The sequence below is a fragment of the Aplidium turbinatum genome, chromosome 7, assembly GCF_918807975.1.
Source record: "Aplidium turbinatum chromosome 7, kaAplTurb1.1, whole genome shotgun sequence".
Taxonomy (NCBI): Eukaryota; Metazoa; Chordata; class Ascidiacea; order Aplousobranchia; family Polyclinidae; genus Aplidium; species Aplidium turbinatum.
Window position 1 is genome coordinate 5,386,208 of NC_137478.1, and position 72,089 is coordinate 5,458,296.

Consider the following 72,089-nt stretch of genomic DNA (forward strand, 5'->3'; position numbering starts at 1 on the left):
ATTTGGCAAAGCCGACTTTTCGAATTTGAACAAAGGTAGCTTGTGCTTTCGTGTGAATCGGCAGTTTTCTTACAAAGTTGCTAATGGTAACAAAAAAACGAGGGGGCCAGACATATCTCTCTCCCTTATGTATCAGACCCGAAGGGTGCCGCCCCCTGTCCCTGCGTAATCGATGTCTATGCATTCACTTACCTTCATCTATATCATGTCATATAAATTCTTATATCTCAATGGCCATCCTCATTCATTCACTGCATTTTGACCTATATTACAGCGAAATGGCCCGTTTCGGTGAGTCCGATTCGGTGAGTCCGATCCCTTAACGGGGGATTTTTTCAATTTTTTTTTTTAATTATTGGGTGGGTATCGTAGCCTAATTATCATTGCCGTTTTAGGGTTAGGGGTTAGGAGTTAAGGTTAGGGGTTAGAAGTTAGGAACTCACCGAATCAGACTCACCGAATCGGACTCACCGAATCAGACTCACCGAATCGGACTCACCGAATAGTAGCAGACCCATATTACAGATATATTACCTATATTATATTGCATCTTGATCAATATTATCTTTTTAAATTTTTGAACATTCTAAAAATGTTATTGATGATATCGCAGAGGTTGTCCTCATTTATAATTACTACAACTTTTTCTGGTTACTTGTAATATGTCTTTGTTTTGTGTATTGCATGCACATAGTTCATTGCATAGTGTGGGCTACTTCTTCTACAAATAAGTTTGTAATTGAATACCAGATTTTAAGAATTACTTAAAAATTCACAGTTTGGCAAATTTGTTTCCATCCTAAAAGAGTGTAGCCTATATTGATTGACATTAAACAAATTGATTTTATTCCATCTATCCAACTTCTACAATATTCTTCAATACTTAGTTCGGTTTAACTATGTAAAACTTTATTATGTATAACCTTTTTTTCAAAAACTCTTTTTGTGTAAGCAGTTCTTACTCAACTCTTGATTTAGAAAATAAGCAAGGAAATGTCTGTTGCAAACCACTTTTGTATAATTTAGTAGTACACAAATTAGTAGGCCTACTGTATGAGTGTATGTGGCAAACCTTTTTGTTTGTAAGCATTATTTATCCCAATAATTGGATGCACTTTCAAACTGGGCTGTGGGGTTTAAGGTCAAAATATTTCTCCGAAAATACAAAAATTCTTTTGGTTTCACAGCTATGCTTTCAAATGTTTGTATTCGCCCTGAAAGCTTGCTCATTAATTACTGTTGATTCTGTTTTTAATTCATAGAAGTGTTAATATTGAATAAATGCCAAGTAGCCTACTATTTTTTTAGTAGTGTGGTATGACGAGTTTAATCGCCATGTTGTTAATCTGTCTTTTGCAGAAATGGAACTGTTGTTGTTGCAATTATTTTAATTGTATGTGATATAGAAGAATTTCATTTACATATTATATATCAATTTTTTTCAAACAGACCTATAGTCCCACATTACAATTTCATGAAGAATTGAGCGAAACAGATTGCGTCCTTATTTGAGTTAATTTATCGTGTATTTTGCAATTATTTTACAGTAGAATTCGCCTATAACAGCACCTCTAGGGGATTGCAAAAACTGACGTTATAGCCGAATTGACGTTATAGACGAACTACCGCAAACTATTCCAAAACTGTCTTTTGATTAAAGAAAGAGGTGTATATTCCAGTCAGGTTCTACAGGATCTTCACCATCGGCCTCCTCTTGTACGACATCTTCTGCGGCAGTTTGTACATGTAGGCTATGTCATGCAAAATGTCGCTCTCTGTTACTGTTTCACGAGTTATGACGTTTGCATCACTTTCGAGATTTTTCACACGGGAAAAAAGTTACTTCAGTTAATTAAAGTCCCTGCTGCGAACGACGTAGCAAAATAAAGGAAAGACATTTTGCAAGCAGCAGCGCTAACTGGATTAAAAGACTAACCGTTCGTGGGGAAGGTGATGGCTTAAAGTGACGTTATAGACGAACAAAAGACGTCTGGGGACCAATAAAGGGTGCTGTTACATGCGAATTGACGTTATAGGCGATGCTGTTGTAGCCGAACTACAATGTACGTAAAAGATAGTTCTGCCAGCACCGAGTGAAATGTGACGTAATAAGCGAATTGACGTTATAAACGAAGCCGTTATAGGCGAATTCTACTGTAAAATGTGTCTGTTTGTGCCTATTACTTCACACATGAATGCAATAACAATCTTAGAAAGAGCTTGCATGTAGATGATGTAGTAATGCATGCTCAATTATTAAGAATGAAAATTTCCATGTTGATTGTTGATTTGCGCTAATATAGGCTGGTACATTGTACAAAACAGGTTTTTGAGATAATACACATAAGACAATTTTTTTTTTAGGGTTATTGCATTGATGGGGTTAGTTATCAGCTGTCCGTACTGAAAACATTTATCAGTCTGTGCATCTTTGCTGAGCTGAGTGTTACACTATAAATGACGTCTTAATTACATGTGAATCAATCATAATTCATTATATAAGTGATCTACTGCAGTTTGGTTTTTCTGTATTTTGACCGAGAGCAGTCCTTGCTCATACGCACACCCCGAGAGTCGAACCAGCGCCGCTTGATCTTGCAGATTCTTTGTTCGTAAAGTCAGGCCCTTGAAACTGTAATGTTTCGCTGAATCGTTGACGTCTAACTATCTCGGACGAACTGTCATAAACAAACAGATAACTTTATTTGAATCTCAACATGTACTCTAACTTCAACATAAACTAGCAACGTAAACGCCCACATAGCTGCGGCACTGAAACGATTGACTTATATATAATTGGAACTCGAGTTTGAATGACGCAACGCTGTCAGGAAAGCGTATTTAACAGCGGCCAATCAAGAGGTCATGGAAAACGCGTAAGGCAAAATGCGAAACACAAGGTACAAACTTAAAAGGCAATTCTCAAAAAAAATTAAAAGTTCAAAGGCACGTTTCCAATATTACAGAAACGTCAACCAACTGAACAATTGGTTGTGACCGAAAACTCGCAAGCCCGCGTATAGTCGAAAAGTCTTTTATGTGTATTTCATGTTTAGGTGAAAAATGCTCTTTTTGTTTCAAACCAGTCTAGTATTGAACTGAAATTGTGTTAAATACTGATTGTGAGTGAAAACCGAACTAACTTTGCCGATTTAATGTTGGAGTGTAGGACATTTTTTCTGAAAACTTGAAAAACACTAGGCTGCTGTAGGCTACAATGATTTTCCTAACCATAGCCCTACCGGAAAATGAATTACAGTAGGCTATATACCGTAGCCTATGTACCAAACCAGTAGACTACCGGTTGCCTAAAAGGTTGAACAGAAGCCTAGAATTTGCAGGAAGAAAGAGCCATCCTCTTGGCGTCAGCACAAGGCAGGATTTTGGATGGAATGGACAACGTTTTATCTATCTTCCATTCCATTTGCAAATTTTGTGATTTTTGCATTTGGTTGGTTTTTGAATCTTTATCCTCGGACTGTTCATATCCACACGCTCTACGCAGGGCCGGTTACCGAGATTGACAGAGTGACGTTTTCCGATTGATGAAGTCAGGGCTGCAATTTTTGCCTTTTTCGGTGACGAGGTCACTCGACACGCGCCATCACTATTCGACAAACGCCGCGCCTTACGGAAAAAAAACTGAGAGAGGACTAAACATCGTCAGGTCCAGGAACAATCGGAGGGGGGGGCATCACGTGATGCAATCATAAGGGTGCTGACTTACGTAAACTTTCCTTCGCCAGGTACTTCAAAGCAAGGTCTAAAAGCGTTGCTTCACACGAGAAACTCCCAAGGCGTCAGTGCCGCCATTTTGAACACTGCAGGAGAATGCTTTGATCGAAGTTCCAACGCCTGGCATCAAACATTTCGCAACACACGTTTCGTGCTATTCGACACAACGGGTTTCTTGTATAGATGAAATAACCTAGGCTACGTTGAGTTGTCAACGTCTATGCCAGTTTGTATTGCCGCCGATCGCCGTTTGAGCTAATCAACAATGTTGCTCTGGTAAAATGACTGTTGGATACTTGCTATGAAAGTTTTTCAAATGTAGAAAACAGCCTAGTTTCCGACCAGACGTTCAGAAATACAGAGGAAAAAAGCCGCTATTTTTACGGAAAGGAACATTTTGAACACTGCGGGAAAATGCTTTGATCGAAGTTCTAACGCCTGGCATCAAATATTTCGCCACACACGTTTCGTGCTATTCGACATAACTGGTTTCTAATTTTCTTCGAAGTAGGCTACTTTTACTTGTCAACGTCTCGTCTATGCAAGTTTGTATTTATGTCTTGACTTATGCACTTGTTGTTCCAAGAATGGAGAATTTTTTTGCAATGTGAATAAAGAATAGTAGACAGATAAACACGGTTGCAACTTGACTTCCTTCCACTAAAAGTGTTTCTGTGATTAGTGATTCTAGGCCCAGGGCAAGTTTTTGTTGCACTAAAAACATGAGAAAGTTGCACTTAATTTTAACAAAAGTTGCAGTAAAAAGTTGCATTTATTTATTTACCTTTTTACCATTCATTTACTTCGAAAGACTAGACACAACCTGTTTCCGTTTATGCGGGCTTGGCCAAAAGCCAAGTCATACTTCCACTTCTAATTTAGTTCGGGCGCTGTCGTGCTTGGCTGAGGTTGTTGAACTTCTAGCTTGCAAGCAAACTGTTGCGTCATAGATAACATTGAGATGCAGCTAATCCATCACATAGCTTTTGTTGTGCAAATCAAAGAGAATAGAACCATACAGGGTTGCCAGATTGGCCTTTTTACGGCCAAATGTCAGAAATTTGGCCTTTTTGAAAAGTGTTTGGCTGGACAATTTTTGTTTGGCCGCTTGGCCTTTTTTTGGCCTTTTTTAGTTTCCCGATTGGCATTTGTTTGGCCTTTTTTTCTTTTGGTTTTCATAGTTCTTTTGGTTATCCCTAGCAACAGTGAAAAGTTTTGGTGTAGCGTTTTACATCATGCCCATTTCAAAGACCTTGCTAGCTATGCTTTAACATGTCTCTGCATCCCTGTCAGTAATGCAGTAGTAGAGAGGATTTTTTTATTACTTACTGCAGTGAAAATAAACACGAAACAAAATGCAGACTGAGCTTTTGGAAACGATTTTGCGAATACAAACGGACAGGCTGCTGAATGGAAAATGTTGCACAAACTTTGATGGCAGTGCCATAATGATAAGGCGTTTCACATCTGATATTATTTATGGTGAAACTAGCAGTAACGAAATGGCAGAGGCGCTAGCTTTCCTATAATAAGGAGTGTTCATTGTGGAAAGATGTTGGACATAAATGCAATTGATTTTCTTGATTTTGCAGTGTTGTGTGTTTAATGTAGCCTACAAGTAATTATATTGGGTATAAATATTGTATATATATACTATTTCATATTGCATTAAGTGATATGCCAATATTAACTCCTTCTCACTAGTCACCTAGGTCTCACTGGTGGACGTTAATGGCTTTTTAGTCTACAGGATGACGCTTAGCCTAATGTTGTATGCATATTTCAGTTGTATTGTAATTGTTTCCATACCTATCTGTTTGTATTTTATGGATTGCATTTTTTCAGGAATTTTACTAAGCGATTCTTCTTTAACAGATAACATGTAGAACAATAGAAACTGGGTAAATATTATCTAATTTGTTGTTGAAAGTAAGTGCAAAAACACCACTGATTTCAACAAAGAGAACAAAACCTCAGGTTTGGCCTTTTTTTCTATAATTTGGCCTTTTTTGGGGATGCATTTGGCCTTTTTTGTTTTATCAATCTGGCAACCCTGGAACCATACTGTACTAGAAACAGTTTTATAGCATGTTTTTTAAATCACTCCTTTACATTTTGCTCAATACTTGATAAAAGTTGCATAAAAAATAGAAAAAAGTTGCAATATAAAATTCCTACAAACAGCTTAAAACATCATACTACATAAATTCTGAGTATTTAGGAAGCTGCCGGAAGCTGTAAAAAAAAGTTGCAAAAACTTGCCCTAGTGATTACGTAATGGGCGATTTTGCACTTGCATTCACAAAAGCACACACACAACCCAGCTAGCAAACCCGTCGTTTTTACATTGATTCAACGTCTGCAGACTTTGAATCGAAAAAACGAGAAGCGAAAAATATACTAGAGTAGTCTATCACGACCGTCGACCGCACTGTTTGATTTGTTGTGATGTAATACCAAAAGTAGCGATACGCACGCTGTTACGTTAATTCACCTTAAATAACGCAAGGGGGAAAGTAAGTTAATTTTGGGTTACCTTTAAAGTAAGTTAACAGCACAAATCGATTTAAATTTCCTGGAGGGTTATATTGCGTAGGCTACCCAGACAGCAAAAATCATCATTTTACATTGATTTAACGTCTACAGACGTAAAGTCAATGCAAAAATAACGAATTTTGATGCCTGCGTATCAATGCCCAAGAAAAAATTTACGTTTTTTTTTACGTTAATTCGACATCTAGCGACGTTGAATTATCATAAAATAACGTTGAATGTTCAACCAGGTACCGGTAACAAATTAATAGCTCACTGCGAGATGATTGCCTCGATTTACGTTTACACTGACATAATTTCGGCACAATTGAGATACTGCGAGCAAACACGAGTCTGTTTGATAAAGAACTAGCTGTCAGAATCGGAATTATCAGATGCTGTATCGGAGGATGAGGTTGTCGCGTCGTCACTGGAATACTTAGACGCAAACTTAAAGACGCAAAACTGCCTGTACATGAACGTGCGATGCCATATGATTGGAAGCATTACTTTACTGCCAAAAAAACATTTATCGAATTTCGTACTACTTTTTTAACTTGACCCCGTAGCTTTTCTAATTCCAATTTGTTTCCGTCATAAAATTCTTTACAAATTTTGCAAAATACCACACTAACTTTTCCTTCTGTTTGATAATAATCTATAGCAGGTAAATTCTACTTTTTAACTGCATCTTCTTTCACCATAATTTATATTCGCAACGACATCGGTAAACAATAAGCATTCGATGAAAAAATAAATTTTGCGTAACAATAACAGGGTTGCCACACGGCATAAAATCATAAAAAATCATAAAATCCTTCCAAAAACACCGTGTAGCATAAAAAACTCATAAAAATCATACTTCATCATAAAAAGTCATAAATTTTTTAAAAATCATGGTATTCCAATAATTATATGACGCTAAATATTTTTTAAACTTTTGTTTGATTGTTGTTTCAACTGCCAATCTGTTATAAACACATTAAAACAAGCATCATTCTTTGCATGTTTGTTTATCTGCAACGACAACAAAAATGATTACTACAGCTAACTGCATGGTTTAACTAATTGGTTGTGGATATACTGTAATATGTCGGACTGTTTGTAGACTTGGTCTGATTTGTTGTTCGACAGTTGATAACTATTTAACTAACTTGATTCTGGAAGGATAGTAGTTTTATCACTATGTATTCAAGACTAACCATGTTTATCCAATCAGCACAGGAGCACCAGAAATTTAAACTTCCCTGAACCCCTTCTTGCCGTAACTCACACAACTGCACAATATCAATTTCCTAGTATTTCGGTTCCTGTGCTAATTGGATGCGGCAAAATGATTTATTTTTGTGCACTTTTGTCTCAGAAATTATTTAGAGTAAGGATAATGGGTAAACCTAAGTTTCAATTTTCCTGGGATGGTACTTACCATGGATTGATCATGTGAAGAATGATATAGGCCTACCAAGCGTTTTGTAAGCAATGTTAAAAACAAACGGTTAGGATTGATGGCAGTGGTGTTGCAAAAGTTAAATCTCACGCAAAAGTTAAATCTCACATTCCGCATCATTGCAACGCACTTTTGTTTTTGCTGGCAATAGCACAGTAGAGCTTTCTGCAGCAAAGCCAGAAATTCTTGTTTAGGAAGACGAAGTGGTTAATGCCGAGATTCTTCAGGCATTGCATTTTGTTCAGTATAATTACTCGTTTTTAAATGCTAATCCTGATGGTAAGAGGTTTCAACTAATATTTCCGGATTCAGTAATTGCACAAAACTATGGACAAGCTAAAACAAAAGTTAAATATAACATTCAGTTCGACATTGCTCCTTTTCTTAAAGCAGATAGATTTATGATGTGCGCCACACACCATTCTCTTTCAAATTTGATGAAACAACAGCCTCTCAAGTCAAAAAGAAATACGGCGATTATGTGCAGTAGGCTATTGGAGTTACAAACAAAACGAAATTGTTAATGCTTATTATTATGGTTCATTGTTTCTGGGCCATTGCAACAGTGACCTTCTTCTGGAACACTTGGGACAGTTTTCTTTAAACCCACAATTGATTTTGGGCATTGGAATGGATGGGCCAAATGTAATTTTAAGTTTTGAAAGAAAACTAAAGATATATTTGGAAGAAACGTTGCAAACTACCATGCTTAACGTTGGAATCTGCACACTCCAGTTCACACAGCTTTTCGAAAAGGAGTTGTTAGTTTGATATTGATACCTTTTTTTCACAAATCACAACCTGCATTCTTTTTGAAGTTGTCCAGTGCAACGCGTGAAGACTATAATCGAATGGCAGATGTAACCGATATTGCAGCACACTATGTCACTCATCACACTGAAACTAGATGGTTATCGATGAAATATGTTGCAGTGCGTATATTAGAACAATATACCAACCTAAAGCAGAATTTCTTAAACTTCCTTCCGAAGCAGAAAAATTTTCATTTATCAAGAAAACCGCAAGGTATGAGAGCAGTGTGCAAATGCTCTGAAAGATCCCCTAACTAAAGCATCAATTTTAGGCGGTTAGCATAAAATTTTCATAAAATTTGGGATAAAATCATAAAAAATAGGCATAAATTTTCACTCCATTTTGTCATAAATTCATAATAAATAGTAACTTTTTAAAGTGGCAACCCTGCAATAAGCCGGTATTTATAAGGTTGCAAACTTTTTACAGTTCACAAGAGCATTGTCAGCGCATAAAATAGCTTGCGTGATGCTCTGGGCTACCGCCGTGTGACACGCGATGAAGAAACCCATAAAATTTCGTTTGATTAAACATTAAAGCATACGGCAATTGCCGCCGTAATCCAAGGTTTGTTGATTTGGCGACGCCGCGACGGCAATGTTTTTGCCGTCGTAGATACAAGCTAATTTCGAGGGCTGTATACATGTCCGGTAGGTACATAACTTAGCGCTTGATACTCCTTTGCAATCACTCAACCAGCGTGCGATTAAAAGCTTAAGTAAGTGACTCTGATACCACACAACTTGTGCGGTAACTTGCGGCCAAACGCTTATAATCTGACTCTTGTGACGTCATATTACTATTCGACAAACAAACGCAGAATTTTTGGTCGTTCGACAAGAAAGAAAAAATCGCAGCCCTGGTTGAAGTGTTGTTGCCGAAATTATTCCATTCATTAAATGCTACTAAATAGAGAGCAGTCCTTAAAATGCGTTGCTCAAGCGCACATGTAAAGAAAGTGCACTATATAGAAAGTTTTGAAGTTTTCCGGTAGTTTGTTATTATAAAATTTGAACATAAATTTGCTTATTTCTAGTTTATAAGTGGAATTTACCGTAGGTATTCCATTATCGTCGTCGGCTGCGTAGCCGAGTGGTGAGAACGTCTGCGCGACGTTCGAAAGAACGTGGGTTCGACACCGCTCAAGAGCACGCGGTTGTGTCTCGGCAAAGACACTTAATGGCAAGCCAGAATAAGGGGAGCAGCTGACTCGAAGACTATATGTCACTTCTCTGCTTCCTGTCGTCTGTTGTATCGCATCTATGATCGCAGTGTAGGCTACTGTATGTTATCGCAATGGGCGCAAATAAAGTCCACCAGCTTAGGTCGCGGGGGCCAGGCTGGGGAGTCTAGGTACCTGTGGAAGGAAAGTGTGGATCGAAAATTTTGTGCGACTCGTCCGCAAAATTTAAAATGGCGGAACGGGCCAGGGAGACGGCTTACCCCATAAACATTGGTCGTGAAAAACACGTGAAATTCTGAGGAAACTCGTGTAATACACGTATATTTCTCGTGTTTTTACGAGCCAATGTTTATGAGGTAGCTTTCCGCAAACGCAAAAAGGTCAGCTCACGACGGGCCGGGCGGCCCGTCGTGTGGAGCGACTGGTAACGGCAGAAGTTTTAAAGCCGGGAAGCCCCCACCTCTCCATCACGTGACTGCAACACAGGTACGTTTGACTCCTATACCCGGTCTGCCCTTAGGCAGAGCGGATAAACTTTGGGGTCTCCCACGAGGAAGAGAAGCTTAGCTACAAGGAAAATTTAAATACTCGTGGGAGACGAAAATTATATAAAAATCTAGAGCAAAGGCTCAATTAATTGGTGTAAAAAAAATGGCGTGCTTGAGTGCAAAAATGACTATTGAGGCCCATGTGTGCGCCAAAGCTTCTGCTGAGGATGGACATGTGAATGATGATTGGCTGGAGTTTTTATTCAAGGTTCAGGCCTTACGCTGTTTTCTTTTTTTAATATAGATAGCGTGTAGGCCTATGAAAGCGTATATAATCGCTGTTTCTTAAAGTAGAAGATTTGATTCGATTTACTATTTGATTTAGTAATCTTGATTTACCTGTTGTAGGCTTTTTTTTAATTTCTGCTTGTTTTTAAAAAGTAACCTGGCATCACTGGAGGATTGACATCTATTGCGCTACCGTGTGTTCAAAGACCAGTTTATTATTCTCCAGGGTTACCAAAAAGCTCTTTTCCTCTGGTGGAACTGCGTTTTGCGAAATTTTGATGCTTTGAGTGAAAGTAACAAGAATTATGTTTCAAATGCAAGAAAAGCTGGAAACAATATGATATGACTTATCCGCTTCATTAACTCAGAAAGTTAAGCACCCCTCCCAAGGTCACGCTGCACTGGTTTGGCTCTCCTGGTAGCCTATGTGTTTGAGCAACGCATTTCAGGACTGCTCTCCAATCAGTGGCACCTAATGGATGGAATAATTTTTCGTCAGCTACAATCGGAAAACCTCACTCTGCCAATCTTGATAACCAATTGTATGTCAAAAGCTTCTATAGCCTAAGTATGCGAAACTACCAGGAATTAAGGCTTTATCAGTCTGAGGTACCGTAACGATTTAAAAGAAACCAACTGACTCAGGAGCCAAAGTAAAAGGTTAGTGTCGAAAATGCACAAACAAAGCTCTTGATAAAGTTTACCGTACCTCCTCTCTTGCTCCTGACAAAGTGGCCTGTAATAACTAACCCCATAGAAACTGTACAGTACACTTTTTAAGTTTAACAAATATTTTAATTATTCTATTCAAGTCTTGAAAATTGTAATACCTTAGTGTATTTAATAAATGAAACAAAAAATGACCAAAAAATAAAGAGCTCAAAAATGTAGAAACTGAACTCATGCTCAGCAAATATTTTGATACAGTAACACTAACAATGAACATGAAACAATTCAGTTTTGAAAAGTTTTGATAACCATGAGTTTAGTTTCTATATTTTTTTCTTTTCACTTTTAGAGCAGATTGACAGGATATTCCAATTATTTTACTTCTAAAATTGAGACATACCGTAGGCCTAACTAATGTTTAAATTCAAAACAGCAAAAAAACATTGTTGAAACGTTACCCTCAATTAAAGTATGCTCTTTTAGCCTTAATCATAGCAATGTTGATATTTTAGTTGTTATAAATGTTTATATTTTAGTTCAATGGAATAGGTTTAAAAATGTAAATTGAAATAATTAAATTATCTAAAAATTTTAGATGAAATTTTATGACATGTATAAAAATTAGCCAATGGAATTCAATTTTAACATCAATCAACTTTTTCCTGATGTTATTTCCTTGGTAAAGTTGGATATTTTTTCAAACAAACAGCATACTGGTGTTCAAAGACTGCATATTCAGAAAAACTTACAGGTTTGCTATTTTTATACTTTGTTGCAATTGCAGTATATACATATATATATATGGAAGTTTTTTATAACTGAATTGACTTCCCTGTTAGTTTTTTGTTGCATCCACGCTTTTCTTATTACTAGATTCAGTGAGGATAATATTCTTTTAAACATTCATAATGTCTATGTGGTTGTCGTTTATTGCAGTCATAGTTTATACTTTACTGTACGGTAGTTATTCTACACTTAACAGTATAAATATATTGTTATAAACATTATATTGTCGGCAGCAGTGGCCGAGTGGTTAGCGCGTTGATCTCGCAGTTCAGAGCCTGCATGTTCGACTCTAGCCACCCGCACTTGCTGTTGTTTCTCTGGGCAAGAAACTTTACGATAATTGCCTCTACCCAGTGATCGATTTCGAGTAATGGGTAGTAGCCTACCAAATTTAAGTCATAAGTAGAGTAGACAACCGGAAACAGACATTGCCGTCGGCTGCAGCATGGGTCAGGTGTACGTCGGAAGGCGTACACCGATGCATAGCGCTCAAGTCCGCTTTCCCGCAATGCAGGATAAAGATATGAAAAACAAACAAAAAATATATTATACAGTATAATATTGCAATTAGTTTTTTGAATCATATCAGGCACTTTTTGTTGTGCGTTTCAAGATAATTATAATAATCAATAAACAAACACCCATTACAAAGCAGGAATACTTGGAGCTGGTGTACAAGTCTCCGTCCTGGTCATAAATGTTATGACATAAATATATCGTTGGGGTTAAACCAAACTGGTGTACAACCAAATCAAATCCTCTTTTAGGTTTTTTGTTTTATTCCAGTTCAGTGTCTTAGTTTTTGGGCATAGCTCTTTCCAGCACTCCAGGTTTCAGCCTTGTATGTGATCAAATTTAAGGTAAAGCTATATGGACAATTGGACATACGGTACTCCCATACTTTGAAAGCAAAACTGGGCTATGTGCAACATGGACTATGCAATGAATGCTGTGTGGACATAGCCCTTTTCCAACTTGATAGTACAAATAGGTCTATGTTTCTTATGATCATAATTTATGGACATGACCTCAATATTATATATACATATGGAATCGTGCCAAAGATCTATGTCCATTTAGGTCATGATGGAAACTCAAAAAATACAAAATGTTTAGTCCTTTCTATAGAATTATAATGTATTTGAATTGCCAAACAACACTTGTATGAAAATAACTTGTGCAGTGCGCTTGAATTAATATAGTATGATAACAGGTGTATCATCATGCCTTCGTGTTATTGTTGATCCTTCCATTTCTTCTGGTCAGGTGGTTAATGGTCCGGTTGACAGTGAGTACACTGATATTCCTGCACTCATGGTTCGTTTCTTGCTCACAAGAAGTCACATTTGTGGTGGAGTGACAGAAAACCTGTTGCTACATTAAGATCTTACCTGATATAAAGCGACATTTAATATAACGTATCAAATAATTTTTTTTTTTGTTATATAATTGAGAAATGGCATTGAATTTTATTGACTTTTGCACCAGCTCCGAATACTCTATGCACTGTATTTTTATGCACCAAAACATACAGTAAGTTATTCTAGAGTTTTGTTGTATGCATTTTAATGTGAAAGCTGTGATTTAAAAAATTAGTGATGACTCTGACCTGACAAAAATACTTGAAGATAATTATGATGACAACAAGTTTTTGTTGTTCTATTTCTGTTGAAAAATGGGTATTGGCATTTATTGTTAAAAAAAAAATTCTGTTCAGACAGTGATAGATGAACTTGGACGGAAGTCTGCTAAAGCTCAACAGTTAAGCGGGTCTATAACAAATTTAGAAAAATCACTAATTCATGGACATCATATATATGTCCTCAAAGATAGCAACAGCAATAGGTAAGTTTTTTACTATATGAGAAAAATTTTGTATTATATATGATATACAACTTTGTTTAAAATTTATATACTTTATAATACTTGTACGGTAACCATAATTGCAGATGGTGGCACACCTTTTTGGCCTAAATGGCCATATGTTTTCTTTGACATGTTTGTCTTATATTTTATGAAAAAGTATTTTGGTTATATTGCAAGTTAAGTTTCCATGAGTTATTTTGTAGTTAACTCAAAAGAATGTAGTTTAGAAGTACCAAGTCAAATTTTAGTCAGCTTAGCGCCAGTGGTGACAGTGAGAAGAAAACTCAGCAAGCTAATTGTCTTTGTTATTTTTGCCAATACCAAAGTAACAATATACCAAAGTCAATTTTTTACTGGCACGTACGTTAATTATTTCCGAGCCCTTTTTCTTAAAGTGAATAAAAAAGTATCACTAACCTCTTAAGTAGTCTACATGTAGCTCCACGCAGAGTGAAGATTACATCACGTTTGACTCTTGTTTTATTTCTTTAAAGATAATGTTTAAAAATACATTGTTACATTTTTGTGAAGTTTAAAATAAATACCCTTCAATTGTTTCTGTGGGCAGCTTTGGTTGCCTTGTTCCAAAGTTATCAAAGGATACCTTGGTCCCAAGCAATAGTCTATACTGATCAAAATCATACAAACCAATATGTCACATTTAGTGTGAGATAATTTAATGTATAAAAGAGTGAAATCTGTTTTGTTATATATATAGCACTTCCATTTATCTGGGTGATCGGATAGGTGGAAGTGGTGGATGTGAAGCAGCGGTGACAACAAGGGCAAGATTGGGCTGGGCAAAGTTCAGGGAATGTGGGGAAATGTTGTATGGCAGAAAATTTTCACTAAGGATGAAAGGAAAAGTATATCGGAGCTGTGTGCGGCCTGCAATGCTATATGGTAGCGAGACATGGGTATTAAGAGAGAGTGAACTGGCAATCCTGAGAAGAACGGAAAGGTCAATGGTGAGAGCAATGTGTGGGGTGAAAACGAGAAGGGAAAAAAGGACTGAAGAATTGTTGGATATGCTAGAGATGAGAGAGACCATAGACCAAATGGCAAGGGCAAATGGAGTAAGATGGTATGGACATGTGATAAGGAGGAAGGAAGTTTTCTTAGAAAGGCACTAGATCTAAAGGTGGATGGGAAGAGGAAACGCGGTCGTCCAAGAAGAACGTGGAAACAACAAGTGAAGGATGAATTTAAAAAAGTCGACTGAAGGAGGAAGATGCAAGGGACAGGGTGAAATGGAGAAAAGGGATAAAAACAATTGCTGCGCGGAAACAATCGGCCACCCCCACTAGTGGGGAACAAACCGACGATGGATTATGATGATGATATGATGATAGTAAAATTGTTTTGTTAATGGCAAAAGGCAGCGGTTTTAAGATTCACGCTTTTGTTCAAATATATTGGTTCTGTTTGTGAATGTGGCTGATAAAGTTGCTTTGTGATCTGCTTGTCGTATGTGTTGCATGCCTTTATTATATAACAATGAGCTATCTTGAACTTGCCATAATTAGGTTCTTTGTTTCTAGGGGGTGTGGAAGTGTTATTGGATTTATAAAAGTTGGAAAAAAACGATTATTTCTTCTTGATTCCTATGGAAGCCATAACGAAATGCATCCTTTGTGTGTGCTTGATTTTTATGTTCATGAATCGCAGCAAAGAAAGGGGTGTGGTTTACGGTTATTTAAGCACATGCTCTCAGTAAGTTCAACAACTTTTTTCAAGCAGCTTTTATTGTTACATATTCACCTTTTAAGTTGCAAGGGTGAACCAGAAAGTAATAACTATATTTGATGTAATTTGCTCTGTTTGGCTTTTTTGGTTGGCATTGAGCACTTTTTATAGTATTAATAGTATTTATTCCTTTTTAATTTAACTGTATTATTCTACAAATCTAAAAGTATTATGTAAATCAATATTCAAATACTCTATCACACATCAAAAATAATCCTCAAAATGTTAGTCTTGTGATCGTGAATTCGTTTGCATTGACAATGATATCAATTTAACAATCAACATACTTGTTTTACCCTCAAAGGATTAAATTTTGCTTTTCACGGCAGCATCGTAAGCTAATGCTCTTAGATTAAAGATTTTTAATGTAGATTAGTTGGATTTCTGTATCATTTGTTTTTAGCATGAAAACGTGAGAGCGAGCCACTTAGCCATCGATAGACCTTCGCACAAATTCATTTCTTTTCTCAAGAAACACTTCAACTTGTGGGCAAATATTCCACAGGTAAAGTGACTATGTTGTCTTAATAACTTCATTTAATCGCTTGAGTACGTCTGCAGACATTGAAATGACATAAAAATCGATTTAGCTGGCAAGGAACTGTGCAAGGGTCACAAATACAATTTACGTAACAAAAGTAAATATAATAAAACAAGATAACTAGAAAACACCATAAATAGCGAATAGTCTAGACATGTCTTTATGCATTGCAAAGAGTATCATGACAGAACTGATAAAATTACTATTATCATTGAGACAATGATGTATTTATTTCATTTTGGTTGATAAAAAATTGTGTTGTTTTTCATTGCCGTTAATTTTACTAGTCATTTCTCGGTCCTTGCTACAGCTACAAACCGCTACAAACCAATGCAGCAACGTACATAAACAGCTGCCAGTTGACTGGCTTTGTGTGTTTTGTTCTGTCGTATCTTCATGTCATTGTGTAATCAGTACCAACAAGCTTTCATTTTATAGCCCTGGTTTATGTTAATACATTTCCTGACGATCTGTTTTGCATTTGCTGTGAGCACTGAGCAGTTACAATTAGAAACACTTATTTCTCTCTGAGCTTTTACGTTGTGGCGTCGAGTGGTTTGTAGCTAAGATGCGAGGGTGTTGTGTGCCCTGTTTGCAGGTTGTTAGTTTTGGTGGGAACGTAAGTTTTCAGTTTAAAAAATCTAGAAGGTCTGTACTTCACACAAAGTTTACAAATCAGTGTTCGATTTTGAAGTTTGAATCATTTTCAGGTAAATAATTTCGTAATATTTGATGGCTTCTTCAAAAACCGCCACGACACCATAAGATCAAATAACAGCAGAAGCAACACCAATTTGCAACTTCGGCCTCTTTCAAGAGCAGTCAGTGATGACATGATTAGAAAGAACAGGTATTGTTTTTTCAGAATTTTTTATAAAACTTCTGTTGGTTTAAACTTGATTGTCTTGGTCTTACAGTTTTTATGATAGGCTACATCTTGTCTAATATGGAAGTAAGTGCGAATAGCTTTTCGTAGCTAAATGGTAAAAACGACGTGCATACTACTGTAACTTTGTATCGTCGTCACTAACATATGTTAGGCATATAGATGGACATTTCGTACCTTTTTGGAGCTTGTAATTCGCCACCACAGGACACGTTTGATAGGGACAATACGCTCATGCGTATTATTATTAAATTGGAAAGAAATTATTTAGCCTATTTTTATTGTAAAAGTGGGGAAAAAATTAGTATGGTGTTTGGTGGAAACATGGAGACTTGTAACCAAGCCAGCAAATCCTTCGTGTTTTACGTTGATTAGAAAGTTCACATGCGTGCCAATACATGATGATGATGATGGCTATCCCTCTACATCGGAATGGCCCGTTTCGGTGAGTCCGATCCCTGGGATTTTTTCAATTTTTTTTTTAATTATTGGGTACCGTAGCCTAATTATCATTGCCGTTTTAGGGTTAGGGGTTAGGAGTTAGGGTTAGGAGTTAGGGTTAGAGGTTAGGAACTCACCGAATCGGACTCACCGAATAGTAGCAGACCCCCTCTACATGTATACCTCTATCCCAATAACAAATATGGCTATCCCTCTATCCCAATACATGATCGACCTCTTTCAGTCTGTCCAATAGATTTATTTCGCAAAAAATCAGCTTGGTTTTACATTGCTTTGGTGTTTTTTCTGTATGTTAATACTATCTTTGGTTGGTCAGACACTCCCAGAACGAGGCATCATCTTTGAGAGGCATTCGGCCAGTGTCAGGGTACGAGTTGGAACTCAATCAAGGACACAACATCTATTCAAATAGGAACAATCGACGGCGCCGTTGGAATCCAGGTGATATCCCAGACAGCAAATCAGACGTTGAATCAATGTAATCGTTGAATCATCTGCAGACGTTGAATCAATGTAAAAAACGGTTGATATGCTGTCTGGGAACAGCCATTGTTTAAGACACCAAAGCTTATAAATATAAAATCACTCATACCACTGAAAGGCAAAGGATTTACTTGAAGCAGTTAACTGATGCATGTAATGTTAATGAATTGCTAATGCCATCAACTTTAGTTACCGAACTTTCAAATTTGCGAAAGTGATTTTCAGTACTAGATGCTTGTTCGACCCCAGTTTAAGCTGGTTGTTGAAAAATACGACTCACCTCTACTGAGGGTGTAACAAACTGGGTGAGCGTAGCCACCGAAGAAAGGAACAAGCCACTGTCCTCTAGTTAGTGCCGACCACCGACCGCAAAAAGATTACCGTCTCTTTTTTTGAAACTGTGTATAGGACTGAGAGGGAGTAGAATTGAGAATTACTTTCATCAAATAATCGATTTTTTTGTATCATCGTTTGAATTATTTAAGTTAAGAGCTGACTTAATGATCTCCAATTTATGCTGTCATTGAATGATGTTTACCCAGGTAATTTTTATCGGGTAAAATCAACTAGAAAATTACTGCGTTATTTTATTCAGCTTGTTAATTTGTTTTCAAGATGGAACTTGGCATTCATCCAGTAACCATTCTGCCCCAACTCGTGCCAACTCCTACAGCAGGTAAGTTTTATAGCATCACTTAAAAAGATATAGTGTTATCATGTTCTTTAAAGTTTACCTACTTTGAGAAAACAGTACAAGCTATGCAATTTCTACAAGACGCCGTTTCATTTATTTAATTTTGCTGGACGTATTCATTTCATCTATTGTAGATCGTATCCACACTTACGCCCGGTGGTTGAAGATTTAGATTCAGTGGACGGGAAGGCAAGGAAGTGAGTCTTATCCACCTTCAGACATAGCTTTAAGTGTCTTGCTAAAGATGCAGCCGCATGCTCTTGAGCGATGTCGAACCATGAAACACTCGTATTAAAATTAAAGTGGTATTTTAAATTTCACGATTTACTTTAATTGCTTTCTTATTGCTAGTATATTCAGTGTGGCAGTCGGCTGTATTGCCCAGTATTGAGAGCCCTGGTATGATCCCGAAAGAGCACAGGTTCGACACCCCTCAAGAACATGTGTCTTTGACAAGACACTAAAAGGCATGCCTGAAGGCGGACACGAAGATTGGCTTCCTTGCCTTCCCGTCCACTTAATCTAAATATTCAACCACCGGGCGTAAGCTTGGATATACCAAAAAGTGTGGTGGCCAATGGTTCCCCCCATGCCAAAAGTGTGACGTTCAACATTCAATTCAATTTATTTTTCTTTGTCAGAATGCAAAAGAAATGATATTGTGAAAAAGAAATACAGTAACAAAACTAACAAAAGGAAAAGTTGGCAAAACCTTAATGGTTTAAGACGTGCATGAAAGGATCTAATATTGCGGTATATGCATCAATAAATATAGTTAAGCATCAATTAAATATATAATGCATCAATTAAATATAGTATAACATGACATTAAAAAGCTCGTGACTTAAGTTTTCATTCTTTGAGATTGGAAACTTGCCAAGAAATCCTTTAACTGTTTTTAAACTTTTGCTAAAAATTTGGGTTATGTTAGGTTTTCCCATGAAACACACCAATCCAATGGTTTGCCCCCCATTCACCCCTCGAGGTTGCAGAACCATCATCAGACTCTCAGCGACCATATAGGTAAGTGACAATTAAGCTAATGCGGTATAATGAAGCGAAGCATGAAGCGACGACCGGTTATATAATTGTTGTCTTATAAGAACTGCCGCAGTCAGGCACGCTGCGCATTTGAGCACTTCTGGCGTTTTTGCTTCGATGACTTATGTATAGGAACATTTCCATTTTAACTATTTAAAGCTGTGATGTGAGACCTGAAAAGCTATAATCAACATAAGTATATTTTATGACGACAGTGCTGTAGAATTGTTTTAGTTTTATTGACTTTAGCCGGATCAATTTGTGTTCATCATCAACAGTATCATAGCCGATGCGGCCTTTGATGAACTAGATGCTCAGTTCGTAAATTTTTCCAGTGTTCCCTTTGTCGCGCAGTGTCCCAAAGTGTTCTTGGTTGGCTGATTGATGTATTGAAATTGGATATAAATGTTGTTCGTTGTCTGCCACGAGCACGTTTCCCGAGAAGGCGGCCGCTTAGACAGAGATTTTCGAAATCTTCTTTTCTGATAATGTGACCGAGAAATTTGAGTTGCCTTTGAGTTATGTTGTTCAATAGTTCCTTGTCTTGATGTACCTGGTTTAAAACTTCTGCATTTGTGATGTGATCAGTATATGAAATCCTGAGCATTCTCCTGTAAAACCACAATTTGTGTTAGGCTTTCTCAAACCCAAACGAAAATGCTTTTGTATCATCTTGAAAGTTTTCTGTAGGGTTTAAGTATAGATTAGGGTTGTGATTGGACAAAAGGCAAAACCAAGCCCGCTAATTTCCCAAGATTACACCTTAGCCTTCTCCCCGTTGGAAGAGTCGTCGCAGCATGTATCATATCCGATGCGGCGATCAAGCAGATGCTGAGCATGTAACTCTTACCAGCATATGTCCTAAAGAGTTCTTGGTTGCCTAATTTCTTTGTCATGAATTTTGGGTAAAAATGTTGTACCTGCCACGGACACGCCTCCCAAGGAAACGGCCTGATAAGAAAACCTCTTTATATACTACTTTCTGATCATGTGTCTAAAAAATAAACTATCTTTAAGTTATGTGAAATCTACACAAATATTCGTGCCGAATACCACGGTAAGTAACCCATCCTTCCCCTAGATGTGCCAAAGTAGAAACGATGGCCACATCAGCAAGGTCTCATCTCTGTCCGCAATTAAAAAGTCAATCACACAAGTAAAAGTTTTACCGTTCCGCATCTCACACGAGTTGCAGCCAGGGTTGGCTGATTTAAATCAAATGATTTAAATCATTGCTTTAAATCATGATTTAAATCAAACAATAAAAATCAAAAAAATCAATTAAAAAAATCAAATAATTTTTTATTTGCTAAAATAAAAATAAATACATCAACAAATGTTTCACTGCTTCTCTGTAATACAAAAGTTATATTTAAATACTTAAGGCTATAGGCTATGCATGTTTTGAAAGGCAACTTCGTTTACTTGGCAGTTCACAAACAGTGTTGTTCACTAAACATAGTTTTTGAGCAAGTTTTTTCCACTTTTGGTCTGGTTTAATCAGAAGTTCGAAATCGATTGGGCACTGCAAAAGCTGGCGAGCTTGTACTTATGTACAAACTTCTCAATGCAAAATAAACTGCAATTTTGTGTCATCTGAACTTTTATTGTTTTGGTATGATACGTCGGTAACATAATTATATTACACAGTTAAACTTTCTTTGCAAAAAGTCTGGTTGTAGGCTATGCATCAGTTGAGCAAAAAAGCAAAGTAATGTGTGCTCAAACGTAAGAAAAGATTTTAGTGTAGTGAGATGACAGTCTGAGACATACCTCAATCTCGATATGCACATTATGATTTAGTATAAAGCAACATATCACACCTACTTAAATATATGTGCCATAACCTGACGCGACAATTTATCGAAAGACAATTTATCGGACGACAGTTCATTGAACGACAGTTTATCGAAAGACAGTTCATCGAACGACAATTCATCGAAACGACAGTTCATTGAAACGACTGTTTATCGAAACGACAGTTTATCGAACGACGAAGCACATATGCAATGGAATACTCAGGGGTTAGGGGATAATGGTTAGGAGCTAGGGGTAACTGGTAAGGGTTACGTTTTCGATTAACTGTCATTCGATAAATTGTCGTTCGATAAACTGTTGTTCGATTAACTGTCGTTTCGATAAACTGTAGTTCGATTAATTGTCGTTTAATAAACTGTCGTTCGATAAACTGTCGTAGTACCGTGCAATAGACACTAGACAGGCTAGCCTACAATATGATAATAAAAATGATTAAACACTTGCAAAGCAAAGCCTTTCAATCAATCAAGGGGTTAAAAATAATTCTGCTATCTTACTAAAATGATCTCTTCCCCCAAGTAGACTCGACGCTTTTTTATATAAAAAAAATCAAAAAAATCTGATTTAAATCAAAAAAATCCGATTTAAATCAAAAAAATCCGATTTTTTTGATTTTTTTAAAAAAATCATGATTTTTTCCAACCCTGGTTGCAGCGCTGCCTCTGCTTTGCCTGACGTCACATATTTGATTTTTTTTTTCACTTTTAGCTGAAGCTACTGCGACCGAAGCAACGATCACAACACCCGACACTTCACAAGAGCAAACTCAAAGTATGGAAACTAGTGATGGATATTTTATGTATTATTTGTTTTTCTTTAGTTTGTGAAATAATGTCGCTATTTAATAAAGACTTCTGTTGAGCTACATCAGATGATAATGCTTCACTGCCACGAAAGCCTGTATGTTTAGCAGCGGTATGGCTTTATGTTTTATTGCATAAATATAGCACAAGCGGACTTCTCTGCTCTATTAACTTGTTGAGTTTTTATTGCTTTTTTATTACAAGTGTTTTTTCTTGCATTTTCGAAACTACAAAATTTTAACCAACTTCAGAAGCTAATCCGTTTAAACAAGCTCTTCTTACTCAAAACGGATGTATTTTAAAAAGTAACCAGCTATGCGAGCATGTTTCATTAATTTCGAGTTACATGTTTGTGATGCTGTCTGGTGTCTACTGACTCAGTGAGGTAAACTATCACTTTGTTTTATCTGTCTTAACAGTTTTCAAAAGTGAAATGTCACTTTGCTTTTGCGAAACATCAGTTTAAAGTATTGCACTTATTCAACTGAAGTTGTGTTTTTGATTTTTAATTCAGATGAAGACGCCGTTCAGCTGAAACGACTCAGTCCTGCCCTAAAACCGGTAAAAACTAGAAACAACTCAGAAATTGGGCTATATATTATCTTAGACTCTTCTGCGAAGTTTTTAGATAAAAAATACTAAGTGTTTGAAGCATGGCTTAGGTTTGAAGTGTTTCCTGAAGTGAACAATACTAGTACTGTATTTGCGTTATGCTGTCGAGACTCATCCGACTCGTAACAGATTGTAAAGAAGTTGTTCACGTTTGTTTGTTTGTTTGTTTGTTATATCTTTATCCTGCATTGCGGGAAAGCGGACTTGAGCGCTATGCATCGGTGTACGCCTTCCGACGTACACCTGACCCACGCTGCAACCGACGGCAATGTCTGTTTCCGGTTGTCTACTCTACTTATGACTTAAATTTGGTACTACCCATTACTCGAAATCGATCACTGGGTAGAGGCAATTATCGTAAAGTTTCTTGGCCAGAGAAACAACAGCAAGTGCGGGTGGCTGGAGTCGAACATGCAGGCTCTCGACTGCGAGCCCAACGCGCTAACCACTCGGCCACTTTGTTTCATGGTGTCTGGTTTGTTGGTTATATAGGCTTCTTAGGCTGTTGTACTACCTGAGACTCGAATCTTACCATGGCGAATTGTGTGACCGACCGATATGTCTTGGCTCATATGCTTTTACTGTGCATAATTTGATATAAGCTTGGACACTGATTTGCGATTTCCTTGCTGTTTTAGACGGAATTTTCAGAGATTTTTACTCGCTACTTTTAGACCTAGACCATCATTCTTCTAAGCTGGAGCTGGATCAGAAGTATCTGCTTTGTTTACGACACAATAATCATAAATGTTAGGACTACTTGAAACGCGGGACTGTTGTATAACTTTATCATACATCTAAAAACGTTTGTTAATCTGGCCGATAAAAACTTGGCTAACAATGCATGATCGGCAACTCACTGATGCGTATAGCTTTCGAAATTCACCACTGGTAAACATTTATGCTCTTAGGTCGTGGAAATACAATGGGCTGACACGTTAATAAGGCGGGAGACTATAAGCTTTAGCTATAGGATGAGGCGTTAACGGATGAGTCTAGAAAAAATATCAAGTGAAAAGAAAACAACTGAATTGTTGCACTAGTTTTCATCAGTTGCGATTTTTTTTTGCGTATTAACGTTCAATATTTCAATTCAGTTCAGTTTGTTTTTATTTCTCACTATCACAACGAAAAACAGTATACGCCAAACATAGCAGGGACCTAGAAACAGTACTTAATTAAAATTTGAAGTTTGCTTGATTAAAACGCCAAATAGTCAAAGATTTTGCTATAACCTACCTAAAATTTACGATTATAATTATAATTTTTTTATTAACAGAATTCAATAGATGTGTCCAATTCCCACAACCAAGGAGAACCTTTGCACAATACTGGCCCTGAATCTACGGAAAACCCATCTTCACTATCCGAGACCGTCCATGCTGGAAAGTATATACCAAGGTACAACCATCCTTCTGACATGCTTGCTGAGTTGAAGGCCAAGGACAAGTTGCATTTAGATCCGTCCCCGCCTCCCAGCCAGCTACACCCGAGCACGGACAATCCAAGACGGAAACGCTTTCAACACAGAAGTTCATGGAATGTATTTGGGGTACCTTCCGTGCAATATTGGTCCTTACATTAACACGATTTTGTTTTTTCCAGACCTGCAACAGTTGCTTGCTCCAGTTCATGAGAGATACGCAGGTATCGCTCAAGCAAGATTGCTTTTCTAATATGGTATTTACTATTTATGCATTCTTGCTCTCTCGTTTATCTTCTAATTTGTGTCTATTATACACCAACTTTCCCAACAGCTGTGTTCTTCACTGTTGCTATTGCATGCCGTTGTGACTTCTCAAATTATTTTCTAAGTATGTAATAACAGAGCAGCTAGTGTCATAATTGGTTGCAAATGTTTTCCGTCTTCTTGAATCTGTATGACCTTAGGTCTATCCTTTTACCGTTTCGAATCAGCGGTGTTTACCGAACTATACACCGAAAAGGCTACTGGATAATAGCCAGTCAATCATCCAAGACCAATATCGTCAACAAGGTGTTTTTGGACCCGGGCCCTGCTTGATTTTAAAGTTCATGTAACATTTCTAAGGGGCCCTGGAGTTTGAATAAACCACCGCGTATTCTTTGGATGTGGTGCGTTTTTCTTAGGAATGTTGATTTGGGCCCGATAGTCTCATTGGAACTGGGCCCAAATTCTTCTTTCAACGTCGCTGTCCAAGACACGCAGACCTTCTGCTTTATTTGGTCGCTGGAGTTGTCGGTGGCATGGTCTGTGGAATCTTCCTCATCATCACTCTCGCATGAAGAGGAAGATACCACTCCCATTGGTAGCCTACATGGTTGGACGAAAAGTCCAACGCTTGTACGAAGACGATTGAGACGTGGTCCGGCCTGTTTGTTTTTTTTTATGTCTACGCAGGCAGCAAACCAGTTCTTATATGCATTAATTCAATACCTAAAGACGTTTGATTAATGTAAAAAGACCATTTTGTTGACTGCGTTTGACTAGCATAAAGCCAACATAACTCTCCCAAATAAAGGACTCAAAATTTTCTTGCACTCTTTTGAAGTGTTTTGGTTGTAAGGCGATATCGTATAACTTGTCATAGTCGTCTTGAAGTGACATAAATAGTTCGAATATGGCTGTTTTAACTCTCCCAAAGAAGCTACGGATTGTTTTAAAAGTGTTTGGTTCATGACTTGGCTACACAGTACACAGCCTAACTACAAAATTGGTGTTAAGCGCATTGTAATAAGCAAACGCTTCCTAAGCCGGTTTAGTCATAATACTGCAGCCCACTATGGGAATCGGAATCATTGCACTTCTCGTATTTCAGCTAAATACCACCAGAGTATAGAAGGCACTACCTTGCTTTATTGTACCTATTTTTACTCAATATTTTTAATCAGAAAGAAGTTTAAATCGATAATTTTTACGCACATACATTTTGCAGTATTATTTTAATTGCTTATTTTCCCAAATATATGTATGTAACGTTATGGAGGCTAAATGTTTGTTCTTTTTAAAAAATTAGGTTTTCTGTTACTCGCAATTTTGTCTGAAAGTGTCTACTTTTTTAGTTTTTGAATCCTTATTCTCGGACTGAAAAAGCCTTGATATTTTTAATCCTGGCAGTTTTGCATACTTTCAGACTCAGAGGCTTTGAAGCACTGACGCAGGCCCGGTTACCGAAATTGACAGAGTGAAGTTTCCGATCGTTGATGCCGGGGAATTATTCCATCCGTTAGATACCGCTGAATGGAGAGCAGTCCTTAACTTGTGTTGCTCAAGTTCAGACCTCAAGAATCGAACCAGCGCCGCTTGATCTTGAAGCTTTTTCGTTCATGAAGTCTTGCGCTAACCAACTGAGCTATCGGGGCGAGAACTGATCTAATTGCAGTATTTTTTAAAACAATATTTTTATTACCAATCGAAAGGGTGCTGGCCGCTGGGCTTACGTCGCTCCTGTATGAGAGATGAATTAATCCTGTTGTGACAAAACAATCAAAGACCATGCCTGAAACAGGCCTTGAAAATATGCGGTGTAGGCTTATGTTACTTTCTTACGTTTCTTTTTACCACCAGAATCGCCTTCTTTAGATCAGGAGCTTTGTTATAAAACCAGCACAGTTTTCAACGCAATTTCGCGAATTGAACTTGGAAGCGGTAGACCTATAGTCAAAGCGAAAAAATAAAAATGTAACCACAGGAAAATTTTCAATTTTATTTTGTCATTGGCAACGTCTGTTACAAATAATTTGGACTTTATTCATTCAGTTTAATGAGTGATAACAATCAACTACCGTAGCCTACTGTCCTACTTGCAGGCTACTGCTCAAGAGTCCTTACCAAAAATTCTTGTTCATATCCAAGCTTCTGCCTGTAAATGCAGACTAGTCTTGATTTCATTCGGTACCGTACAAGAGTTATTTGAAGTTACTGGTATGGCTGTAGGCTTGTAGTTGTAGCCCATGTTCAAACTGAGTTTAACCTCTCGTAGGCCTGCATAATTTTTGCTGTTAGCATAGAAAAGGTTTTGGCTACTGCAAACAAGTTTCATGTTCAAAAACTTGTTCAAACCAGCGAATACATCCCGATCAATAATTAACCAACAGTAACATCGTTCAACGGAAATGTGTAAACCTCAGTCTTGTTCAAAAGCAACAAAAATGCAGGCCACAGATTTCGTCATGAAGTTTCCTGTAGAGGCGTTCAGATTAGGAGAGAAGAAAATCTAGCTTTCGATGTACGGTAGGATCGTTATCATTCGTGGTCGATTGTGTCCGTACCCACCATGTTAGGCTATTGGGCTTTGTCCCAGTCAAAAAACCTTAAATCAATGTAGGCTACTAATTTAAGTTTGATTTGCAACCTAATATGATAACAGTCAACCTTAGACTAAGGCCTTAGTTACGTCAGAAGTGGTTGCGAGCGCTACAGTCTGGTTCACGATTTGCTATAGATTTGTGGGTTAGACTACTCGATAAAGTGGCTGTTGGGTTTTAGGCCTATTCGAAATAACAGTGCAATTCGATTCGCTCTCTGGCTACGCTACAAGCTTCTGCCGCTGGGTTGTTATAAGTTATAGACTATTTCGACAAGTCAAAATAGCTTTCACGCTGTCTCTGCCTTGGGTTTAACATTTAAACTTTAAATGTTAGCCTCTAGCCTAGCCTTTGTGAAGTTGAAAAATAATAATGTACCACAGGTGTTGTAGTCGCCGTTTAAATTACGTTGATATTATGTAACTCGTGACCAGCGTCACTGCATAATCATCTTCAGCGTTTTCTGGTACAGAGGTTGGAATAGATTACCACCGCACTGCTCATTGTAATCAATTAGCGTTCTGTACCACGTTTCTCTGTTGCATGCCTTGCATTTCTTTCTTGCTATAATTATATTGCGTTGCTTTTGTACACTCAGTTAAGTAGGCTAAGTACAAGAGGTCAATGGATTTTCACTTATTTGGTTGGCTATATTATTATTACTATTATTATTAGCCTACTACGTTTTGTATGTCGACAGTTTATTTGTCACTGCGACGTTACTTACTTCATTTTTATTATAAATGTCTAAAAATACAACAGACATTTAACTGGCGTCGCCGGCAGGATCCTTACAGAATTTTTACAGGATTTTAAAAACATGAAGACGAAGGAGCAAATTGCCAGACAAGAAAACGTCACCAGGTTCAGACGAAACTACTTAAGCAGCACCTACGAGAAATGCGAGCCCTAACTTCAAGACCACAACCAACAACAATACAGCAGCAGGTATCTTTACCTAAAATCGCAACGTTCGGTGCCACCACTGAACAGTGGGCAGACTATTGGAAGAGGTTTAACACCTTGTAGCGACACACAGTCCCACAAGAAATTACAGATTACATGGCTCAACAATTCGACCCAAAACGCTTCATCGTAAGAGCGATTCCGTTTCTGGAGCGAGATGAAGCGCAAGCCCTGTAAAACGGCTCAAGAACTAGCCGCTGCCACCTGTGACTTCTCGTCCATTTCTAACCCAATAGACGAAGCTTTACGTACCGTACTCGTTTTATTTGTTCAATAAGCAACAAGGCGGTACTTATAAAGCGCTATTCATAGTAGGCTAAGTGCTGATGAACTTACTTTCAAACGTGCAGTGGAGGTAGCCTATACCATCAGAAACCGAAGAGGCGGCCAAGGTGGCCAAAGAAACTGTTTACGGCACTTCACCGGCATCGGTTGCGAAAGTAAGGACCATCAGCAAACCTCAAAAAAACTAGACAGCTTACAGGTACTCAGGCCGTCTTGGAGTTCCTAAAGCAGTATCGACGCACGCCCACTCCGAGTGCCTACTCTCCAAACCAATTACTCAAAAATTGTCAGATTCGAACCAGGATCGACACGCTTCTCCCCACACCGTCTCAAGTGGTACCCAGACAAAACACTCGCAACACGGACGCCTCCAAAGGTACGAAACAACATTTTAAACCAGGAGACCCCTGCTACGCGCTATCTTTCACTCCACGACGGTTTCAGGGCCCTCGTTGGGTTCCAGCCGAGGTAATTAAGCGACAGGGCAGCCGAATCTTCCAGGTACGTCTACTGCCACATGGTCCGACGTGGAGGCGCCATATGGCCCAACTGAAACCTCGCTACGCATCATCGGAGGACCAGGAGCCGGAAGAAACTCCTACACCAACGGTCGACTCCTCCGCTGTTTCCTCCTTAGCTCGAACGGATTCGGACGAGACGCTTACTCTACCGGAATTCGGGCCACACAATCCACGAAGGTCGAGCCGTCGCCGCTGACCGGCTTGTTTCCGACTTTGAGTTTTATTGTTTAATTCGGTGTCCTGTTCATTGTTTATCTTTGTGTATAAAAATTATCGGGGAGGTGTTGTAGTCGCCATTAAAATTACGTTGATATTATGTAACTCTTGACCAGCGTCACTGCATAATCACTTTCAGCGTTTTCTGGTACAGAGGTTGAAATTGATTACCATCGCACTGCTCGTCGTAATCAATTAGCGTTTTGTACCACGTTTCTCTGTTGCATGTCTTGCATTTCTTTCTTGCTATTACAGTATATTGCGTTGTTTTTGTACACTCATAGTTAAGTAAGTACAAGAGGTCATTGGATTTTCACTTACTTAGTTGGTTAATATTATTATTGTTACTACGTTTTGTATGTCGACAGTCTGTTTGCCACTGCGACCTTACTTACTTCATTTTTATTATAAAAAAAAAATACAGCTACAGATGTTCCACAGGCAGGCCTAAGAGTGTATTAAGTCAAAACTACAATGAAAGTTATAGTGGCAAGCTACTCGAAATGTGGAACTAAGACAATGAATGTTGCGCTTACTCGTCTCGGATACAGCGTTTATGACTTTTTGGAAAATTTTTGGTATTTTGAAAAGGAGTGGACAAAAATTTTAACCGACGGAACGGGAGACAGAGCAACATACAGGAGGATGTACGAAAACGTTGATGCAATTACAGACATTCCTGTTTATTTCTTTTGGAAAGAAATTCATGACGTTTTTCCTGAAGCAAAAGTAAGAAATTTGAAAGGTTTTTGGCAAACTGTCATGCTCTAGGCCTAATAATAGGTCTAAAATACTTAAAATATGGACAATGATATGACCACTTCTTGGTTACGGATATCAAAGGTTTATGGATCCCAAATTTTTAAAATTCTGATCCGATCCTGTTTTTGCTTTTTGAGATCCGGATCAGGTAATTTATAGCCACGAGAGGACCAAAAGAGTTATCGTCCGACATCCCTGCTCTGTGTTCCTGTCAAAATCCTCGAATGGCTGATCTATGCTCGCGTCAACCCAATCACCGCCTAGCGATATTTGACTGCAAAAAACATAGCCTCTACTTTTTGTGTTTAATTCACATGGGATACTTTGGCTAGTAGGGAGGGCCGTCAATGCACTTTTTTTGTCAAATCACTTAGCAACTCCGCTCAGATAGGAGGCTTAGGTCACAAACAAATAATCTGAAAACATTTTTTAAATCGGGCCGCGGAAAAACGCCGCACAAAAAAGTCAATAGCCTATTACCCCAAAAAAGTAAAAAAACATTTTTTTTCCAAAAAAAGAAAAATAATTAAAAAATAGAAAATACCCAAAACGACGAAAACAATCACAGAAAGTAATCTTTTTTTGACTTATAACGTGAACGATGTGAGCGAGCAGCAGTTCGCGTCAGCAAGTTCATGTCTCTTGTCATGGCCGATGGCTTCATCGCTTACTTCGGTGACGAGTTTGATTTTGCGCATAACTGCTTGTGTGCCAGACGGAAAACTGTCAATCGATGTAGTAGCATCGGTCTCGACGAAAAGCTCTGTGAGATGTTGGATGCTGAAATCGTGTAGAATTGGTGGCTCAGTGAGTTTCCGCTCGTTCCACTGGAGCATAGCCGTACGAGCCAGGGGGGCAGGGGGAGCAGCCGCCCCCCTGTTGTTTCAAAACGTCGCGAATCCGGGCAAAATCTTAAAATTATTAGGGCAAAAATTGCTATATAAAAAGCTACAAAATTGCATGAATTAAGAAAAACTATAAATTAATATCTTTTACCTATCAAACTAAGTACAGCCTCTTATTTGCACAAGAAATGTGCCGCAAAATTTTCATTTGGCAGACCCGTACTGATGTATTGTATTGCATGGTGATCAAACTATAGTATGAAATGCATTTAACCAACTGCATCATGCCAATTTGGGCAGCCACCAAAATATGTCTCTAATACTTTTGTGAAACTGCCCAAATCAAAACACAAAATTTGCTATATAGCTAATTTTATTAATTTTCACAAATGCATCGTGTTGATTTGGGCAGCTAAAAACATGAAATTATTTGATGAAACTGATTAGTCTGTCTGTTTATGCAACTTCCCAAATTAGCGAGAGGCAGTTTACCCAAAATGAACAAATTCATTAATTTTTTCCATTTACATAACTGTATCGTTTAGATTAAAGGCAACAAAAAAGATGAAATTATCTGATCATAGTCTATTTATAAAACTGCCCAAATTGGCATGATGCAGTTGCCTCGCATCAAAATGTGCAAAGTCTTTAATTTTTTTCATAATATCCATAAATGCATCATCTTGATTTGGGCAACTACAAAATATGAATTTATATAAATCTGGTGAATAGCCTACCGGTACTTTTACAAAACAATTCGGGTGGGGAGGTCACAGTACTTTTTCAACCATAAATGGACATAGCTAAGCAACACCACCAGGCACCACAACATTTAACAAAAACATGTTATACCTGTTAAAAGTACTGTAATGTTAAAATGTTGCTTAGCTTTGTTTGGTTACTTTTATAAAAAGGTTCTGCTACTATTCGGCGAGTTCCCTATTCGGCCAGAGCCTTTTTCGGCGAGTTTCCTATTCGGCGATTTTTTGAAAATCCAACGACGCCTTCTGCAAATCCGATGATTGAATATTATTCAATATTCAGACATTGAATCAATGTAAATACGAACTGTTAGGCTAATTGGGTTCTTTGAATCCTACGTCACCGTCTGTATGCAAACTTAGAATATATTAAACTTAGTTATTTTTGTCATCAAATTACCTAGCCTAACTATATTTTTAGAAGTAGTGCTGCCAGACCTTTTTATTTTTGTACTAAAATTCGTATCATCAAAACTACTTTAATTGATTGAACAAAGTTTATTTGAACAGAAGTAGTATGTCTGTGTTTTATTACATTTAATTATAATTTCTCTATTGTTATGTACTTTTTTCTGAATCCGCATGGTCACCCTGAGCCGGTTTCCTGCATTGTTTATTTTTCTGAGTCTTTTATGACATCACAACTGAATATTTAAGTGGCCTTGTTTATTATTTGTGGTGTGTAAAACAATGTTTGTTACTCCTACTTACCATGCTCTTGAAAGATGAATTCATTTGTTCTATCTTGAATACTTTGGTAAGAAGTTCTAGCTAGCTGGTGATCAGTGGCGTAGCCAAGGGGGGGGTATTGCAAAGAGCGAGTTTTGCCATTACCAAGCATTCAAATATCTCAGCCAGGAATTAGCAACAAGAAAACATAGAGAATTGTAGCTTTATTTCTGAAAAATACCGAAGAAAACATGATCTTATCCTTTTGCTATGCCACCGGACAGCATCATTTTACAGGAATATTCATATATTCATAACCACATTTTTGTTGAAAATGCTCTCAGAATGCACCAAATTCAAAGTAATTTTTCAAAATTTTCTGGGGGAGGCCCCCCAGACCCTCCCACTGCTGGGTGTCGTCATAAGCGAAACACGCCCTCAACCCCCGCCCTTTCAAAATTACTGGCTACGCCACTGCTGGTGATCTTGTTATGTTGCTTTTTCACTGTTATCATCAGGGATAGTTATCATGCACCGCATACATTATATTTGGGCAATTTCTATAAAAGCGTGCACATTTGGGCAAATTTACTTTCTGCCCCCCCAAAATGCTTTGGTCTCGTACGGCTATGCACCGGAGCAACGAGTTTGTTGTCAAATCTGTGTACTCAATGTTTAGTTTAGGAATTTCGAAGCGACGTATCCCACCCGTGTACTCGTCCCTTGCTTTCTGGATCCAATGAACTGCGAGCTTACGCATTGGTTTAGACTCGTCATGCAGAAGGGCCAACACTACATTCTCCGAATGCGCAGCGGCGTTTGATTGTAGGCCACTGTCGACGACTTTTTTAATTGGCCTGTCAGATAGCGAGTCAGCTTAACCAATCGAAGGAAGGACCGAGCAGCGAAGTGACCGTCTTGTTTTGCTTGGTAGTAAACCAGATGGGAGCGTAAACTTTAACGATGTAGCCTACGTCGTCAATTCCATCAGCGCCTCTGTTGGTTCTGGTTCCGACGTATAAACTCGGCATATCCTTGAAGCGAGAGTAAGCCATCGTGCATGACCCTGTTTTCCTGGATCACGGAATCAAATGCTTTCTGGAGGCAGACTTTCCTCGATGACCAACACATCGAGCAGATAATTTTGATCGCAGCTAATTTCCATCACCTCATCGACTTCTGTCAGATTGGATTTTATCTCTCTAACTCGACGACTGCAAATTCTCCCATTTTGCACTTATCATTAGCGACGACACGGTCGATAAATCCTTTGAAGGTTTGCGGTTCTGATGATTTCCCTTCCAACTCACCGAAGAGATGCCGAAGCAGGAGTTCATTGAGGTGAAACTGGCAAATCGATCATTGCACTGTACTTCCGATTTGTTGCTCAATGGTTGTGATGGCTCCTGTGTGCATACCTGCATTGAGGGCAGTTCCGTCGCATCCAACAACCCGAATGCCTATCACGTCAGTTCCCTTGACTTCAAGAGCAGCCAACATCGTTTTGGCAATGTTGTTACCAGTTGAACGCCCATGAATGGAAACGTGGTCGATATATTCAGATCCTGGGTATTTCAGCATCACGTAGTTGGCTTCGATTTATTTTCGACGATAGCCAGTTATGCCATTCAATTTAAGGGCTTTATCCTTTCTGTCGTCAAAGTAAAGGCTTTCAACTATTGTGTCGAGCGAACTGGAAGCGAAGTGACTCGTCTCTAAACGGAGCCGTTTTCGTGCACGAACGAGCTTGTTTATGTACCAATCGACGTTTCTAATGAAACCAATGCGTGCTCCACGTTGGTCGATAGCGAAATCAACTTCGGGTGAGTACAACAATTTGTCGTCAACGACGTCGAAAAGCGCGTGGAGGCAAAGACTGGCCTACAATGAAGTTTTCCATTCAGCCTTCTTTCTCGCCGTGGGGATTTTTTTTTCTTCATCTTAACCGTGGCCCATCATCATCATAATCCATCGTCGGTTTGTTCCCCACTAGTGGGGGTGGCCGATTGTTTCCGCGCAGCAATTGTTTTTATCCCTTTTCTCCATTTCACTCTGTCCCTTGCATCTTCCTCCTTCAGTACGACTTTTTAAATCCATCCTTCACTTGTTGTTTCCACGTTCTTCTTGGACGACCGCGTTTCCTCTTCTCATCCACCTTTAGATCTAGTGCCTTTCTAAGAAAACTTCCTTCCTCCCTCCTTATCACATGTCCATACCATCTTACTCCATTTGCCCTTGCCAGTTGGTCTATGGTCTCTCTCATCTCTAGCATATCCAACAATTCTTCAGTCCTTTTTTCCCTTCTTGTTTTCACCCCACACCATTCCTTCAAAATCTTCTTGATCACTCCCTCATGCGTAATGATCGCCACTGTGGCGAAATCATAGATACTTGTTTAGTCGCTACTGCTTCCGCCAATTCGTGGAGCTCCATTTCCTTCTTTTAATCTCCGGTGTCCTTATTCTTCATGATTTTATTTTTTTCACCAGGGCGCTGTTGCGGAGAACGTCACCACTGGTGGGGGGTAATATCCATGAAATGGGGTGATTTACTGATTATTTGGACCGTGTTCTGCACAGGCCCGGATTTAAGGGGGGCAGAGGGTGCAGTTATCCCGGGACAACCCTTTGAAAGGCCTCTCGACGTGGAAAATGTGATTTTGTGTTATTATCATTATTTTCTCTCAGCCTTTGAAGTTTCTGCAAATGCCTCCTTTTTCAAGGTTAATTTTAGTCACAAGTTGGCGACTGAGCTTGGCGTAAAGACATTAGCAACCGTGTGGGTGATTTTCAAGTTAGCTTGTAAAGTTTTTCGCGCTCTTGGAGCAAAAAAATTTTTGCACGACCCCCCGGTCTAAGAGTGTTCCGAGCCCCTATCAGTTAAACTCGCCCCTGGTTGTGCACCGTCTTCCTGGCGTTCAATTGAAAAATTGTTTTCGATTTCGTCATTTACTCGACGAACCTCCTAAGAAACTCGAGTTGCTAAGCGATCTGTTTCCGACGGGCATCCCTAATGGCTAGTTGCTTACTACTTTATAAATAACACTATTTGCCCTTAGCTCAAGTAGCAAATTTGGTTCAATTAATGCTAACATTGAAATTGTATAATTAAAAAGTTTGTAAAGCATAAGTTATTTTACAGATAATAATTACAATCCGAGATGCCGATGCATGGTTTGAGAGTTTCAAAAGACAAATTTTTAAAGTATACAACAGCCTTCTATTGAAACTCGTTCTATCTTTATCCCCTGCTGGGAGAAAATTGCATTCTTTTACCAACTCCACTGGTAAGCAATTGTGAAAAAGTACGCCTTAGGCTAGGGCCTCCGCAGTTGACAGATGTTACTTGATTGATTGATTGAATTTTTATCTTCGGACTAGGAAAGCTTCTTGCAGAGATTAATCCTGGCAGTTTCGCATACTTGTAGAGGCTTTGAATCACTGACGAAGGCCCGGTCACCGAGATTGACAGAGTGAAGTTTCCGATTGTTGAAGTCTTGTTGCCGGGGAATTATTCCATCCATTAGATGCCGCTGAATGGAGAGCAATCCTTAACGTGCGTTTCTCAAGCGCACATTCCGAGAGTCGAACCAACGCCGCTTGATCTTGAAGTTTCTTCGTTCCAGAAGTCACGCGCTAACCAACTGAGCTATCGGGGCGGACTACTTGGCCAGACGTTTGTGCCAGAAGACCTGAACAAAACTGAGTCTCCTACCAGTCAGCAGTTGTGAACTGAGTAAATGGCAATTGAGCAAGTGACAACTGTTCGAGCAAGCGGCTGAAAGTTGGCAAATGATAAAACTGAGAAAGTAACAACTGAGCAAGCCGAAAATTGGCATTTCACAAGTAAGGAAATTCAGTTCAGCAAGCGGTAACCAAACCAAGTCAGATGCTAGGTGAAAATCTTATTTTTTAACTTGGACAGTAGCTGAAATGCACTTGCTGAGTTGTCGCATGTGGAGTGGTCTGACGACCAGAAAAAATGGTCCCACTAAACACAATAATGTTGTCGTAAGCGCTACCAACGATAGTGCAAATGTCACGATAATGAACGCCGAATAAGCAAGCACAACTCCACCAAAGAATAGACAAGCCAAGGCTACAGCAGTAGTAGCCTACGCCATACCTAACATATTCTATTTCGAGCCGGAACCCACTAAAACCTCCAGTAGTGTAGCATAAAGTGAGAATTTGCTTGTGCAGTTACACCAAACGTTTCTTTTTAAGTTTCGGTAGGCTGTAGTAGTGTAAGCTAATCTCATTTTTGATAGAAAAAGTTCAATAAGTTGTATTGGTAGAATAAGCTTTTACAAACATGAAATGGCGAAAAATGTTGTAAGCTACTTTCAGGGTAATTTATGGACAAAGCAAGCAAAAAATTAAAATATTTCGATCCCAGCTGCTCAAATTTTTACTTGTTTGCTTGTCACAGATAGACTGTGACAAGCACATCATCACATCATCAATGACTGTACCATCTTCAAACCACCTAACAGAGTGGAAGGTCTGCGCGTCATGGATGATGAAACTAAAGACTGGCTGCTCTCTAGCAGCCTTCCAGTGTAGTCCGGGAACATCGTGAATCTGGGGTGGTAAAAGGATAGACCCTCGGCCCCAGAAGCTCAGACGACGACGACGACGAGATAGACTAATATTTTTTTTGGCTGTAGGCTATTTGCTATATTAGGCTACAACAAAAATACCTGTTCACTAAACTCGACTTATCAAAAAACTAATAAATAGTTGCGATGGTGAAGAAACTTAGAGGGTAACGTATTAAAAAAAGATATGATAAGCAATAACACAATAAGTAGCCTAAAGTTTAAATAAGCTCAATGAGGGAAAGGTTTTACCCTGACTCCCTGCCAGGGCCTCCGAGAGAAATCATGACTGGTCGGGAAACAATACTAAAAGTGGGCCCCAAAAAAAGATTTTTCAGCATGTGTCTTAAGTCGAACTTGGCTACTTTCCTCATCGTGAAATTGAATTCCTTTAAAGTTTCGATTTTAAACAGCGTATATAAGTTATTTTTATGAAAAAAACTTCTTTCAATATGAAAATCAACAAAATCACTCGACTACACTTGCAGCAAAATTGCCATTGTTGCTCAATATTTTCTCTTGAAAGAATTGCAGTGAAGTTATATGATGTGCACATCTCATACATGGTGCCTTTGGCCACGGCCGTTGGGAGGAGAATTTAGGCCTCGTACCAAAACGATTCTCTGGCCCCAAATAAAAACACTTCCAAGAAAAATGCACCATATCCAAAGAATGCAGTAGATTGTGGCTGTGCAAACTCTCTAGTGTTTGGGCAGTGTGGGCGTGTTTTCTGATAAATTCTTGTCTGTTTGTTGTGTGGAATCCTGGAAGAGCCGCTTTTGGGTCGGTGATAACGTCTCCACCTTTGACTAGTCTACGTCACTGCGTCTGCGTTGGTTCCAGTCATGTTGAGAATCGACATTGTTATAGGTGGCACTTTTAGTATAACCTATAGTAGATGGAGGAAGAATTGTAAACACACAATGCGGGCAATGAAAATAGCTCAACAAAGCATTCAATCCATTCCGAACCTTTTGCAATGCAGTTACGGATCACAGCATCAAATAATAAAGATTTTGCAAGGTCTAATTTGATGAACAACATGCATATACTGTTCACTCGGTTTTGAGTCGTGATGGTGCGTAAATAATTCCTACAAATTTCTGTGTGCTAAAACCACGTTTTCAACTCGCAACCGTTGGAGGTACAGGTTTACGTAACAAACTTTCAGAGCAACAAAAATATTTGGAAAAGTGTTTCGAAAGTTGCAATCAATGATTTCCTTGAGTAGATATCATGGGGTGATGCGTTCCGGTTTGCAGCTCAATTTTGCTGGGTACCGTAGCTTTCTTTCAAAAGTAGCCTACCAACTCATCCAAAATGTCATTGTTGTACAACTTGTTTAAATTTGTTCCACATGCCTGCAACTACACATCAGACATACAAGGGTATTTCCATTGGACTTCAAACTTATCGATATCTTTGAGTTTGTTGATACATTTGTGAATAAACTACCAACAGCTAGCAAATCCTTTGCAACATAGCGTAGGCCTACAGTAGAATAAATTTCGTTTGTAAGATTGAGCTGGTGAAGCGGAGTTGTTGGAGTGTTCCGTCCCCAGAAAAATAAAATCTTTTTTTAATTCATATTTCCTATAACAACGCTTGCGAGTAGCCTACTTTCCAGCTTTCTGTAACTTTGATTACATCTTCCTTTAACTTCATTAAATTCATCAGCTTATTGTCCATTCGTCGTCGTCGTGTGAGCCTCCTCTGGGGCCGAAAAACATTGCACAGTTCTTAATCGCTGCATAAATAGGTTAGTAGAGTGAATCTCGCTTAGGACTGTGATCTACATAATGCAAAAAAGCACAGGTTTGAAGCTGCTCAGGTAGGCTGCTTGGAAATGGGATAACTTTCTTTAAAATTTCCTATCTGACTTGGCTGCAATTGAAAATGACATAAGCTTAGTCGATTAATTAGACTACTCAAAAATGATATAATATTTGGACAACACTGCATACCATGAACTCCATTTAAGCAATGACATCCATAAGCAAAAAATAGGCAAGAAGGGTTTACTTCCTTCAAACTTGCTTGGACACTTTTCCAAATATGTTGGATCCATTATCATATGCCTGACTAACGCAGTTTTTCATGTCAAGGTACAGTTGGTCAAGCAAACATAATAGGGGAAGTGCGGGACCGATGGGACACGGGGACCGAAGGGACAGTGCGATATCTTGCCCTCAAGTGAATAGTTTTTGGCAATATTGATTTTGGACACGAAATATGTATCTCAGGTTGCGCACGTGAAAAGAGTAGGATCTAGCTCAACTGTGTAAACAATGGCGGCAAAATATTAATTTTAAGACACTAAAATAACTTGTAGCTATAGGATTAAAAAAAATCTGTGGAAAATATCAGACATAACAATGATTGACAATAAAGTTGTTTTAAATCAGTGATATAAGAAGCAAGGTTTGTGATACTAATGGAGTTCCAGATGTCAACAGCATGGACAGCAGAAAAATATTTTCCAAAATTGTTGATTGCGGGACCGATGGGACAAGGGCATTTTAAATAGGCATTTTAATTTGTTTTTCCAAACAATGAGGATGTTGCCTCAATTTCTCAAAAAGATAAAGAAAAAATAATCCTTGCCACAACCAGTTGATATGACAACACGCCTAAGCGGCATTCCACGTTTCTCAGAGATTGTTTCGTCTGTATAGACAATCTATACATGGATATTGCAATTGCTTACGAACATTGACGAAGGAACTTGACTTTTCATGTTGATTTTTCACTTTTAATGTAAATAACCAATTTCAGTTCATAAAATCATTTTTTGTACTTCTTTGTGCAATTTTGGATATGTCCCATCGGTCCCATAACACTGTCCTATCGGTCCCATAGGTATGGGACCCATGGGACAACCAACAACATTGATAAAATGTTGAATAACTCAATAACTAATTATAACATTTCAATAATTTTTACATCATAACTACGCATTTCATTCAAAAATTTGTTTATTTTTAAGTTGATAAATTTTTATTTTAGTAGTAAAAATGGGCCCCCCTCAAAAGTGACAAAACGAAAAACTACTCGTTTTTCCTTTACAATGTCATGCTAGGGGGGAAAGTTGCCCGACTTTCCCCCCCTCTCGGAGCCACTGCTCCCTGCGTACGCCGCTACACCCTCGGCCCAGAGACTCACGCAACGACGAAAAAGAATGTTGAGCGATTGAAATGAACAGACTTTATGGCTGCACAGAGCTGTTTTTTACGTATTTTATCTGCGTTGTTAAACAATTTGGGTGACAAGTTGTGCATTTATAAACTTTCTTCAACTTTTTTCATTTTGTCATTACGATTCCACAAATCCAATAGACTACAATTCCATTTTTTCTGCCTACTAGTCTGATAAGCTTACCTTTGCTACGCTTTTGCTGCACCAATCAATCAGAAAGTTTCACAGACCGACAACTGTTGTTTGAATAACTGTGATCAACACAATTTTTGATGCAACAAAAATAAGAGGGGTTTTCGAGCATGGGGAATCCTAGAATGAAGTCCGTTTTCCCTTATCAAATCTTTTTTTTTCACTGCAGCCATCACAGCTTAACCCTTTGATGACCAGTAGCACACACATGTAGCCTATAGCCTACCACAGGTTAGACCTGTTCATAATTAAATAGCCTACTTACAATTTTTAGTCTCTCGCATTGATTCCCATGCTTTTAATTATGAGAAATTAGACAATGACAACCATTTTGCTCTCAGATGATGGGACACTTGTCTCAACAGCCCTAATGATAGTCTATTTTTGCCAAAATCACCCACTTTTGACCTGTTTAGCCATGATCTTGGCTGTGGAACTATATATTTCAACAGAAAACACTCTCATCAAATGCCCTTCTGATGGCTCGCCAGGGCAAATATCAGTTTCTGGGTGTTTAGCATTATTTTTGGAAAGTGTGAATAGAATTAAGAGGCAGCACTTATTGTCACTAGCGGTAAAAAGGCGTCTTGCATATTTCAGGCAACCTATAAGCTAGGCTACGCATTTTTTGAAATTTCTCAATGATCTAGTGTAGAGTCTATTAGAGCCACTATTTTGGCAACACGAGGTTGTGACTAGCTAGAACAGTTTATTTCAGAATTAGATTGTAGGCTATATCTCAGAAGAAACAAAAAAAATTGGAATGTTTTTCCTTATAGCCTAGGCCTATTCTATTCCCATACATATTTTTTAATAATCAAAGATCTCATTTATTAAAAAAAAACGACGTTCACATAGCTAGCCTATATCTGAAAAGATTATGTTACCGTACCTAATTAGACTGAATAATTGAATAATCGATGAAAGCATTAGGCTACATAGCCTATAGGCTACTCATTTATAACGAGAGGTGGGCATCTAGGCTACTATTTTGAAAATAACGAGCTATTGCTACAATATGCTAAAAGAGCTGCGCTGGCGCTACTAGTCGATAAAAAGTAGCCTATCGCGCTACCTGCGACTGAAAGTAGCGTACGGTACGCAGCTATTGCTTTTATGCTCTACTTTTGTCTCAAACTGAAGCTGGGAAGCTCTATTCAAGCATCTTGTGAAGTTAAAATGACCTTGAAAACGAATAATATCATCTTTAATTCAATACCACATTCGTTCACACTGCCATTTCAACGTCGTTGTGGAATGCAAGTTTTTGTTGAAATTTTATTTTATGCTCCAGTGTTTCCATCAATAAATCCTTAAAAGCGATTTTTTTCTACTTTAAATTTCCACTACTACGCAAGCTGTCAAATGATTCACTGTCATTAAAATTAAACGAGAAAAAATTGCTTGCAAGTTGAACAGTCAGTTATTTTATTCTCGGCCGAGCAACTTATGAGAAAAATACCAATCTCATGATTTATTACACGCAATGAATAAGTTTCGGGTTGTTTCTGGCAGTTTTTCATACTTGTGGCAACTTTGAATCATTGACGCAGGCCCGCGGTCATCAAATTTGACAAAGATAAGCTAAATGTCAATTAGCCTACCGTACCTTAAGGTGGATTAGTTTCCAAAAATCTAAACAACTGATATGGACAGACAGTCTGGGGTCCAACGGTTGGCAAACTGCGTCTCGCGAGCCGCATGTGGCTCGCTGACATCTTTCTTGTGGCTCTTCCAGCTGAATAGTTGAGAAAGTCTCGTTACCTCATAACTCAAAAGTTTACATCAGACACAGCTCAAAAGTTTTCAAAACAAAGTCAAAGTTTGATAGATCAAATGTCAAAAACATTCTGTCATTTTCTCAGTGCCAATATGAGAACAAATGTTCTCTTGAAGAGGCAAGGTCATATTGAAAAAAATACAAAATTAAAGTGCAAAAATTGCAGGAGGAAATGCAAGCCAGATTTGCAAGAGTTAAAACCATGCTTTGATAGCCTATCCTTGTAAACTCATTCAATGTTTGTTTTGTTTTATTATCTTTATCCTGCATTGCGGAAAAGCGGACTTGAGCGCTATGCATCGGTGTAGCCTACGCCTTCCGACGTACACCTGACCCACGCTGGAGCCGACGGCAATGTCTGTTTCCGGTTGTCTACTCTATTTATGACTTAAATTTGGTACTACCCATTACTCGAAATCGATCACTGGGTAGAGGCAATTATCGTAAAGTTTCTTGCCCAGAGAAACAACAGCAAGTGCGGGTGGCTGGATTCGAACATGCAGGCTCTCGACTGCGAGCCCAACGCGCTAACCACTCGGCCACTGCTGCCGGACATGTTAATGTAGTCAGTGCCATGGTTGTCCAGTTTGCCAATTGTTTGTTACAGGCACGTGTGCTTTAGAAATGGAACTGAATAAAATGCAAGACATGGCTCTAAAAATTTTGACGTATAATGCCACACTACAATTGAGTTTGGAAGAAACGATCCATAATGTAAAAGACATTTCTGCATTTAGAGAGATATATTGTTGTGAATCTTTATTTTCAGAAATGAAGTTTGTAAAGTCATGACATCCTACAAACAATTGAATGCTTGAAAGAATTAGTTCGTAGGCTACCACTTTAATAACACATATACAGTAGTTCAAACTTTCAGAGGTTAGCAAATAAAACAAAAACTTAATATTGTGTTTGTTGTTTCTGTTAAGTTATTTCATGTAGCCTATGCCTAAAGCTTGCATTCTTTACCTATTTTACTGACACTACACATTTTGCGGCTCGCTAGTAAATTGTTGCAATTTTCGGCAAGTGACTCTTTCATTGAACAAGTGTGCCCACTAGGGTTGCCAGATGTTCACTATTTTAGTGAACAAATCACTATTTTAAGAAAATGTTCACTGTAAACTATTTTGCTAATAGTGATAGTGAACATGTTCACTATTTTGACAATTAATTTTTGTCAACAATTCTGTCAATATATTTTAGCCAGTAGCCATGGATTAACCAGTCACTATACACTTCTGCTGCTTTGAGAGTAAAAGCACATGAGTCTGGTGCTTTGAGGAAAAACCCCTAATATGCTACCCCAGTGTAATTTTGCCAAAGCCAGGCTTGGCCAGCACGAAGTCCAACAGTGGAGTGTACACTGTACAGCCTAGGTAGCTGACAAACTGAAAGCCACTAGCCCGAGCAACTAACAGCCTAGAAGTTTGGCCATTTAACTGTTTATTTGTGGACTGTGAAGGCCAGCTACTCAATCATGTGTGATGTGGCTAATAAGTTAAGATCATCGCTGAAAAAGTGGACTAACTTCTTTCAGAAAGAAACTGCACCTAACTTGTTAAAATTTGTCCAGTATTCAATGTCTATCCCTGTATCTAATGCCAATCTTGAGAGAATTTTCAGTGTTATGGGTAACAAATGGACAGATGAGCGAAACTGTTTAGCTGTTTATTCTGTTAAAAGTGAATTGTGTGTATTCTTTAACATACATTTTTAGCTACTTAGAATTTAAAAAACAAATTTCTGCAAACAAACCTTTATTGGAGGCAGCAGTCGCATGAAAAGTAGCCTATGTTAAATAAACTAAGTTAGGCTACATAGGCAAGTAGGAGTGTTCTAATTAGCGCTTCTAATCGTGGGTCTCTTTTCTTGCCATTTTAGCATCAGTAGGTATAATATATGCTGTGTACACTGCAAGATACTAGCTAGCCAATTACCTGGATTCAACCTGTGTTAAGTTGAGCACTACACTTGTTAAAGAAGATCAAGAAAGTAAAATTTTATTAATTTTCATCTGTGGTATCACTTATGAACCAAATTGTTGTGTCAGACAACATCACATATAATATTGAAACAATTTTTGCATATTATTTATGCAATAATTCATTGCATATTTGGGCATGGTTGCACACATTTAGGCGTGTGGCATGCGTTAGAGGGTGCAATTGCGCGTATTTTGGCATGTGTTTGAGACAGTGGCGTAGCCAAGGGGGGGGTTTTGGGGGTTACAACCCCCTTTGGCACGCGTGTGACGTCACGATATTGAGAATGATGCTTTCAGTCTCTGTGTCTCTAAAACAAAGTTTGCCTAAGCTTAATTTTAAACGAAACTGTATTAAAAAAAGCGAGTTTTACCAATACCAAACATTCAAATATCTCAGCCAAGAATTAGCAACAAGAAAACATAGAGACATAGCTCTATTACCGAAAAATGCCCAAGAAAACATGATCTTATCCTTTTTCTATGCCACCGTTCGTACAACACCATTTTAGAGGAATATTTATACCCACATTTTTGTTGAAAATGCCCTCAGAATGCACTAAATTTAAAGTCATTTTTCAAAATTTTCTGGGGGAGGTCCCCCAGACCCCCCGCCGCTGGGTGTCGACTTTGGCGAAGACGCCGTCGGGCTTCGCCCGCCGGCCATCAACCTCCCTTTCACAATTCCTGGCTACGCCACTGCCTTGAGAACTTTGAGGATGCGGTCGCGAGCTTTCAAAATGTTCACTATTTTGAAGATAAAAATCTGGCAACCCTAGTGCCCACCCCTGCCTCTAGTCTAAACAGTCTTAAAATCTGGCTTTTAGTTAGCTACATCTTAGTTTATTGGGCTGATTTTTTAGCCCAATTTCATAATTTTGAAACACTAGGCTACACAGCCTAGGCCGCCAATTGTGTAGCCTAAGCTTCAAGTAAAACAATATCTGTAAATAAGAACTCGGTTATTTTTCAGCCAAATTTCATTTTGAAAGAAAACGTACCTCCCCGTGGGAAAAACCTGCTCTTCAAAAACAGAAATGTGTCGACAGATACCGCAAGCACAATGAATGGGTGTTGAAGGTATACTTAATAGGATCTCAAATTAGGCTTGCACTGACCAGTCTAGCCTATTTGTCGTAGCCTAAAGTGGACCTTGCTGAATTTAAAACCTGTATTCAGTCACGCAGCCTTTCCAAAAAAAAAGGAAGAAAGACTTCTCTGACATTTTTTGTCCTGCACTTCTCAAAAATCCTATTGGTAATCCTATAAACCATTTTTCAGCTTTTTTCATTTCAATGCCTCCCCCCCCCCCCCCCCCCCCCTTAGAATAGGCTAAAGGTCTTTGGGCTACAAATGAAGATCAGCAAAGGTAGTTATTAGGTCTATGTAGGCTATATGACTGCGATAAGCTATAGGCCTAACCAAAAAAATGTCTCATTTTCAGGAAGCACCAAAAAACAAACTGTTGGTTTACAATTTAAAGGATGGCTGGGAACCACTATGTAAATTTTTGGATCATGATGTTCCAGCGTGTCCTTTTCCACACGTTAACGTTCGAGGGGAGTTATTCGAAACTTTGTTCAAGCAGCACCCATTTGCAATACGAATGAAGAAAGAAATGATTTCCATTCTTGTTATTTCATTTGTGGTTACAATTCTTCCTATTTTGCTATATTTTATTGCCTAATGCTATTCCAGGATTACATTTGCGTTTCAGCCATGGCTTACGTAATACAGGCCTTGCCATCGTGCGAGCTGGAGTCCAAGCTGGAGGCGAAGCTTGCTTTTGAACTGTTTGCAGTGAAGAGTTCTCTCAGATTCGATAAGATGATAAAGAGAAAGAAAAAAATTGCTCCTCCGCGATCTCGTAGTATTTCTCGTATGTATCGTCACAATGATTGATTCAGAAAATATTTTACGAAAGTAGCCAACTAACTAGAAGGGGGCGTTTTTCTTATTTTGGTTATGAAATAGCAACGTAGTGTTGATTTTATTTTATTTTGAACAATTTTTTTTTATTTATTACTGTATATGTGTAACTTTTAGAAGCATAATTTGTACAAACGTGTATTAAAGTAGCCATTTGTTCGAGTTCTTAACAATCATGCCACATGTTGAATCGGTCTTTGTGAAGATAATGATTGGGAAAACAGGAATCGATGCTGCAAGCTAGAAGAAGATGTGAATTTTTGACAGCAGCAAAGTATAGTCTACTAATACAAGTTCTTAATGTTGGTAATGTTATAAGATAATGTTGTAGCTGGTGAATAGTCACTAACTGTTGTACATTAGATTTCTCACAATTATTAAGTTGCTAGATAGGTGTAGTTTTTTCATTATAGCTGTACCTTGAACAGTCAAAATATCAAAGAGGACTTCTCTACTATAGATACAGCCAGGTTCTCAGCAATCAAGATTTGATAAAAATTTTAATAAACAAATTAGAGTAGAAGTTACTCTACATGTTTGTTTTTGACAGAGAATTTTACCAAGAGCCTAAAAGTAGGCTATCTTTGCGCAGGGCTAGGTCAAAGCAAGAGATTAAAACTTTAGTTTTTTTATATGTTACTGATCAGGAATAGGTTAATAGGCTATAAGGATCCTAAAAGGTAAGCCTATGGTTGAATAAAATCATATACTGTAATTAACTACTCGCATGTTATATTTAGGTAACTTAATAACAATTAATTCATAATGGGGCGTCAATGTGTGATGAATTGCAATTATTACTTGCTTCTTGCCAAAGATATGACAAATGTGTAGTCTTGTAAACTTTTGCAGTTGGTTACTTGATATGAATGTCTATTGTTCATTGCAAGAATGTATCAGTTTTTTCATACAATGAACGGAATGACTTGTGAAACTTGACTAAATTTGTTAAATCAATTTAGTAATAGTTATTCAGTTATTAAGAAGGCTATGGTTATATTTACACAATAGTATAATAATAGCCTCAAGAGTGTTGCCAGATAAGAAATTCTGCCCAAATTTGAGAAAAGATTAAAGCTGTTGAAAACAAAAACTTATAGTTTGGAAATTTTTTTTAGTCCTGGGCAAAGATTAAAACCCTATTCTTATTCCTAACTTTAAACCTTACCTTAAACCTTCCTAACTTTAATCCTAACTCTGGCAACACCTGATTGTAACAATGGCATTAAGTGTGGAAAAATAGCCACTTCCTATTAAGAAATACAGAAAGCTAGCTAAATCATCAACAACAAAATGGCAAGGTTATTTGCTTTAATTCTGGTCGTTAATGAGACTGTGACTACTGCTGTATATGATAGTGATCAATGCTTTCAGAGTGCTCAATGTATTATGTGTTACCATCAGGCGCGGATTTATGGGGGGGGCCCGGGCCCCCCCCCCCCGAAATTTTGTGAAAAATTGTATGTTTTCGCATCAAATGGTTTGATATGCTTCTAAACAGCTGATATTAGTCCCTCGGCATCACAATTGATGAAAATGGTTGTTTTAATGTCTATTTTCTAGCATATCGTATATGTCGTAGTATCATTGTTCATATCTGTTTAGCTTTTTCTTTCTTTTTAATTGATTTTCAAATTTTCTGGCCCCCCCCCGAAAAAAACTCTTAGATTCGCGCCTGGTTACCATCATGACTTTTAGGAATTTAATAGGCAAATAACTTACTGTAAGTAGAACATACTGTACAATACACAACATTATTGCTACAATTTATGTGTCAAAGTTATGGAGCTGGAGAAGGGCTTTATTGGAAAATCAAAGGAGTCTGATGAATGTCATAAAATGTGGTATACCCAACGACAAGAATTGTTACCCATTGCACAGTTGAAACGAAATGAACTAGAACTTGCATAATGGAGAGCGGGAGTCAAAGTGGAAGATTGCATTTACGACTAAGTGCAAAGATATGCCTTTATCCTTATTTAGTATACATATTGCGCGATGTGAAAAGAGACAAACGAGATGCTGCAACCTCTTACAACTCCATTATGGAGTTATGCTTCCCAAAGCACGCCAATCAATTACAATACCCATGGCAAGAAGTTTGATAAAAACCCACAATGCAATTACACCCAGATTGAAATTATGCATCACTTGCCAAAGACAAGCAAAACAGAGCTTGATATTCTAGCCAAGGGCAACCCTTCTGACACGGATGAGTGTGATGATGCATGCTAATCATCAAGTACATCTGAAACTGACAGATCAGAATTTGCAATTACAAATAACGAAGGTGCACTTGATGCACTTAATAAAAGTCTTTTAAATCAAAATCTGTCACCAATCAAATTGAACATTTACTATAACATCATGATGCATATGCTGTGTGATCATGTATTTTTTATTAAAAAATCAATAATCAGCAGTGCCCTATTTATGGCATATGCATTTCGCTCTACTACTGTAGAGCATCATTAGTGCCTTAATTGTATGACACTTCGAGTCTATTGATTGAAAGCGTTATGAATATAGCAATGAAAAATTCATGTCAATTGCAGAAGCTTGCAACAAAATGTATTTATCATACTTTTCTACGTGAAGCAGGTAGCTTTTCTTGACAGTTTAACATGCATTAGTTGGGGAAAAAAATCTTTTTGCAGATTTGAGATATGGGGCATTGAAATGGAGTACCCCAAAACTTTTGTACAATAAAATAAAGTGTTTTCCGTTGCTTTTTTCACAAATGTAATAACATATTTGAATTCCTTGCCCCAAAAACTATAAGAATACATATTTTTATTATTTCTGCATCATACAAAATAAGAATTCTAAGCTATTTTTGTTTTTGTGATATGAAAATAGCGCCTCTGGTGGCAAAAATATAATCGTTGATATCTTGAAAACTGCTTGATGAATTTTGACAGTGCAAATGCCAATCTTCATCTTTTCCCAATAGCTCTAATATATTAAAAAATGAAGAAATTCTGAGAGGATGGGTAACAAAATTTCAAAATTTTGACTGTATTATAATAGAATGACTCATACATATTGTCTTTCATTGTGCTTTTGTGTTGTGCTTGTATTTACGTTACTGACGTTAAATCAACGTTAATAATAGCAGATTATGCTTGACAAGAAATATTGTTTTCTTGTGTGCATTTGTACCGTTTCATTTAACACCGTTTATTCTGCTATGTGCTTTATTTAAATGTGTCATTCATTGTAAATCGAACATAGAATGCATATAACTTATCAATTAAATTAAAAAAAAAAAGATTATTATTTACTGATATGGTATCAATCGAGCAGGATTTAACAAAATGGGCAAACAAGCCTTGAAAAGTGTGTTTAGCAAGTCATAGACATGAGTTTTTGTTCGCCTCCAGCTTGGAATCCAGCCTGCACGATGGCAAGGCCTGTATTACGTAAGCCATGGTTTCAGCCCATTAACATTTGGATCTGATTAAATGCAGGACTCGGTCATTCGTGCCTCATACGTAGGCTATTTGCGTCTTGCGATGTATGGGAATGGCGTCATTCGTGCTTGGGGCATAAGGACTTGCTTCGTTTAGTCTCAAACCTTTGGACCTTTTTACAGGACCCGAGGACTGTTGCAGACGAGGTTATTTTTATCTTGTAAGGCTGTTCGAAACAAAAATATTTCGAAATACTTCGTTTCGAAGCGAAGTTCCTTGTCTTAATTTCGTTTCGAAATAATTTCTGAGTGAAGAATTTCGTTCCGTTTTATTTCGAAATCTAAGCTATTTCATTTCGTTCTGCGTTTGAAACGAAACAGAAGAATTTAGGATTTTAAAAAGTTCCTAATGCTCATACTTCAAAGTGACTTCGCATCATGTTTTTCAAAGGTTTGATAATAATCGCAACTCACAAGGTGAGAAAATCTAAGCTTGCAAGGCGCACTTTTTCTCTCTTTATCATATTCGCCTCAGCCCGGGTTGCAACTTTCCAAAAGGTACCATTAAAAAAAGAAAAACGCAAATCATAGTTAAATTAAGACATTCGTTTTCCATCGGCTGACTTGGCGCGGAGGGTTAGGGCGGTGATAGGCTAATCATTTCATTGACGTGGGTTTGATTCCCACCACTGCCATTGCATTTTTTTCTTCTGCAATTGCCAAACAAACTTCAAAGGGGATTTTTTAATGGTACTTTTTGGAAACTTGCGCCCGGGTTCCATTCTCCACTAGTGTTGGCAAGTAAAGAATGTTATCCGGTTATCTTCAATTTAGCGAAATTTGGAAAAACTAAGGTGATAGGAAAAAACATTGTATTTCGCTCTTATAGTAGGCTATGTCGTTTTACGCATCCCAGTTGTGGAACAAGTTTAGATCTTTCAGTATAAAACGATTACGTGTTGCTTATAATGATTCTGTCAGAATATTACACAATTTGCCTCGTTATGTCAGTGCCCGTGAATATCAAGTAATGAATAATATAACAACGTTTGATGCTTAGATTGAGCAAAATCATGTTTTCGTTTATCAACCGTGGCATTCACTCCTCAAATCGCTTTATATCAGACCAGATGTCATCTGATTGTTTTTATCGTTTTAAATACTTTCAACTCTTCCAACGCTCATTATATATTAATTTGTAACAGTAGATATTTAGTGAGCTCTAAAACTGACGACATTCGAAGTGGCTCGCTGTGACCTTTCTACATTTGCAGTGTGTGTATTATTTCGTTGTTTTGGATATGGACAGCTTTGTCTGACGCAAATAAATAATAATAATAGGGAAGAAAAATTTAAATATTTGAATAAATCAATTAAAAGCTCAAAAATCCTTTTAGTGTGGTAGATACGCCAACAATACAGAAAGCAGAACGAGCGATTAAGGAGAAGTAGGCCTAAGTCGTTTTATGAAGATGCTTTTGAATTTGGAGTTACATTGCAGTCAAACTTATACCGATATGCCAATCGAAATAAGAACACAGAAAAATAGTCCCAAACCGCCACTTCTGCCGACCCACAATTAAATCTGATTTTTTTTGATAAAGAGGTTCACCAACGTGTCCAAAAAACACTTTTAGAACTGCAGCACAAAGAGGAAGAACATCTATCGGACGAATATAGCGAAGTTCAGGAAACAAAAACGAATGAAACAATCGCTGTGGGGTGAGGATTTTAGATAGAAAGAGAGAAAAAAATGGTTCTGAAAAAGTGCCAGCAGGCGATTTCAACAGTGAATTGCAACGCTTTTAAAAACGCGTGTGGATAGATAGGCTACCAACAAATGAATACCATTATAATTGTGGAAAGTAAATCAAACTAACTTTCCAATGGTGGCTAAATTGGCAGAGATTTTATTGATTATACCAGCCACTTCCACCACAAACGAGCGTTTGTGATCTGCTGCTGGTAACATTGTGGTACCAAATCGAACATCCTTGAACAGTGAACACATCAAGAGTGGCATGATTACTCACAGGGATATCTATAACTATGGGATTGGAAACCCTGTAAAACTGAAAACCACTTCATACACCAGCAGGGTCAAAGTACTTGTACGCTGCTGTGATGCAGGTTCACATATTATATTGATCTCAAAGGGCAGCAAATAGTAGGCTAATAAACGAACAAGGAAAAATGTAACAACCAATTCACCTGCTGCAAACTGTAAGGTCTTCTAAGTTTAATTTCAATCAGCGTTCCGCAGCTCTGTTTTACATTCTGTTAATGGTTTAATGTTGGGTGTCAGACCGGTCACCTCCTTTTTGTTCTGGTCTCAATTTTTTTTCTTACTGCAATAAACTGCTATGCAAGAGGATAGACGTTGTTCTCATGTCATTCCAACCACCATCGTGCTCGCGATGTCGCTGTATTAACTACAGCTCTGCATGGGCGAATTACTGTAACTGTGCCGCCACAAAGTAAATGTGAGTTTCTTTCCTCTTCAATACCATATAAAAATAGTTTGAAATGTGCTATTCATTTATGCGATATACTATGCATAAGAAAACTTCTGTTATTCTAGTAAAATAACAATGAAGTGTCATTAAAAGCATCATAAGTTTCAAGTTTGGTTGTTTTTTCACGTGCACATCACACACTGGTGTCATCAAATAATGCTTGACAATTAATATATAACTTACAGTCAATCAATACAACTTTACAGATGAAAACCCTCAGCTTTTTTACGAATACAGCACTGGGTACATGCTGTATATGGTACCGTAACGGCAGTTAAAATTCTCCAATAAACAATTTGCAGTGGTCATCGAAATTGCTAAGTTTTATATAAAACAAAATTTAAACTCAAAATCATAATAGAAATATTGTTACAAATCTTCTAATGGCTTTTGTCAGTTTATTACAAGTAGCATCATTATATGAACAGTGTCCTTCTTTCCATCCACTGTATTTCACACCGACATCTCTTAACGCCCATGCAGTACGGGATACTTTCTCAAGGTTTGAATTTACAGTAGCCTACGGTAACTGAAGACAACATAATTCACAGATTGTGTTGCAGTTCTTTCTACTGAATGGTAGCATCAGCAATAGGATTGGCATGAATAGTTACATTTTGTATCCGAACATCATCCAGAGGCCTGAAGTTTTTCTCATTAATAGGAAGCTTTTCTAGCTCATCCAATGTTTCATTTCCATCAATAATTTTTCCAAATATTGTGTATTTCATATCGAGATGGGCTTGTTTAGCATAAGTTATGAAAAACTGTGATGCATTTGTGTTTGGCCCACTATTAGCCATAGAAAGCACACCACGAGCATTGTGTTTCAAGGAATCAACAATTTCATTTTCAAAATGTCTACCCCATATACTGGCACCCTGTTTTCCAGTCCCAGATGGGTCACCTGTTTGTATCATAAATCCTTTAATGTTTCTATGGAAGAGATTGTTGTTGTAATATCCACTGGCACATAATGCTAAAAAATTCTCTGATGCTCTTGGAGCTTGTTCACAATATAGTTCAACTTTTAAATCTCCCAAATCGGTATGTAGTGTAACAGACATATCAATAAATTTAAACACTACTTCAAGACCTTAAAAAAAGAGTATTCATTAGATTAATATCGTATTGAAAACACCAAGCAACCATTATTTTTTATGCAGAAATAGCCTAAATAGCATATTTAGAAGTTCCTGCACATTGAGTTGTAAGAAAGTGATTGTTGTTATAGGTTGCATTGAAAACCATAAAATAGCAGTTGCTAATTTTCCCTAGTGTTGCCATAAAAAAAATTCTACCTTATTTTGAGAACAGTGATTTGGAAATTTTAAAGTCCTATAGGCAGAGAAAAATCATAATCTTAACCTTAATCCTAACTCTGGCAATACTTGCTGCAAAGCAATGATGTCTTGTTGCAACCAGCGTGGAAAATAGTCACTTTGTAATAGGAAACACGACAAGAATTGTGATAGCTTTTAAAGCAGCCTTGAAGCTAAATACAAGTCAAATAGCTAAGCATAAGCCAAGCACTGAAGCTAAGTAAACAGCCATGACATTCAAAACACAACATACACCTTTAAACAAACTAATTAAATAACTTTGTGATTAACACATACAATACATGATATAAAAAATGCAAAAGAATGAACAAACATGGCAAAGAAGAAGAGGCACATCAAATGATGCTTTAATTTGTAGCCGAGAAAATGTATGAGCCTGTAAGGCCACACGAATTCCAAAACCAATTATGACAATACATATGCAAAGTCCGCAGGAGCTACGCACTACGAGAGGAAAAATATGTCACATATATAATGACTTAATTAAAGACTTTGAGCAGATCTGTATGAAATGCCTACAGCAAACAACTGCTTATTGAACTGAAGATTGTATAATAGGATTTAATGAGCAGGCCTCGAAACCACTTTTTTTTTCGGCGGCCAAACGTGTCCGACTGAAGCAAGCTGTTCGGCGGCCAATCACAAGCACATGGCGGCCATCGGAATGTCGACACGCATCAACATACAGTCTTCAAAATTAGCACATTTTAACTTCGAACGGCAGAAACGTTGCCGAGGCCAAACGACAAAAGTTGAAATTGCCTCGGCAATTGCTGTGAACGTTTATTACGAAACAATTGTACCAAAACATGTAAAACGAGAAGCGAAAAATATACTAGAGTAGTATCACGACCGCACTGTTTGATTTGTTGTGATGTAATAATCCCAAAAGTAGCGATAAAGCGAGCAACAAGATACGCAGGTCGCACGCTGTTACAGTAATTCACGTTAAATAACTCACGGACGGAAAAGTAAGTTAATTTTGGGTTGATTCAACGTTCGAGTCAGCACAAATCGATTTAATTTTCCGCCGAGGGATACTGCGTAACAACAATGCCCAATAAGAAATTTACGTTTGTTTTACATTAATTCGACATCTAGCAACGTTGAATTATCATAAAATAACGATAATTGCTCAACCAGGTAGGTCGTCGGTAACAAATTAATAGCTCCCTGTGAGAAGATTGCCTCGATTTATGTATAGGCCTTGAGACACTAACATAATTTCGGTACAATTGCGATACTGCGAACAACACAAAGTCTGTTTGATAAAGAACTAGCTGTCAGAATCGGAATCATCAGATGCTGTATCGGAGCACGAGGTTGTCGCGTCATCACTGGAATTAGACATCAAGAAACTCATCGCTTGGCTGTAAATCTACACCGTCTTCGCCGTTCGCAATGAAGCGTCCACGTTTTGCGGCTTTCGGGCTTTGATACCAGTCCACACGCCTCTTATCTTTATCGTAGAGCTCCATCAGGGTGTTGACTAAGGAACAAATCTATGGCTGTGCCATAACGACTGGGAGGAATGTCTAACCCTAACCTTACAAGCGCTCGTGTGGCCTCGGCATTTTTATTGCCGACGCTAATTTCGAAGACTGAATATATCGCATCAATAAAGTGTACTGTGATGTCACTTGCATCCTGCTTATGTCAGACATCAGCTGCTTGGTCAATCAATAATGTTAACAATTCAAGCATAGACAGTGCGTACCGTATTGTGATTTATCGGGTGCTTTGACTGCTTTCTAATCCTTTGTGATTATAAGTGGCAAAGTGCTTTATTCACAAGGCCGCTTGCGTAAAATTTTCTCTGAACTTCATGGCGGACAAATGCGGCCGACGGAAGGGCGAGACCCGGCGGACAAAATGTCGGTTTTTGTAGGTTAATCGCGGCCATGGCCGCCTTCAGTTTCGAGGCCTCAATGAGCATAACTTTGTGGATTTTAGTATCAAATTTATTTACAATTTATAAAACACTAAGTGCATTTTATTGCTGAAGCGTGATTGTTACTTAAGTATAAGGTTTTTAATGACACTACAGTATTTGATAAAGTGAATGTCACCTGAGACTCCGAGACCTGTGATCGATGTGATCAACTCAACTCACTACAATATTTATTTCAAAGTTTAAATAAATTTAAGTGCTTGCTCATGTTCGTGACTTAAGTCGCAAGGGCATAGCTAACCAATGTATGTGTAAGTCATGTTATGAGTATGCCACATATTTTTATCATACAAGTGAACTTGTACCGGTATACGACATTTGTGCACAATCTTTAAAAGTTCAGTTAAAAAAAATTAAGTCATACTGAAATGCTCTACAGAATTCAACATTAGTGTTCAGAAACAATAAAACACAATATCTGTTTTTTTTTTTGAATTATTATTTTGTAAAGAATACCATTTCAACCTTCTAAAAATAGATGTAAATAATGCTACTTGCAGTAGACTACTGTACAGTAGTAATAATGTGCATTGTACAATGTAATGTACATCTAATCAGAGATGTAAATCAAATATAGTTATTACTATCTGAAGCCTTTACAAATTGTTTCACCTAACGGATCATCAGAAGGTCTTATTCAAATAGAATAAATAAAATAGATTCTATTTGAATAAGACCTTCTGATGATCCATTAGGTGAAACAATTTGTAAAGGCTTCAGATAGTAATAACTATATTTGATTTAATTTGCTCTGCTTTGCTTTTTTGCTTAGCATTGAGCACTTTTTTGTAGTATTGATAGTTTTCATTGTTGTAATCAGAGATGTACGTATACGCCGCAAATTCTACGCCGCATACTTGCGTCGTAGACTTTTTGTTCACGCTAACGGCCACATTTTTTTGGATAGTTTGCGCTTGAGGCTATGCCGTAAAGTTTTCGCAATTTTTTATCGCATAGCGTCAACGCATACTTTTTAATGTATTTTTTTTTTGCTACAACATGCCAATACCTTCCAGCGCTGCAGTTGAAAGAATGTTTTCAATGGGCAAAGATATATTGGAATCAAAACACAGAAAAATGTCAGATGAACACTTCCAGATACTTGTGTTTCTTTGTGGAAATTCAAAATAAAACTTGTTTGTTTCGAGTGGTTTATGCCGTGTGAATGTTTGGCACCTAGCAAACAAAATGAGTTTACGCCAATGGCGTAGCCAGAAAAAATTTTTGGGGGGGCCAAATATTTGATGAATTGAAGAGAACAACAAAGTGTTCCCTTCAACAACATGAACTGGATCTAAGCCTTCGCCATTTGATGTGCAGTGGCGTATCCTGGTGGGTTAAGCAAGGGAAGCAATGAAAGTGGTGGAGGGTTAGAGCGTGCCGAAGGCACGCGTATTTTAGGGGGTCCGGGGCGAGCCCCCCGGAAAATTTTTGAAAAATTACACTCAAAGAATGGATTATAGCGCTTTCTGGAAACACTTTTAGGGTAATATTTGTATGAAGTTTATTAGCAGATAAACAGCTATTAACTTATTAAAGGTAGTTCTAACACAAGAACGGGCAAAAACTGCGGCTAAAATAAGAGAACACCAACAACTCAGCTACCGTACACAAAAACTCAATAACTACACAAAAACCCAACACAGTAAGCCATTCTGAAATTGCTTTTACAAATTAGTTCAAAGAAACGTAAATCGCGTAAACTTTGCACGATTTACAAAATTTATTGGTGTCTTTCTGTGTGTCTAAAACAAGAAGTCCTGGGGGGTGTTAATAGCCAGATGTCTTGGAAAACGTTATAAATTTCTACAAATTTTATTAAATTTTTAACAAAGGGTTCAACTTCGGAATCCAAACTTGGAAAATTTGGGGGGGCCATGGCCCCTTTCGCCCCCCCCTGGCTACGCCTATGGTTTACGCTAGTGTATGCGCTGACGCTCACGCCGCCAACTTTTTTACAAGTTGCGTTGACGTATACGGCGTATGATTTTTCGAACGTTTGCGTTAACGCTGACGGCGTCAATATTTTTTGCATGCGCGTACATCACTGCATCTAATTAAGATTGCTAGGGGCCGTAATCAGGGTTGCCAGATACTCAAGCTATAGTAAGGCCAAATCCATTATAAAATAAGGCCAAAAAAAGGCCAAATTTTTTATTTACTTCTAAGGCTAAATAAACGCTAACAACTTATTGAGTCAACAACAGTCTTATTGAGTATATTTACCAGGGATGTATTGTCTACAACTACAGGATTGGAAACTCTTTTCAGTGCTATACATGACTACAGAAGAATTATTAAAATAAAACACTGTTTGTATCAACTAAAGAATGTATAAAATTCAATTTCGCAATAACAATATAAAATATAGCCTACACTTACATCAAAACTTATTTGATGTATAGAAGTTTAAAACCACGAATCTAAAAAATCAAAAATAAACAAATGCAAAGATTCCCTGTCGTTCTGTAGCATTTTGCGTATTGCAAACCGGATCAGAAGTAAACGTGGAGTGTTCAACAATCAGTGAAATGTGTTGTCGTAGGCTTTTATAATAAACTTATTCACAGACCAACCCAGTACGAAATCAATACGTTTAAGATGTCATAAGAACTAAAACTAATACTAGGTTTTGAAGTTATTTAGCAGAAAAACAAAATACAACAATTGCACAAATGGAATGCAAACACATCACATTAACAAACAAGGCAAGTGTATACTTTACAGTTTACGGCAGGTGCAACTTAATTGAACCGCCGTCCACCGCAAACACATTCTTTACTCTCTACCTATTTCTCTGCTCACTAATTAAAATTAAAACGAATATAGGTCAGGCTCTAAGTGATGATAAGTGATACTTTTATATTACAATTGAAATTGAATTTCCTTAAAATAATACTTTCTAAACCGGTAAAAATTTGCAGCCATAAAAAGGGCCAAACAAGGCCAGATTTTCTGGCCTTAGTTGCATCAATTTTTTTAGGCCAATTGCAATTTAAAAAGGCCAGTTTTCTGGAATTTGGCCTAAAAAAGGCCATCTGGCAACCCTGGCCGTAATTGCTTTGGTTCTAGTCATGCTATGTTCACTTTTGATTTTTGAAGTTTTGAATCATCTCTGAACAGTGTTGCCATAATGGTTTTCTTTAAATAATCAAGTGTAGATAAACCAAAAAAATACCACAATAAACCAAATTGAAACATAAATAAACTCAAAAGTAAACTAGAAAATAGACTAAAAAATAGATTACTATAGAATTAACAAGGAACAGAAGCAAAACCTGTTAGGAAAAAAAGTGTAGGTTTCGAAACCGTGAGATTAAAATTTCTTTCTTGTTAATTTTATCTTGTCGCGTTTGAGGCAGCCGCAGATCACGTTGTTACATCCAGGCGCAGCAGCCAATGGATTGTATGTTCATCGAGCATTGTGAGGTCTACATATCTGTTATAAGTAGATAAACAGGACAATGGTAGATAATGTGGTGTGCAGTTTGAGAATCTGAGCCACACGCACAAGATGGTGAATCGGCCAGGCCCCATTGGAACATGTTTTATGGATATGTGTAAGCAGGCCCGGATTTAGGGGGGGAAGAGGGGGCAGTTGCCCCGGGCCCCCCGACTTTTGAAGGGCCCTCCTATGTGGAAAAAAATGTGATTTTGTGTTATTTTTTCTATTTGGCCTTTAAAGTTTCTGCAAATTGCTGTGCAGTAGGCTACTGGACTGATGTTACTGTAGACGTAGAGATGGTTTTTCGCGCCGTAGGCTTGAAAAAAATTTTTGCACGGGGGCCTCCCGATCTAAAAGTGCCCCGGGCCCCCATCAGCTAAATCCGGCCCTGTGTATAAGTGTAGTGGTTTCTCTAAAAAAAAGGTTTGTTGCAAGCAGTGGTGTCAGACAATGCAAGGTAATTTTTTTCTTAATTAGCTTTGACAATTGGTTGATTGATTCTTTATCCTCAGACTAAGAAAACTTCTTGCAGAGCTTAATCCTTGCAATTTTGCACAGCTTTTTTTAGAGGCTTTGAATCACTTACGCAGGCACGATCACCGAGATTGACAGAGTAAAGTTTCCGATTGTTGAAGTGTTGTTGCAGGGAATTATTCCATCCATTATATGCCGCTGAATGGAGAGCAGTCCTTAACTTGTGTTGCTCAAGTGCAGATTCCAAGAATCGAACCAGCGTCTCTTGATCTTGAACCTTCTTTGTTCACGAAGTCACGCGCTAACCAACTGAGCTTGAATTGCATACGCTTTTTACAAGATCTGTTTCATTGCAGCATTTCTTCTTGAAGTACTTCATAATTTCAAGACGTTGGCAATAATTCTTTCCTATAATTCTTTTTCTAGTCAATTTCAACAACATCTGTCTCGAAAAACACGGTTCAGCTTCATTTGTTGAGCCACGTCCTGTAGCCAGGATATCTATAACTACGGTACGGGATTGGAAACTCTGTGGAACTGAAAACCATTTTATACACCAGTAGGGTCACTTTTCTTTGTGCGCTGCTGTGATAAATAATCACATACATTGACCTCAAAAGACAGCAAGTAGCCTAATAGGCTAAACGAACAACCAAACGTGTAACTATCAATTCACCTGCTATAAATTGTAAGGACTACGCTTGCCTGGTTTGTGTATTTGTTTGTATTCCATTAGTGCAGTCATGTTGTATTTTGTTTGCTGCTTGAAAAATTTCCAGAATGACTAGGCCTATTGGTTATAGTTCTGATGACATCGTAACGTAAACGGATTGGTTTCGTACTGGATTGGTCTGTGAACAAGTCGATGATACAACAGCATATTTCAATGATTGCTGAACACTCCTCATTTACTTCTGATCCGATTTGCAGTAGCCTACGCAAAATGCTAAAAAATAACAGTAGGCGGTTTTTGGACTCGTTGCATTAATTCATTTTTTGGATTCATCGTTTTTTTTCTATCAGCGTAAATGCACTTTTTATACATCAATTAAATTTTAATGTGAGTGTACATTTTTTATTATTATTGTAAAATCGAATTTTGTACTATGTCTTTTAGTCAGCATTTTATTATAATAATCTTTCTGTAGTCGTAATGTGATGACCCTACTGATGTATATAGAATGATGTATAGCACTGGATAGAGTTAGCATTCAATAGAATTTACAGATGCGAAAATATGGAACAAATTTCCTTTTTCAATTAGAATTATTGATACAAATAGTCAAAATTTGTCCACAAACTAAAACAACAATACGGATAGGCTACGCAATAGAAAAACCACGTAGAAAGCCCCGATAGCTCAATTGGTTAGCACATCACTTCTGGTACGAAGAAGCTTCAAGATCAAGCTGCCCTGGTTCGACTCTCGGGGTGTGCACTTGAGCAACGCACGTTGAGGACTGCTCTCTATTCAGCGGCAACTAATGGATGGAATAATTCCCCGGCAACAAGACTTCAACAATCGGAAACTTCACTCTGTCAATCTCGGTGACCGGGCCTGCGTCAGTGATTCAAAGCCTTCTACAAGTATGCGAAACTGCCAGGATTAAGCTCTGCGAGAAGCTTTCCCAGTCCGAAGATAAAGATTCAATCAATCAAACGCTGTTCTGCATTTTTGTTAAGATTTCAGTTGAAATCCGAAATAAGTTACAAAAGATTGTAGACTTACCTAACAATTATGTCGACTGCTTAATTGTGCCATAGGCTACTTTTATGTTTGTAAATATCAACAGCAAAGGCAACACTTCATAACCAACACGACACCGCCAGCCGCCACAAAACGAGACAAGAGCTTCATCAATAGCCTACCATCAGGACATCATCATCTTATCCAGCCTACCAGCTCATCCATTCCGCCACCCACCAGGACAAGAAACTATAACACAAACTTGATCTCGAACCTTAATCTTTTTAGCCTACTGTGTGATGTGCAGTCTGACCATAGAAAGAGCTCAACACCTTTCTCCCCTGGGCCACATCGAAACGGGTTTTTGTCTGAGAATGGAAATTTCTTTTATGTCTGTTTTTTTCTCCATCCTATTATTATTATGATGATTGCTCATCCACATCAATTTAGGAACTGGAAAATTCAATCCACAACACTTTTCATTGGGCTGTCATTTATTAGGCTACCAGCCTACATGTGTGCTTCTCTTTGTTTTTGTTTTATTGTGTTTGACATTATTGCTGAATGCTGATGTTTGATGGAATTGTCATTTCAAGGAAACAAGAATTGATTTTGTATTTGTAAGCATATCGCAACATTTTCATAGCAAAAAGTCTTTTATTCACCAGAATATATTTCCCAATACATCCTTTAAACAATAAACAAACACAAATAAAAAATATGAATAGGCTAGCCTACCATTTACCACATCTCAAGTTGGAATGACGTGACCGTAACTAGCCTATATAAATTCTTGTACTTTTGTGCTTCCTTATTTTTAAATGTTCGGAATGCTCCATTTCATTTTTCCGTGATTCGCATATGTTTTTGTAGGGACGGTACATTACGGGACGCGCAACTCCGTTGTTCCTTCAACATTAGAAGGGTCAATTGCCAATTTGATATTTTTTTTACGCTATACTGCTGGCTTGCTTTCAAGTAAAAACCTTAAATTACTTTAAAACCAACTTCACTCTTCTTATATAACCCATAAAAAGTAAAATATTTTGTCAATTACAAAAAAACGTAACCCTTCTAGTGTTGCGGATAAGCCAAAAGCGGATGAAGTTTCGCATCCCTATGATCTAAAATCCCTAATGTTTTTGGTCTGTTCAAGGTGTTACGACTGTGCCAAAATCCTTCTATTTAGCAAATCATTTCTCTGTCGCAGGCTACCGGTAGCCTACATGTTTTAACGTTCGCGTTTTGTCGCTTTTATCTTTTTTCAGACTCCTATTGTGTTATTCGGTTACACTCAATTATTTCTCATTTACATTCTATTCAATTTGTTTGTCAAATTATACGGTCACACTGCGCTAATTTTATGCAGCCTAACACTAACAGGTCACACTGAGAGTCACTCAGCCACTTCTTTTATGACAGAACAATAGGCCTATACCTCAGGGTGGTCACAGCGGTAAACCATAATCTCTTCGTGGGAAAATTGTAACATAAAGTTCCCGAATCCGTTTGTCTGCATATAGTGACCGAAAGGAAACACTCCTTGAAAAATACAAAAAAGAATTTAAATGCACGATACCGTAGCTGTACGGGTATGAAGTCCTAAAGTCCACAAAACTTGCTTGGATTCTTCCACTTGAATCTTCAAGCACAGATGGATTGTCTTTTAATCTTCTTTCTTGCCAATGAATGTCAAAGTTATTTTTCTTCTGTACCAAACTGAGAAGAATTGTCTTTACTTTTCTTTGCTTCTGTAAGAGTGTAGACTACCAACCAACAAATCTTCTTTTATTATTTCTTGTACTTCTAAGTAGTTCTTCTGCACTAGCTGACAACAAACACGTCGTTTATTTTTATGCCTTCAAGTGCTTCTTGGCCTACCAGCTAACAAAATCGTTTTTTTATTTTTCTTGTTTTAATTTCTTCTTGACCTACCAACTGACAAGAACTCGTCTTTTATTTTTTATGGTCACAGCGGTAAACCATAATCTCTTCGTGGGAAAATTGTAACATAAAGTTCCCGAATCCGTTTGTCTGCATATAGTGACCGAAAGGAAACACTCCTTGAAACGTCTATTCTTAAAGTGTATTCCTGTAAAATTAGCCCGCGGCTATCGAAATCGAAATGCAACGCCGTACACCTCTAAAACTGTCACTACGATACAGATTACTTGGATAAAAAACGGAACTTTTGTCCAGCTAGCAAGCACCAAATAAACCAGTTAAATGTGCGACCGACTTCCAACAAACAACTTCGAGAATGAATCAGAAAAATTTGTGATAACTCAAAGGCACGAGAGCAGTTCGTGACGCAATATTTCATGTCCAAACAGGTCTCAAACTGAAACAGGTTTAAACCGGTCTGACACGAGTCTTACGGACGATGGTGCAATTTTGGCTCATGTTTTAGGAATTTCCATGACGTAATATTCAGTAGACCCGAACGGTTTCTACATGACGTTTGACCAGGCGAACAACCGTCTGGAACATAGCGGCCCCTAGTTATGACAGTCTGACATGGCATAACTAAAAAAGAATTGACGACAATTGTGAGCCAATGAATAAAAACACATGATACACAAATTGTTTGTATCACTCACGTTTAAGTTAATACGCAAATACAAAGGGCATGCAAAGAATGAACAGCAATAAGAATAAACACGACGACACATGAAATTGGTACCATAGGTAGTAGGTACACGCAAAAAATGACGCTATATACCATGGTTGCGATAATAACCGACTGTTCTGGGCTCAGACAAGTGTCGGCCACCGCAGACAAAACCAGGCTCAAACCCTAACACTTAGGTGTTCTTTACGGGGGCGAGGCACGAAATATCCCTCAACACATAGTCTACTTTCACTTTCCCCGTACTCTCATCATAGTTGCAGACGGCAACTTTAGCTCTACGAACCACAGGCTTCCCTTTCCTAATTTGTGGAACTACCTCATGCACCCTCCCAAGTTGATACTTCCCACGTTTACCAATGTCCTGGAGAGAACCTACCACTACAAGTTGACCAGGCTCCAAATTCTCGGCCATTTTTAGCCATTTTTTCCGGCCCTGAAGACCTGGCAAGTAAAAATCGATCCATTTACTCCAAAACTGATGAGAAAGTGACAAATTGAACCGATAATCCCTTCTTAGTTGGTCACGATCATGTGGTTGCCCAACAGCACAGTATGGGTCTAAGTATGGGGTCAAAAGTGAGGCAGGGGTGATGACAGTAAAATCCCTAGGGTCGTCACTCAAAGGTACCAAAGGGCGTTCGTTCACGATCCGAACGGCACTGCCTGTGTACGTAAGCAGTTCAATAAATTTGGGCTTACGAATTGAAGAGTCCAAAATGTGAAAAAATGCAATTTTAAATTGTTTAACCATTGCCTCCCAGGCGCCACCTTGCGCCGGAGCATACGGAGGTATAAATTCCCAGTTTATCTCTCTCTGTCTCAGGGCGTTGTGAAATTCAGCTGATCCTATCAACTCGGGTAACTTTTTAGATGCTGCCTGAAAGGTACTTCCATTGTCGGAATAGATAGCATTAACCTGCCCACGTAAATCTGTAAACCTTGTAAAGGCAAGTAAAAAATCACTCAGCGACAATGACGTAACCAGCTCAACATGAATAGCGCGAGATGCCATACATGTGAACAAGAGTCCCCAAGCTTTTTTGTGACTTCTACCTTCAACGAAAGTTAAAGGTCCAAGATAGTCTAAGCCGCAATCAAAAAAGGGTTTCCTATGCGCAGTTGTGCGAGACAAAGGTAAATCAGACATGAGCTGCCTTATAGGTCGAGCTTTCTCAATCGCGCATACACCACAGTCATTAAGATACCTCTTCACGGAGGCATTACCATTAGCGATCCAAAACTTCTGTCGCGTAGACAACAAAGTGTGCTGTACTCCACAGTGCGCATTTCCATTATGATGCGACAGTACAACAAGCCTAGTGAAGGGGTGCTTCGAAGGCAAAACAATCGGATGCTTTGCTTCAAGAGAGATCTCGGGAGAATTACTTAAGCGCCCTTCAATGCGGATTACACCAGCGTCATCTACACAAGGTCTGTACTTTTTAAGTGAACGTAATTCTTTCAACCGTTCCTTCTCACGTTGCGAAGCGCCAACACTACCTCGCTTTATCACTTCCTCAAGGGCATCCGGCGATCGTTTGGTCATTAAATGTACCACATCGCCATACACGCTCTTCTGAACAAACTTCACAGCCAACTCTGAAGCACTGTTAAGATAAGATGCATCCAGTTTTGGCTTCACAAAGCTACGCTTTCTCGTTTTACAGCACAAAAATTCAACAAAAGCAACCAAATAAGCGATTCTCTTTTTCATAACATACAAAGAAGGTGCGGCCTCGATCAATCTGTGAAGACCACCCTGTCCAACGTCAAGCGACTCCTCTTCGTCACGAAGATATAGGCTATGGACAGGTACTGGAGTGGCATTTTCTACAGATGGAATTTCCTCACACTGGTAGAGAAGACTAGAACCATTTAACCACAACTCTCGAAATTCTTTCTTTGTAATAAGATTTGGCCTTGTGCCAACATCAGCTGGGTTCATATCGGTAGGGCAAAAACGCCAATCCTGGGCTCCAGACAACAATAAAATATGCTCAACTCGACGCGTAATAAACTTATTCAAACGTAAATCAGGGTTTTTAACCCACTGCAACACAGTACGAGAATCACACCAAAAATACTTAAGGCCGTCTGGCATCTTCAATGCCTCGTAGGCCTGCTTCACGAGTCTGGCTGTATTCAAAGCGGCAACAAGCTCTTTCCTAGCTATCGGCCAAGAAAACTGATTTTTTACAACAATGGTAGATTTACCCAGAAAGAAAGACACACTCGGAACTCCGTTAACCAGTCTACGTAAGTAAACAACAGAAGAGAAAGCTTGATTCGAAGCATCACTAAACCCATGCAATTGATATGAAACAATATCATCCGGACTGCACACACCAGAGTTTGCAAAATACCATCTCGGTAACGAAAAATCCTTAAGCAGGCCCAAAGAGCGAAGCCACGACTCCCACTCTTTAACAAAGCTATCAGGGACCTCGGTGTCCCAATCAAACTTGTCTATCGCCAATTGCTGAAGTATAAAGCGTGCTTTTAGAAAAAATGGCGCTCCAAAGCCTAGCGGATCAAAATTTTGTCCAAGCTGACTGAGCATACTTCGGCGCGTGTGTTTAGCTAAGGGCTTTAAGGAACATGCGATACGCATCTCGTCAGACTCGGTTTGCCACACACAACCCAATGTCTTCGCTGATGGCAAAGTCATATTTTCAGTCTGAAAGTCAATGTCACGAATCAAAGGTGAAAGCATCTCATTATCCAAATTTGACAAGACAATCATAGCCTCCTTGTTAGCACTCCACTTACCAAGTTTAAACCCACGGCTATCAAACAAAGCAATTGATTCATGAGTGATTTGCTGAGCTTCCTCTAAGCTATCAGCCGAAAATATAAAATCATCCATGTACATATTATTTGCAATATTGCAGAGAGTCAATTCACCAGCACTGCTGGGATTCTGCTCGATCATTTTCTTTATAGCCAAGCAAGCGATATACGGGCTACTCTTTATTCCCCAAGGGTGTACACAAAAACGAAATGGTACCATCCTACCATTTTCAAGGTCATCATCTTCAAACCACAATATACGAAACAAATCCCTTTGCGACTCAGGTAACTTTATTTGAAAGAAGCATTTAGTCACATCAGCCATGAGACCAAATCTACCAAGCCGAAATCTAGCCAAGACATCTACCAGAGGGTTTAACAAGTCAGGACCCGAAAACATTACATCATTAACACAAGTTCCTCGAAATTCAGACTTGCCATCGTAAACAATGCGCTTTTTTAATTGTGACGTAACAAAGTATGGTAAATACCATTCAAATCCCTTGACATTTCCTGCTTCACCAGTACGCTCAATATAGCCATTTGATTTAAGATCTTTCATGGTGTCAGTAAGGAAATCACGAAGTTCAGGTTGTTTTAAAGCTTTCTTTCTTAAAGCAGCAGCTCTATCTGACGCCAACACAAAATTGTTAGGTAGATCAATATCTTCCTTCAACGGAACAGGTATCTCAAATCGACCATCTTTCAACTCAATATTCGGTTCAACAAGTTCTCTAGCCAACTTATCATTGCGAGACAATTCACAGGTTTCATTTTGCAACGTCAAATCCTGAATGACTTTATTCAGGTCTGCTATTTCCATATCACGAGACTCAATTTTACGCTGAAAGCCAGAGATGACATCCGACTCTGAAGACGTCTGCACTCTGCACACTTTAGCAACGCTTTCATCTAAGGGTGACTTACCACCACAAGCCAACCAACCGAGAGGAGTGAGCAAAGCATGTGGTTCACTACGATTTTCACCAACACGCTCTTTTTTTGCACACATCAAATAAGCGTTGTCGTTGCCAATCAGTACATCTACAGTACTACAATCATTCAAATGAAACATATTCACGTCATGAAAATGACGGAAACCATTTAAATCTTGTTTATGCGGTAAAGTTTTAACATCGTCAGCCCAAGCTGGGTTAACCACCGAAGTTATATCACAAAACAGTTCATCTGTCTCTAACGACTGGATGTTGAGTTTGACAAGGTCAGCACAAGTAGCTTTCTGACCAGCCAGGGTATCCATTTTAAACGACGCTTTATCATACGGTTTAAAATCAAGTTCACACACCAAATCACTCGAAACAAACGTCAACTGCGAACCAGGATCATGCTGACAATACACCAACTTCGATTTGCCAGTCATTGGATTCAAAACACGAGCAGCAGTAACGCGGTTAAAGGCTGCTTTAACATTTCCAATCTTAACATTACGCACAGGAACTCTGGCACGAGCATCATCTTTCCGAACCGAATCCAGAGAATCACGTGACGTCACATAAAAATCATGCAGAAGAAAATAGTGTTTCCTATCGTTGTTAGGCCCACACTTACGACAGTTATTTGCATGAACGCAATCCCTAACCATATGCTGGCGCAAACAATTCAAGCATTTGCCAGCTTTCACAATGACATCTCTCCGATCTTTAGGTGTCAAGCGCAAAAATTCTTTACAATTAGACAAAAAATGATATTCAACTTGACCACGTGACGAACAACAAATACATGCCGGTAGGTTTTTACGTCTGGCTTCACCACCGCGCGGTGCGCCAACAACAGTCGAGTACTGCGAACTCCCTGACATCACATCATCATGGGGTTTTACGGACGTCTGCCTAACCGGACATGAAGGCAATTTTCCTTTGCCAAAATTTTTAAATTGCTGCGACTCACCAGAATCGCCCATTGGCATAATGCTAAAATCAGTCGACTTGCGCGTTTCCTCCCGTACTACAAATTCAAACAAACTCTGAAAGGTAGGCTCATCAGTGCCACCATACTGATCACCTAAAAAGTCAAGATAACGCTGCTTAGCGTCAAACGGGAGTCGCTTAGCCAAATCCAAAACAAAACGTCCTTCTAATTTATCACGCTGACCATAAGCTTGCGCATAAAGCAAACACTGCGATAATTCATCTTTAAACTCTTTCAGATCACTGGAAGAGGTCGAAGTCAATTTGCTACCATAGCGATACTTTCTAATTTCTGGTTCTGCGAAAAGACCTCCACGAACCCCAAAACGCTGGGACAAGCGAGCTAACGACATTTCTATCCTGTCTTCCTCTGACAAGCCAGGGGTGTCAGAAACCAAATTAGCAATCGTTTGCGCAGCTGTCCTAACACAAGCTGCTTGTAACAAAGTCAAACGAGTCCCCTTAAAGGGCGAAGCTGCCATTAAGGCCGTAACACGATTTTTAAAGAAGATAAATGGCATATTATTACCATCGTAACCAATCAAGGCCGCCTTATCGAAAAACGTCCTACTATTTTGGTATTCAACAAAGCAATCCTGCTGTTGAGAACTCGATTTAGCGGGAGAAGACAAGCTATATCCCTTAAGGGGCTGAGTGGGCTCAGTCACATGCACAGCCCGATCACGATCCTCACACACGTTAAAATCAGGAGACGCGATACGCCTCTCACAACCACCCAAATTACGTGTAGCTGGGCGATCAAAACCTAGCGGCGCAGAAAACTGTGAAGGGGGCAAAGCATTACTACTAATGGCGGCCCCGTGACCTGTACGCTCTGGGGGAGGAGTTCGGTTGTAATTCGCAGACCTTGGCTCTACAGCATTCGGAAGACCCTTAGCCGCGGCCCCGAGACCTCCTGAAACAGCTGGAAAACGTGTGGATTGCCCTGGTCCACTCACAGGTTGAACGGGCGTTTGGAAAAGGTTATGTAAATTAAACTGCGATTGATGTTCATTTCTGGAATGCCTAGAAGAGCTCTTCTTAGAGCTACGCCGGGAGCCCGCCTCTGATCGATATTCAGCTAAAACTACCTCTTTACGTTGTTCAGCCCTCAACTGAGCGTCTTTGAGTGCGAACTCAGCAGCTCTCGCTTCGGCTTTCGCGGCGGCTTCAGCAGCTCTTGCTTCGGCCTCAGCTTGGATCTGGAGCTCCTCTCGTCTTAGCTGTAGGTTAATTTGTGCAACTATCCGAGACGAACTCTTAGACATCCTAGTGCTTACATTTGAGGCGCTATCCTCAGGATGTATGTCAGCATCCAACATTTCGGAGTACTCACTTTCTTTTTGTTCGAAGTTATTTTTTAATGAGTTAAATTCGGGATCTACCCTATCACGAAGTTCTGCCAAGATTGCAGAGTTAAAGATTTTAGTCAAAAGAGCATGGAAATGCCGTAATTCCTCTTCTAAAGTAGATAACTTAGATCTAAAAATTAACAGTTCCTGCTTATCACTCAAAGAACCTAGGGCTACAGAAAGTTTCCCAATTTGAGTCAAAATATCCCGTCTAAGATGCCGGGCCTCTCGAACTGACTTAGCCTCATCGTTAATGGGTCCCTCCCCAGAATGGCCTGCCCGACCGCAAAGAACATCATCATCAGGCTTAAACTCAGTCGAGTCTACGGCGGTCGAGTCCTTGTCGCCACCGAGTGTAGACATATTAAATGTTGGGGCTAAATTTAACAATTAAAAAAATTAAGTTACACAAACACACAAAATTAAGGCTACAGTAGTTATAAAAAACTTAACTGCAAAGACCGTAAAAATACAAAAAAGAATTTAAATGCACGATACCGTAGCTGTACGGGTATGAAGTCCTAAAGTCCACAAAACTTGCTTGGATTCTTCCATTTGAATCTACAAGCACAGATGGATTGTCTTTTAATCTTCTTTCTTGCCAATGAATGTCAAAGTTATTTTTCTTCTGTACCAAACTGAGAAGAATTGTCTTTACTTTTCTTTGCTTCTGTAAGAGTGTAGACTACCAACCAACAAATCTTCTTTTATTATTTCTTGTACTTCTAAGTAGTTCTTCTGCACTAGCTGACAACAAACACGTCGTTTATTTTTATGCCTTCAAGTGCTTCTTGGCCTACCAGCTAACAAAATCGTTTTTTTATTTTTCTTGTTTTAATTTCTTCTTGACCTACCAACTGACAAGAACTCGTCTTTTATTTTTTATGGTCACAGCGGTAAACCATAATCTCTTCGTGGGAAAATTGTAACATAAAGTTCCCGAATCCGTTTGTCTGCATATAGTGACCGAAAGGAAACACTCCTTGAAACGTCTATTCTTAAAGTGTATTCCTGTAAAATTAGCCCGCGGCTATCGAAATCGAAATGCAACGCCGTACACCTCTAAAACTGTCACTACGATACAGATTACTTGGATAAAAGACGGAGAATTTGTCCAGCTAGCAAGCACCAAATAAACCAGTTAAATGTGCGACCGACTTCCAACAAACAACTTCGAGAATGAATCAGAAAAATTTGTGATAACTCAAAGGCACGAGAGCAGTTCGTGACGCAATATTTCATGTCCAAACAGGTCTCAAACTGAAACAGGTTTAAACCGGTCTGACACGAGTCTTACGGACGATGGTGCAATTTTGGCTCATGTTTTAGGAATTTCCATGACGTAATATTCAGTTGACCCGAACGGTTTCTACATGACGTTTGACCAGGCGAACAACCGTCTGGAACACAGGGATATCTATAACTACGGAATTGGAAACTTTGTGGAACTGAAAACCATTTTATACACTAGTAGGGTCACTTTTCTTTGTGGGCTGCTGTGGTAAGTAATCACATAAATTGATCTCGAAGGGCAGCAAGTAGCCTAATAGGCTAAACGAACAACCAAAAGTGTACCAATCAATCCACCTGCTGTTAATTGTAAGGTTTACGCTTGCCTGGTTTGTTTATTTGTTTGTATTCCATTAATACAATCACTCATATTGTATTTTCTTTGCTGCTTAAAAAATTTCCAGAATGACTATTGGTTTTAGTTCTAAAAAACTATTGATTAATTTTCTTAACGATTGCTTTCTGTGTTAGGTAGATCGCCCATTTGAGAATATGTCATAGTACCAGATCACCTTTTCCAGTTAGTTTTTCTCATTTTTGATCATAGATTGGTTTTTCTAGTTTTTCCATCCCTTGTCACCTATTTCTGCCGCATTGATTGCTAAACCGTTTGCATCTTGCAAGTTTAGCATGATGATGTAATAGAAGCGTTTGTTATAGATCGCACGTAATGTCATAAGCATTTCTTAATCCGACTTGTAAAATTCATCTCAGCTTTTCTACCTTTTACTGCTGCGTGTACGGACAGTTTTAGTACGTTACCGTATTTGATTATTGCAATATGTATTTTCTGTATTTGGCCTATTTAGCAATACTATGAAGAAAAAAAGAAATGAAACTGAAAAAGAATAAAGCAAAGAAATGAAGGGTTTGAACATTCAGTGACTTTTATTTATTTAATATGTAAAAAAAAAATTTTTTTTGGGCTAGTTGTGTTGATATTTCCCTGCTACTGTAATATTTTTGTTTCGATTTAGTTGTGCTGACGACTCCTAATGGAAGAAAACCGGTTCCACAACATAAATTACTGTATATTAAAAAAAAATCTTTGAAATGCTATTGTGAGTGTTGACCTGGGCAAATGGTTTAAGAAAGGTTTAGACTTAAAAAAAAACTATTGATTTATTTTCTTTTTGTATTGTAATACTGTTACTGAAAATGTTTTTACTCGTAGCCTTGTAGCCTACTATTTATTGGCTTAAACTTTTCTTGGTTGCACTGAAGTTTAAACGCCCTTGCTACAAAAGTTTATTAATTTCAAAAGTTTTTCTTATTTTTAATCACCCGGAATAAAGTTTATGTTTGAATAAAACCAGGGTCTGCTACTATTCGGTGAGTCCAATTCGGTGAGTCTAATTCGGTGAGTTCCTAACCCCTAACCCCA

General features: G+C 38.4%; 4 protein-coding genes across 4 annotated transcripts in view; 3 read left to right on the top strand and 1 right to left on the bottom strand.

Moving 5' to 3' along the window:
* Positions 1 to 256, top strand: part of LOC145774784 (catechol O-methyltransferase-like) — a 2,025-nt gene extending 1,769 nt beyond the window's left edge. Inside the window, exon 1 of the mRNA XM_082586095.1 lies at positions 1 to 256. This exon is cut by the window's left edge and continues 1,769 nt beyond it. The gene's annotated coding sequence lies outside the window, so the exon portion shown is untranslated.
* Positions 257 to 11,699: 11,443 nt separating this feature from the next.
* Positions 11,700 to 25,858, top strand: LOC145774234 (uncharacterized). The gene is made up of 11 exons (XM_082585416.1): positions 11,700 to 11,906; positions 13,659 to 13,786; positions 15,349 to 15,520; positions 15,957 to 16,058; positions 16,805 to 16,944; positions 17,759 to 17,883; positions 18,541 to 18,601; positions 19,551 to 19,642; positions 22,187 to 22,249; positions 22,796 to 22,842; positions 24,173 to 25,858. The coding sequence occupies exons 1-11, from the start codon at positions 11,784 to 11,786 to the stop codon at positions 24,476 to 24,478; spliced, it is 1,359 nt and encodes a 452-aa protein (XP_082441542.1). The 5' UTR covers positions 11,700 to 11,783; the 3' UTR covers positions 24,479 to 25,858.
* A 3,755-nt stretch (positions 25,859 to 29,613) lies between these two features.
* Positions 29,614 to 45,539, top strand: LOC145774712 (uncharacterized). Its single transcript, XM_082586003.1, has 3 exons — positions 29,614 to 29,897; positions 35,347 to 35,491; positions 45,401 to 45,539. Exons 1-3 carry the CDS (start codon positions 29,643 to 29,645, stop codon positions 45,460 to 45,462), a joined length of 462 nt encoding a protein of 153 aa, XP_082442129.1. The 5' UTR covers positions 29,614 to 29,642; the 3' UTR covers positions 45,463 to 45,539.
* A 5,871-nt stretch (positions 45,540 to 51,410) lies between these two features.
* LOC145774257 (peptidyl-prolyl cis-trans isomerase-like 3) lies at positions 51,411 to 52,902 on the bottom strand. The gene has a single exon (XM_082585450.1). It carries the CDS (start codon positions 52,878 to 52,880, stop codon positions 52,383 to 52,385), a length of 498 nt encoding a protein of 165 aa, XP_082441576.1. The 5' UTR covers positions 52,881 to 52,902; the 3' UTR covers positions 51,411 to 52,382.
* Between the last annotated feature and the right edge of the window lie 19,187 nt (positions 52,903 to 72,089).

Coding starts and splice junctions, on each gene's coding strand:
- LOC145774234 (XM_082585416.1), top strand. CDS start 11,784: ATGGAATTCAATTTTAACATCAATCAACTTTTTCCTGATGTTATTTCC. Junction 17,884..18,540: donor ACGGCGCCGTTGGAATCCAG/GTGATATCCCAG, acceptor TTTGTTTTCAAG/ATGGAACTTGGCATTCATCC. Junction 19,643..22,186: donor GACTCTCAGCGACCATATAG/GTAAGTGACAAT, acceptor TTTCACTTTTAG/CTGAAGCTACTGCGACCGAA.
- LOC145774712 (XM_082586003.1), top strand. CDS start 29,643: ATGAAAGTTATAGTGGCAAGCTACTCGAAATGTGGAACTAAGACAATG. Junction 29,898..35,346: donor ACGTTTTTCCTGAAGCAAAA/GTAAGAAATTTG, acceptor GTTATTTTACAG/ATAATAATTACAATCCGAGA. Junction 35,492..45,400: donor TTCTTTTACCAACTCCACTG/GTAAGCAATTGT, acceptor TCTCATTTTCAG/GAAGCACCAAAAAACAAACT.
- LOC145774257 (XM_082585450.1), bottom strand. CDS start 52,880: ATGTCTGTTACACTACATACCGATTTGGGAGATTTAAAAGTTGAACTA.